The 54,832-nt window shown below is 39.7% G+C and overlaps 1 protein-coding gene across 1 annotated transcript; it reads right to left on the reverse strand.

Moving 5' to 3' along the window:
* Positions 1–14,943: 14,943 nt before the first annotated feature.
* crtc3 (CREB regulated transcription coactivator 3) lies at positions 14,944–54,431 on the reverse strand. The gene is made up of 15 exons (XM_083900768.1): positions 53,791–54,431; positions 47,029–47,139; positions 42,907–43,032; positions 41,031–41,086; positions 34,326–34,388; positions 31,753–31,856; positions 27,276–27,314; positions 27,102–27,187; positions 25,059–25,108; positions 23,901–24,121; positions 22,459–22,694; positions 21,473–21,646; positions 20,249–20,329; positions 19,246–19,453; positions 14,944–17,603 (listed from the first exon to the last, which is right to left on the reverse strand). Exons 1-15 carry the CDS (start codon positions 53,920–53,922, stop codon positions 17,398–17,400), a joined length of 1,893 nt encoding a protein of 630 aa, XP_083756894.1. The 5' UTR covers positions 53,923–54,431; the 3' UTR covers positions 14,944–17,397.
* Positions 54,432–54,832: the final 401 nt, after the last annotated feature.

The following is a 54,832-nucleotide window of genomic DNA, read 5'->3' on the forward strand; positions in this document are numbered from 1 at the left end:
ATCTTTATCATTTCCCTGTTGACCTTCATACCCCAGTGGTATGTTGAGCTCGGTGACCTCACATAACTGAAATTACTTTTCTGGAAATCCACACAGTCTGGACAGACTGTGACACACATAATATGGTAAATGTGTCTTCCCACGCTGTAACCGTGGCCTCACAAGTTGCACTTGACAGCAGTAATATATCAGGACGATGCATCTACTGTGTCTCACTCATAGTCTGAACAGTCAGAATAAGGTGGAGCCATATTTATGTACTGAAGCTTGGATGCGGACTCAGTATTCATTTTTGATGGATTCATTGTTTACTTTATATTTAGGTTAAATGCAAGTATCCACATGCATCCATGGTTCTCTAACTGTGGTACGTGTGCTACACTCTTAGAAATAAGGGTTCCAAAAGGGTCCTTCTACAAGGGCTGAGGTTCTACCTGGAACCATTTGCTTCTGAAAAACCCTTTCCCGAAAAAAGGGGTTTTCAGGGGTTCTTGGTAAGACTAATGGTTCCAGTAAGAACCATTTTGATCCAGAGAACCCTTTAAAACCCCTTTCCTGAATAAAGGGTTTTAAAAAGGAGCCAAAAGGGGTTCTCCTATGAGGACAAGCCGAAGAACCTTATATGGCTCTACTTAGCACTTTCATTTCTAAGAGTGTATATTATACTTAGATTTCAAACTTTTCATACCTGAGAAAATATTGAGCTCTCAAAGTAATGTTAAAATACAGTGGTCACAGTCAGCAATGGACTTTTCACAGAGGGAGGATTTATGCCTCTCATCATCCTCCTCTTCCTCACAGGTACTTCACACACTGGTATAGTAAAATTAGATTAAGATGGAGCGAGATATAAGGTGACTCTAATTATTATTTACAAAGATATTATCTTTTTTTGTTTGTTATTTGCTTCACTCCGATCACATCCCCTAGTATATCAGTATTTCTGATTTTCCTCCATGTACCACCAGAGGAAGCTCACATACTACTGGTACACCAATAAAAGTACTAAGTAGAACCATAAAAGGTTTCTTCGGCTTGTCTTCATAACAGTACCCTTTTTGGCCCCAGGTAGAACCATTTTATAAAGGTTCCACAAGAACCCTTTTGGAAGGTTCCACCAAGAACCCTTTTAAACTTTTAAAACCCTTTATTCAGGAAAGGGGTTTTAAAGGATTCTCTGGATCAAAATGGTTCTTACTGAAATCATTAGTGTTACCAAGAACCCTTGAAAAACCCTTTCTTCAGGAAAGGGTTTTTCAGAAGCAAATGGTTCCAGGTAGAACCTCAGCCCTTGTAGAAGAACCCTTTTGGAACCCTTATTTCTAAGAGTGTAGAACCAACACAACCTTTCCATCCTTCATATTTATACTTTCCTCCTTTCTTCCAAACCTGTCAGTAATGTCTCCATATTGCTTCATCCTCTCCTCACCTTGCTTTTCTTTGTGATTCTCCAGCTGACTGCACCATGGGCAGACTCATCTCCATCTACATGTCAAGACACCTTTCCATAATCACTTCATACCAGCTATCATAGGGCGTCTAACATGTGTAACCTTATCCCTCAGGCACTTCCTTTGTCTCTCACTGACTTTTTTATTTATTTTTTTTATCTGAAGTGCCACATCCACCTTTGAGGAGGCTTTGTTTTACAGCATATTTTGTGATTGCATGAGTCAGTAACATGCAGCCGGTCCTCTCCCGTTTCCTGCTACAGTGCTTCTTGTGATGATGATGATGAAGCAACCACACGACCTCTCTGTGAACCCAGCACTGGCTGCACCTCAGTCTGTCGCAGCTAAGACAATTGGTCTGCGCTGAAAAGTGTCTCCGTGCGACCTTGAACGATCGCGCGGAGCTGAGCAGACATAACAGCATTATTTCCCTCCACACAGGGCAGCATCAGAGTTCATCAACAATCTCAACTTTTTTTGTTTTCCACAGCTACGTGTTGGCAGAACACTTCACCACCGCACAGGACGTGATGTTGCAGTTATTTGAATCCCACTACAGAAGCCACGAGAATAATTTACAGTACAACAGTTGTTGACTTGCCGGCAACGTGATCCTGCAGTGTCATAAATATACAGGAGCACCGCACAGGCAGCAGCAGCCACAGTGTCTACATGTTACAGTTCACTCTTTATCTTGTGGTCATTTCCACGCAATAGCTTTTAATCATTTTTGAAGCTGTCAGGGGATGAAAAGGGCTAGAATTTCCGCGAGTACACTACTGTTAAAACGTTTGGGGACACTTAGAAATGTCATCATTTTTTAAGGAAAATCACTTTTTCTTAAAAAATGAATACAACATTAAATGAATCAGAAATACACTCTATACATTGTTAATGTGGTAAACAACTAATCAAGCTGTTTTTTTTTTAAACCCTTTAAGGTACTACTCCATTTGGTCGACCACACTTTAAGTCACTATATCTCATTGAAAAATGCATCAAGCTTAATGTGACTTATGAATGTTGTGAATGTTGTACTTTATGAATTATGCAAACCAGGTTTATTATGAACAGACGTCTCAACTGTTTGGTAGATCTGAAAAACTGTAGGGTCTAATTAAAAAAAAAAAATATATATATATATATATATATATATATATATTGATTGTCATTATGGTTATCATAAGAAAAGGAAAGAGAATAATAATAAAATTATTTTTCCTTTGCTTTTTTCTTGGTGCGTACCTTAAAGGGTTAATGGAATATGTACATAGGTGTATAGAGGCCCATTTCCAGTGTTCTAATGATACATTGTGTTTGCTAATCATGTTAGAAGGCTATTGATGATTAGAAAACCCTTGAAAACCCTTGTGCAATGATGTTAGCACAGCTGAAAACAGTTTTGCTGGTTCTTTGACGAAAGCAAAGTTTGAATACTGAATAAAAAACATTATTTCTGTCTTGACTATATATTCTATTCATTTTGCAACTCTTTTGATGAATAAAAGTGTGACTTTTAACGGAAAACACAAAACAATCTGTAGAGGTGACCCCAAACTTTTGAACGGTAGCGTACATGAAAAGGTTTTTAGTAGATACAGCTTGAAAAATGATTTTATTGTCAATAAAATTGATTAGTATATCTATTTTTGAACTGCATGTCTGTTAGCAGTGATGATATAAATCTTTAGTCATAAGTGATTTCCTCCAAAATCTGCTCACTTTGTAATAGTAGACTGGATATGTACTGGAAATGGTGCAGAACAAAATATGGGCTTTGCACATGATACCACTGAAAGAAACTTCTTTCTGTTACTGCCCGTAAAAGGTTTTGCCTTCTCAACCTGAACTGAGATCATAAGAGTAAATTTAAGCACAGGGAAGGGGGAAAAAAAGGATTTTGCACTTTGAAGCTTGTTTGTCCGCTCAGGTTTTTAGTTTCATCCAAATCATTTTTCCACAGCGATGAAAATAATTCTCACCGAGCCACTCCTCACTCTGAAATGTTCTGAAAGCGTAGATGCATGACGAAGTGTTATGATACTGGCACTTTGTTTTTCTTTGGATGGGATAGTAAGACTTTAAGTCGTTTAAAAGAGGTAAAATAACATGTTAGACTGATATCGGGATCAGTAGAAATCACAAATAATGCAGCGTTTCAAATGTGTAAAGCCAATTCTGTAACTGTACATTTTAATTTTTTTAAATTAGTGGTGAGTGGCTCGTCTTTACCTGCATATACAGTATATATAACGATTAGGTAAGTGGTCTATGATCTTTGTGCTTGTCCCAACATGTAGAAAGATTGTCCTGCACCCTCCCTTCCTTGCTCTGTGTGTGTGTTCATGTTCATGAAAAGACAGATAGCCAAGTGTTTACAGTGATCATCGCGTTTATGCACATATGCTCTCTCCCTCTTTAGTGTGCGTGTGAATCACTGTCTGTAATAAGAGGCTTCTGCACCGAAGATAGAAGACATTACATAAAAGTTTTTTTTTTAGCAGATAAAGCTTTAAAAAAATCAGTTATTTTGTTACTGTCAAAAAAGTATATATGTGTGTGTGTGTGTGTGTGTGTCTTTCAGGTTTTTTACTGGACTTGGCAGCGTGCCAGTGTGAATGGGGAAACGGGAGGAGAGGGAGGACGTACTGGGTTTCACTCACCAGCTCTGATGAAAGGCTGCCGGTTGTGGTGTGAAAATTCATATACATTACGTGTGGCCGTCACACAGCTGCAGCCAGGAACTCCTACATGCTTTAGCTTGTATTACAATCCGCTGCCATCTGGTGCAGGAACCTCGATTTCAAATCTGACGGTTACTCTGATGTAACCATGGTTCTCTGAGGAAACATTAGATAATACTAGTGCAGTGCCCGTAGGAGGTATGTATTCCTATTAAAAAATTTGCACTGTGCCTAATGAGGTTGCACAGTGTTTGTATTTTGTTAGCCCTACGCTAATGCTAATCGTAGCCTCGCTAGATTACCTTTGGAAACAAGTAATAGCATGCTATTGCAAAATAAATATGTGCTCGCTTATTGGTGAATGGACACTTTGTCGTTTCAGTTTCATGTTCTGCATTAAACCGTGTGGAAATGTCTCACCCACCGTGAGGACAGCCTCATCACTCCCACCTCCCGAATCCTGACAGCGCAGCTGCTGCTGATGAGCCGCTGCTTGCCTGGTGCAGCGTGTAAAATCAGCAAAAATTTTAATTCCTAATCTTGTCAATGTCTTGACTATATTTTCTGTTCATTTTGCAACTCTTTTGGTAAATAAAGTGAGTTTTAATGGAAAACACAAATAAATTGTATAGGTGACCCCAAACTTTTGAACGGTAGTGTACATGAAAAGGTTTTTAGTTGATACTGCTTGAAAAATAGGCTGTTATTTTTGTTATTGTCAATAAAATTGATTGGTATGTCTATTTTTGACAGCCTCTTCACTCCCACCTCCCCGCTCCAGACAGCACAGCTGCTGCTGATGAGCCGCTGCCTGCCTGGTGTAGCGTGATAAATCAGCGAGAATTAAAATTCCTCCAAAAAATTTGAAAATCAAGGATGCACACCATCGGGCCATGCTCAACCCATATCCAAAGTCTTAGGGCGATCTGACTAACGGTCAGCAAAATAGGCCCGTCACAGACACACAGATGCAACTTGGTTTATAGATAGCTAGGACCAGTCAAAAGTTAGGACTAAATCCACTGTGAGTACCTGGAGGATTAAAGAGTATCAGTTTTTTTTGTTTTACCTTATTGGAGAACTCACAAAAGCTTACAAAGTGGTCACTTGATTGTTGCCTGTTGAAATCAGGGAGATGACAGTAGTTTCTATTCAACGTGTCAGTCATTTTTGTTTTTAGCGTTCGGAGACGAGCAGACCTGGCGTCGTTCCATCGGTTACTGCTTTGTGTGTTCGTGTGCTAAATCAAATCTCACACACGCTGATTTTCTGAGGACGAACACAATCAACAGTGAAAGACAGCAAGCGCCTGCAGGGAAGCTGTCGAAACACGGCTCTTCCACCAACCTTTCACTGTTAGCTGACTTGGGTAAGACCTTTAGACAGATGTCAAAATATTTGACATTTGAATGATACAACAAATGAAACATTTCCTGTGCATTTTTTCGAGAGTTTTAAATTGTGCTGTTGCCTGAAGTGTCCTGATTCCACATTTCTTAGTGCTTAGGTGAACCCAAATGCAGAAAACGCAAAGGGAAAACAAAATCCGTTCAATAAGGGAAAGGCAGGCAGGGGTGCAGCGAATCTTACCTCACGTGATGGAAGTGGAGTCAGGGTCTGGAGTCAGGACGAGTGCGTCTGAAAGGGGAGATGGAAGAGTGGATGAGAAAAGTGCCAAAAAAAAATCATGAAAATAATACTGGATCATCAAGCTGAAGCAAAGTTACTAATGGTGTCTAGAACACGATCTGGCAGGGAGTTGATGATGGAGAAGAGATCTTGAATGGCACAGATGTTGGTTCTTTATTTAACCAGATAAAGGACCCATTGATATCAAGACCTCTTTCACAAGGGTGACCTGGGCAAGAAAGCAGCACCAAGGCATATCTCACTGACCGTTAGTCAGATCACCTTAAGACTTTGGATAATGGTTGAGCATGGCCCGCTGGTGTGCATCCTTGATTTTCGGGCAGGCAGCGGCTCATCAGCAGCAGCTGCGCTGTCTGGAGTGGGTAGGTGGGAGTGAAGAGGCTGTCCTCACGGTGGGTGAGACATTTTCACACGGTTCACCGCAAAACATGGTGTTCACCAATACGCGAGCACATATTAATCTAGCATTAGCATGCTACTACTTTGCGGCTAACTTGGCAAACCTTTTTCCAAAGGTAAGCTTGCCAGGTTACGGTTAGCATTAGCGTAGGGCTAACATAATACAAACACTGACAGTCACAGCAGCTAGCTACGTTAATGCCAATCAAAAATGTAAAAAATTGCATTGTGCCTAATGAGGTTGCAAAGTGTTTGTATTATGTTAGCCTTTACGTTCCTTATCATGCATTACCATAACTGAAATATCTTCTTCAGCTCCCACTATAGGAATACATACTTCCTACGTGCACTGCACTCGTAGTTAATAAAAACAAATATTGAAATATAAAAGTGCAAGTAAATAAAGACAAATAAAGTGCAGGAGTTATGGTTGCAGTAACAATTTGAGCAAAGCAGGCACTGTTCAATGAAATGGAGATGAGCAGCAGCTGCTGGCTTTGCCCTGGCGCCAGCACGCCTGAAGATAGTGTGATGGATGTTAATGAACGAGAGATGAAGACACAACAACAGATGTAACACTAAGACTATAATACGGATTTGACATGCTTGAAAATGTAACTGGAAGATTCAGACCTCTATTCACCAGCCATCAGTCATTTACATTAAAGCTTGTTAGTGGTTAATTGTGACACAATGTGATTATCATCCAGCCTCATAAAGTAAATCTTTCTTCTTACTAAACATCCTTAAATAATTATAAAATGGTGGCAATTGCAATGTAATTTAGTTTTATTTGAAGGCAGCTTTAAGGCCAGCCCGATCACAAATTAAATGCACTATAGCACAGAGATAGAGGCCCATCTTAGCTCACCTTAAAGGTTCTATTTGTGAGACACATATTCATATTAAGAAATAAAATGACCTTGAGGATTGAGGCTTATACGGGCTCAGTCAGTATATTCACAAAATACATTTTAAATTTCCGTAAATTTTGCTCATGCTTTGGTTTTGTTTTGGCCACACCCACTGTCACGCCCACCCCAGCTTGTAGCACCACACACACAATGCCAATAGAGCGGGCAGAGAGCGACTGACTGCGATGGCAAATGGATTTAACATTCAACCAGTAGATAGGATATTCACTACGAATATCTGCAACATCATTCTTACTCATCAGAACTACCGTCACAGATATCTGTAATGGTAATTCCAGAGAAGTAAAACTTGCCGATTAAATGTTACAAAGGCTCGTCATGGGCTGCAATGCGCTGGAACCTTGCCAAACCTCAAAAGAAAAGCCTCATAACCTCTCAAAAACGACAGAGAAAAACAAGGGTCAACAGTGGAAATACATAAATACATATACAGACACTGAAAGACTCTCTCAATACCCTGGTTGATAAATTGATTTTTGAATTTGATGTAATGTGTACATTGTAAAGTACAGCTGTCATGTTAGAATTAAACAAATAGGTTCAATGTTTATTCCAGGGGTCACCAACGTGGTGCCCGCGGGCACCTGGTAGCCCGCAGGCAGCAAATACGGTGCCCGCGGGCTCACTTCACTTCACCTCACTTGCATGTATCCGTATGATCGCTCAGTAAAATATCTTTGATATTGTTTATAAAAACTGGTAATCGTTAGGAGTAAGCACTGGAATGAATGTGTATGCAGTTGAATGCATAATATTAATCATTTAAATGGTAAACAACATTTTTTTTTAATGTGGTAGCTCATTAAAGGTAGCTAAGGTAGCTCTCATCTCAAAAAGGTTGGTGACCCCTGGTTTATTCAATGTGGGTATGGACACAGTGTAACACTTACACAGTGTATAAGTGCACTGTCCTTTTTTCTCTTAAATTACTAGTGGAAAATAATGTTATTCGGTCAAACACTATAAACAGCACATTACTCTAATCTGGTGCATTCATGAGCACTCTCTTCATACTCGGTTTATAATAGCAGAGTATAAAGTGAATGACGCAGCTGAAAGTCACAATAATTTTCTTAGCAATCTCCTTTTGCTCGACATAAAATTGTAAATATTAGTACGGATTTGAAACAAATCACATTGTGCGGTCATGACAGGTGACCTGTAACACGTTGTCTACCGATGTGAATATAAACTGTCATTTTTAATATTTTTCAGTATCCTGTTTTTTCCTTATCCTATAATGCTCGTTATAGGATAAGATGTTTGTGTTGTGTTTGTGCTGTATCCTTGGCAGGCCTGTGCACTCTGTGGGTGGCGTTGTTTTCATGTTAGCCCAGAGGATCTGCAGGTCTGGACAAAACACACAGATAATTAATACTGGGATGAGTGTCAGTGTCATTGGGCACTAAAAAAAAAGAAGATATTCAGTGGCAGTAATGAATGTAACAGGTAGGTGTAAGAAGATATAAGAACATAGATAACAAGATAATAATTCACCATGCCAACATGCACCATGGGTGATAATTTAAGTAAATTGGAAGTATACAGCTTGTGTCCAGTGAATGACATGACATACCTTTTATTTAGACAACCCCAAAGCCCTCATGAGACCCTGCAGGCACTGCCTGCTTTCATCTCAAGCTGTTGTCCATCACCTGGGCAACACATTGCCATACACATGGATGTGATGTTATGACATGTTTGTGGATGTGGCGCTGGTTTAATGGCTGTAACGGGATTATGTGGTTAAGCAGGCTGTGAAGGTCTGATGTATGGGGTTCATAAAGTTCATAAAAACGAAGGAGGAGACACAAAGAGAACAACAACTTTGATTTACTGCTGGCAGAAAGGTATGAGACAATTACACAGTGTGTAAAACTCAGGTCAGCAATCGACAGGAGCGATGGCGCTTCACAGCAGCTCAGCTTGTTTTTTTCAGAGCTTAAAATCAGTCATCGCAGAGCCGTGTGTTGTCCAAACTCATCATAATAAGAGTCAGTCATTACATGGAAGACACCACAGTCATTTCACTAAGTGCTTTCCCATAGGTGAAAATTACACACAACAGAAAGCCATTTAAATCCACCGGTACATACCATGCTGCATTTACTGGACTGTTAAAATACTGCAAAAAACAGGCTGAACATCTGCAACACAAGTTTATGTCCTCAGACCAAACAGTGTGTGCTGTCATCGGTGAGTGCAGTGTGAGCAGTCTCTATATTCTAAGAGACTGACTATAATAATCACTTTTGATAAAAGGTGAATTGCTATGTAGTTAGGGTAACACTTTAGATTGGGGAACACATATTCACCATTAACTATGTGCTTACTGAAATGCATATAAGTACCATACTAGCCCTTTATTAGTAAACATTAAGCACGTATAAACACCTTATGTAGGGAAATCTTGATTCATGTCAGGTAGAATAAGGTGTTAATACATGCTTAAAGGTGCATTATGTATTAAATCTAAAGCAACTGCCCATAAAATCCTCCTAATATGTCACAGAGACTCAGGAATAATGTTCATATAACAAACTGAACTCACCAACAACAACAGTACAGCCAAAATATTTGCATTAAAAAAAATCTTTTGCAGACTGCAAATCATGTTTCGGCATGTGGCGCCACCTACCGCAGTTTACCAATCATTGCAGTCAGTAGAGTCTCAGCTGCAGAGCAACCACGGGTTGCCAGTTACGTCAGAAAACGAAACCTAAAAGACCTCGGTATTTTGAATTTGAATGTAGTAACCGTTTTTGGCCACATTCTTACATATGGCACCTTTAATGATTACTAATAAAGGGCTAGTATGCTACTTATACTGTATATCAGGGGTCACCAACCTTTTTGAGATGAGAGCTACCTTAAGGGTAAAAAATAATATGGAGGGCTACCACATTAACATTTTATGCACCATTTGTTTTTGTTTACCATTTAAAGGGACAATGTGTAGTATTTATGGGTTTATATAACCCAAAATCCACTTTTTTAAAACATATTATGTGCTCCTGCATTGTCTAGTCGCTGTATAATAGTTTTTGTTTCATTTTCGTAGTGTTTCAAAAAGTCTTGTAAAATAACATGGTCGCGGGCGCTATAAACTACTTTCTTCACCTTTAAATGATTAATATTATGCATTAAACTGCATACACATTCATTCCAGTGCTTACTCCTAACGATTACCAGTTTTTATAAACAATATCAAAGATATTTTACTGAGCGATCATACGGATACATGCAAGTGAGGTGAAGTGAAGTGAGCCCGCGGGCACCGTATTGGCTGCCTGCGGGCTACCAGGTGCCCGCGGGCACCACGTTGGTGACCCCTGCTGTATATGTTAGTAAGAACCTGGTTAATGGTGAATATGTGTTCCCTAATCTAAAGTGTTACCATAGTTAGATGTATTTATAACACTTTCAGATGGTAATGTAATGTAAAAACATGTAAAAACAGGAAATGATGAGAGACAAAAAAGACAAAAACCAAACAAAACATAAAAACTAAGAAACCTGAAAGGATCAAGGTGTCGAACACTAAAAAAAAAAGACAATAAGTCAAAGTTCAACGACCAAAGTCCAGACCAGGATGGATGTCACTCACTTTATCAATCAGCAGGGGAAAAATGCAGACTTTTACTTTGGAGGAGATTCTCTACGACAACATTTACTGTGAAAAACCACTGAGACAATCACCGAGGGGGTCAATATGGGGACACTGGCCGTGAAGACAATCACCATGGCAACAGTTCCTATGAGGACATTTATTGTGAAGACACCCACTGTGAAGTCACTTTGTGGATATTCGCCATAAAGAGACTCATTGTGAGGACATTTATTGTAAGAACACCCACTGTGGAGCCACTTTGAAGGGTTTCTTTTTTTAAAAAGGGAGACATTCGTAATCCCACATGATTGTTACATTGATGAGCCCAAGGGTATATAAACCTGGGGTGTCTATTGGGTGAACAGTACAGTTGCCTTTGTTTTTAGCACTTAAAGAAGGGTTTCTCACTCCTGGTCCTGGGGAGCCACTGTCCTCCATGTTTTAGATGTTTCCCTGCTCAAACACACCTGAACATGCAGGACAGTGGCTCCTCAGGACCAGGAGTGAGAAACCCTGACTTAAAGTAACACCAGTTTATAGGAATAGACATTTTCACCATTGTCTTTATTCTGAATTTACTTTAAAAGTTTGTCAAACTGAACCTGGAACCAGATCCTTTGCGTGGAAAAATGTTTGAGCATACTTACACACTGAGGTTTTCCTGACAGTGTTGGTATACAGTACACAAGGCATGTGGACGGTGAACATCTGGTGCCTCCGTGAAGGCTGACATTACCTCAGGGCTTCTCCTTTCTCATGTGAAATCCAGTAAACTTCACACTTTAATGCCTCCTGTCCTGCGAGTACAAGTGATTACACACACACATGCATAGAGATAAACACAGCTCAGTTCAGGGGCCGCACAGATGCAGCGAACAGGTCGTGTTTATGTCAGGGGCACAGTAGTTTTTAAAAGAAACAAACATCTCAGTATAAACATGTACAGGCTGGTATACACAGCTACATGACTAGTCAGTGTGTGTCTGTGTGTGTGTGTGTGTGCGCGCGTCAAACCACTTCACGCTCACCAAATAAGCCACAAATGAACACATCGCGAACACATAGTAAACAAAGTCGTCCCTCACTCGCTCGTATCGTTCGCAGATGTTTCCCAGCGAAGTTTGAACTTCACTGGGAATAGAATAACACATCAACGCGTCAACAAAAGCCAAATCCCCGCCCCAAACCCCACAAAATCCAAACCTTGATCTCTGCTCCTGCTGTGTGGAATTATTTCTATTTCAGTCTCTCACAACAACACACAAACAGCAGAGGTGTTTCCACCCTGTCGACTACAAATACAGATCAGTAACAGAGGAGTTTGTGTTACAGAGAATGGTTTCGTCACTAAAAAGATATTATATGAACTCTGGATTTAAACTATTGATAATCTAGTATAATACTGACTTCAGGGGACAGGGGAGGAAAGAGAAAAAGAGGAACTCCCGCATATACATCAATTAAAATAGGATACAGTGAGATATATGGGATACACAAAGAATGTAATATTCTTGTACTCATGTCCTGTGTAAATCAAACAGTTATTCCTTCCTTGTGCTGTTCTTCACCATAAGTGAGTATGGTGTGAGCATTGAAATCCAATCTAAATTCTATGGACATCCTCCTGTCATTAGAATTTAAATTGCATTATTATGAAAAATCTATAATATAATAATAATCTATAATCTACATGTAAATATATGGAAAATATTTCATATTTTGTGTTTTTATGCTACATTTCATGCAGCTGTATTTAATCAAACTGGCTCATATATTAGGGATGTTGTTTATAAATGACCAGGTTTGCAGATATAAAGTATAATATGTATAAAACTATTAAAGTATAAAGTGTGTGTGAGAGAGCACTTTTCCACTAAAGGTTACATGAAGGTTAAAACCGATTAATCCCTCACACACACACACACACACACACACACACACACACACACACACACACACACACACACACACACACACACACACACACACACACACACACACACACACACACACACACACACACACACACACACACACACACACACACACACACACACACACACAGTCTGGTTTCCATGACTTTAGAGGACATTATACTGATAGATTATTAAAGTAATTCCTTGGAGATTTACTCTAACCTTAACCACAACTACTACTACTGACCTAATCCTAACCTTAATCTAACCCTGACCACACAGCACGTCTTCATTTTTGTCCCATAAGGAAGAACATGACGTTGTTTTTATGTCTTAGTGAGGACGTAGAGGACACATCATTGACATAATACATTCCCTAGACCCGCCCTAACACTAACCTTAACCATCACACCTAAGTACCTAACCTGAACCATTACCCTAATGCTCACCTAAAACCTCACAAAGAATACAAGACACACACATGCACGTGCACGCACGCGCACACTCCCCTCTGGCAGCAATTTAAGGCTGGCATTCTGAGCTGAGCAGGTCAGACTTAAGTCTATTGATGGCTGTGATTATCTGTGTATGTGTGTGTGTACTTGTTTTTTTGGAACTTACCCACAGTTTTCCAGACTGCACTGTTCTCACCATACTGTGTGTATATAGCATTTGTAAGGGAGCGTATGAACACATTCAATTTAATGTATAGGTGCCATATGTAAGAATGTGCCCAACAACGGTTACAACATTCAAATTCAAAATACCGAGGTCTTTTAGGTTTCTTTTTCTGGCGTAACTGGCAACCCGTGGTTGCTCGGCAGCTGAGACTCTACTGACTGCAATGATTTCAAAACATAAACATGATTTGCAGTCTGCAAAATTATTTTTGAATGCAAATATTTTGTCTGTACTGTTGTTGTTGGTGAGTTCAGGTTGTTATATGAACATTATTCCTGAGTCTCATTGTGACATTAAGAGGATTTTATGGCCAGTTGCTTTAGATTTATTACATAATGCACCTTTAATGCTCAAGAAAAAAGCAGGATCCCTGTTCTGGAACACAACAACCTGAAGGTAAAACTGTTCTTAATACAGTTACAGAGCTTCATGTCTCCTTTATAACAATTCCCACATGTTGGTTATGGTCACTGAAACAGTTTCTTTTGATGCATTTGTTCTAAATCAGTTTTGAAATGATAAGAAGCTTCTTTTTGGTCTTGTTTACAACACATCACCATTTGGGGAAACACATGGAAAGAATCTGGGGATGAAGACTGAAGATTTTGTCATTCATGAAATGAATAAATGAATCCCACATTTAATCATCTTAGCAGGCTGGTGGGTATAATCACCAGTAATTGTTAGCATCTGCCACTAATTTGGACCTTGGCAAATAAACGGAACAAGTAATAGTGCCATCAATTTCACCTGAAGGAACTCACAGAAGGCCTGAGAGTGAGCCCGGCTCACAGCTGGGAAACAAAACACAAAGTACTTTGTGATGTTAAAATAGCCTGAAAAGACAAAAGTGGAACGGAATATTCTGACGAATGACGATAACAACTTCAGCTAAATAAAAACTGATCAGTACTGCGTTATTATCACATCATAACATGAGAAGTCTACTGTTAAAGCTCCCATAGAGTGGTCCTATCGCACATATATGTGAGTTATGGAGGTCTGCTTACATACATTAACTTGTTTTTATGGTCAAAAACCTCCTTGTTGCTGTAAATAAGCCGATAGAAATCTCTCCTCACTGAAGCGTTAATTGGTACTTCTGTTCTATTAAAACATTATACATTACAGTTTATTGTTCTTACAATATACATACATTGCTAAATATAATGTTAAAAAGTGAAATGTATGTTGTTTTAACAATAAACTATCACATTATAACGTGATAATTATCTTGCTGGCATCAAATACGCTTCTATACGTGACGACAAAGAAATCACCCAAAAATATTTTCTTATTATTTTTTGAAGAAATAAAACAGGTAAGGGAAATAATAAATGTTGGTGTTGTCAAGCTCTGTGAGCAAAGTATCTTTTTAAAAATATAACCTCATGACAGTCTTAAATCTACGTGTTACACTGCTGCCATCTATTGGTAGAAACACGCACTGCATCCTCTTAACAGCTCAGAACCTTTTCTTTTGTCTTACACAGTAAAGAGTTTTATTGTTTATATTAAATCAGAAAGATGAGCACTATAACATTAGTTACAAACTAAGAACGTTACAAATTCAAAAAAAAAAGAAAGAAGTAGTAACTCTAATGAACAAAAACATTCTTTAAATAACAGAACTGTACATATTACTATGCAACTAAAAGGTAAGACGACACAAAAATAACAGAAAACCCCCTAATGAAACTAAAAAACAAACAAACACAGGCAGTTAGTACCAAACAGAGCTAAAGCTAACGGTAAGTGATTATTATGGGCTGTTACACATGACTGCTGAAATATGAAAAGTCAAGATACAACAAAGTAAGGCAGCAGAAGGCAGAAGTTTTACACTGCAGGAAACGGGCTGGGACAGAGACAAAAATATATATATTATATCATATCATAAACAACGGAGCATTAAACTGCAACATGGCTCTATCACGCACCCCCACTATGCTATAGAGTTAACAACAGAGCAGGTAAAAAAATAAGTTTGAACAGCTAAAACTGGATATAAACTGAAAGAACAGCCTTATTACGACCCAAACCCCCACTTTCTCTCACATGACAGATAATCTCTCACACGGTCAAAAAGATCCGCGTCTGTACAGGTACGACACCCTCAGACTGAAAAGTGTAACACAAAATAAAAAGGTTTCAAAGCAGACACTCCTCCATCAGCGCGAGCATCGACACAAACTGTGGACAATGGACATAATGTAATATAGCAAAATTTTTATCCTGAAAACGACAGGATGAACCTGAAAGCCACGTTACGCACTGCATAATCTTCACCTGCTCAACAGGCTTCGCTCGTTTAGAAAAAAAAAGAAATATTGCATAGCTAAAAAAGGAGAAGAGTGCAGCTCTGACGTTATTAAAATAAACACACAGTAGGGGGCACTCAATGCCCTCAATGTTCCACTTGTTACATAATCAACTGCAACTGTGATTTCTTTACAGAAACATACAAACGTGTCACATCAAAATGAAACACCTGCCTCTGGTGACTATTTATACTCATTTACTGTATATAAACAGTATTTTTTTTCTATCTTATTAATGGCTCCATTAAATATCTTTGGAATATCAGGTAATAGTAAAAAAAACATCTTTTACCTGACGTAAATATATATTAGCCTACACATTGTGAACCAATTAGTGCAAAAGAGATTAAGTGCAATGTTACATGATGTCCGCTGTCCACGCGGTCGCAGTCTGCTCACTTTCACTGTTAAGCCACAGGGTGTGTGTGTGTGTGTGTGTGTGTGTGTGTGCTGTCATATACATGTCATATACAAACACCAGATACATGGGGCAATAATCCATCCACATTAGCACAGCGCATGCCCTTATTCACAACATTTAAAGCGTTTCGACGAGCCAGTAAAAAATGTAAAATACATAATATGCAATGAATGTACATAAAGTATTTAAAAAAAGAAGAAGAAGAAGAAACACATGAAAAATGTGAAGTTCCTTTCTTAAATTTGACTTTGACACCGTCCCAGTCCTGTCAGAGGAAAACACAGCCGACTCGTCTGTGTCACAGGAAGAGGGGGGAAAATATAGAAGTCATTTCATACATTTTAGAGTTATATTTCTGAATTAAAAATCGGAAAAAAACAAACATCTGTTCTCTTTATAATATTTTGAATCTCATATCTTTGTAAACAGTTTGCCCTTTTTTGTCTCTGGGTATTGCGTGTGCGTGTATATATGTACACACACATACATACACACGGCGCACACATACATATACATATATATATATTTATAAATCTTGTGGCGTACATTTTTTTAAAAACAATACCAAAAAAATATTTTTTTTTAAAGATAAAGCTCAAATTTCTTTCATCTTCATTTCTACCATGATTGTTTGAGAGCTTAACTTAGCCGTGGCACAGCTGGATTTCATTTCACCTGAAGAAAACCTGAGCTGCCAGATGTTTCGCCTCACGACTCGTGACGCGTCGGCGCTCAGCTGTGAGCGTTACCTCGGCTCCCTTTTGCTGATATATCGGAGCAGAAAAAGTTAATGGTGTGTTGGCATTTCTGTGTTCCTTCAGTGCTGCGATGGGGTTGCTATGGTACGTAACCATGGCGATGAGGTTGCCATGGCTTCAAGGGGGGTGCAAGCTGGTGATGAGAGAGAAAAGAAAGTGGGGGGGACTTACAGCTTGTTGCTGTAATCGTCTTTGCATTTCCGTGTTTGTCCGAATCCTTTTTTTGGTTAGAGATGCAGGGGTCCCAGAGCTGGACCTGGTCTTTGCTCCGAGCGTTGAGTCCAAACCCAAAACTGGATCCTTAAAAAAACACAAGCTTGAGCACAAGTGAAGGTAACTTCCATGAAGCAGGAGTAAACAGTGTTTGTTCACAAGTCCCCTCCTTAAAAAGACTGTATACGTGATGTTTCACATTGACTGAATCTCAGTGGCAGTGGGTGCATGCAAAGTGTGCCTACAGAGAGTGTAAGCATGCATTTTCAGGTTTGAACACTCTGTACACTACAAATCCATATGTGTGTGTGTGTGTGTGTGTGTGCGTTCTTCAAACTGCTGACACTTTTTTTTACATTCAGAGTCTGTCACTGCGAAAAGTGTCCTCCACAGATGGGTCTGGTAGCACCATGTCTGGATCGCTGAGCATGTTCAGACCGTCCAGGCTGAGGGGCTCGATTCGCAGCTCATCCTCCAATGGGAAGCCTCCCTCTGGGTCGAAACATTCAGGCACTGAAGAGAGCGCGTTGCTTATATCCTTTGACAGACTGGGGTTGGAGTCGTCTGAGAGTGAGAGTGAGAGGCAGGGAACAGATGATGACATCAAGTAAAAACACTGGATAAACTTCATTTATAACTGTTGTGCTGGAAGTTTAGCCATAATTAGACCCAAACATTGGCACTAGGAGCTGAACATGACCATGAAAGTGTGCTAATATTACTAAACGTCAACATACCTAACTCACCCACCAAAAAATACAAGCTGCTCTGCAGACAAGATTTCTTGTTCAGGAAAGAATCACGTATCATACTTCTACAACTGTGTAAATTCGTTATCCAACTGCGTAACCACGGAGACCCCTCGAGCCTTCATAGTTCTCCTTCGTGGTGCCGGACACGCACTGCAATTTCCCCGCCCGATCAGTAGTGGTCACTACGCAAGGTTGTTGTGCTTCTGACTACAGTGAGCAATGGCGTCCGAGAGAGAAAGATTGTTGTTGTTGTTGCAGCTGAATAACATTGAAACAGTGGCCGTTTCTGACCAGAAATAAATATTTTTCTGTGTCCAGGAAAGCAGTTTTAAGATCATTTGAGGCGAGAAATTTGAGGACCAATCGCAGCTCTTGCCGTCTCCGTTGTCCCTTGACAGAGTGATGGACACTCAAAAAATATTTTGTGCAGCCGGAGAAGACGGAGTGGCTCTCTGACAGTCTCTCCGGCAACGTAGAGGGGTCTCCGTAACCGAGGTAGAGCACTTTACGCAGGAGTATAAATTGGGCTTAACATGAGAACACACTCAAAGTCTGCTGTGATCTACACAGCCCCCCCTAGGGGGGGCGTGTTGCAATGCCAGGGGGAACATGCTGCACATCCACATCCACAAATTGATGCACTTTAAAATCTTTTCCGTTACAGACTAAAAAACAATGTTAATTAAGTTATTCTTTGTTGTAAGTTTATCTAAATTGGGGTGCAAAATGTTTTCTTCATTCTAAAGGGGGCATAACAGAAAACAACTGAGAAGCACTCGATTAAATGCAGAAGTTAAGTTCACTATCATATTGGTGTGCAAAAATAACTAATTCTAAATGTGTTGAGCACTTTCTTTTTTGTATTGCACATTTATAAAATTTGGGATTAATAGTCACTATGTTTATGTGAATGTTCTATCTGTTATAATTGTTCATTCGAAATCTCTTCCTCCAGATTAAATCAACCCATTATCAAAATAAGGAACAGGTTATAAATAAACAAACTGACAATATCAATCGGGACATAGAGCATGTGAAAGATCCCGGCTGGATCTTTCTGTCGGAGCAGTAATTAAAAATGTTACGCAACTCATTAAGATCAACAACTGACTGTGTGAGACATTACATACAGATCTTTTTGCTTTTTTCGTTAACACTTTAGATTAGGGAACACATATACACCATTAACTAGGTGCTTACTAACATTTATAAGTAGCATACTAGCCCTTTATTAGTAAGCACCTTATTCTATAAAACCTTTTTCTACCTCTATTAGGACATGAATTAAGATTTTTCCTACATAAGGTGTTAATATGTGCTTTTTACTAATAAAGGGCTATAATGCAACTTATAGTAAACACCTAGTTAATGGTGAATACGTGTTCCCTAATCTTTTTTCTTATATACTTCATTTTCAGTCGTACAGTTCAGCAAACCCATCTGAACCGACTCACCAGTGAGAATGATGTTGGGTAGCCCGCCGCTGCAGTTGGAGTACAGCATGTTGGACCTCATGTGCATCGGGTCCTGCAGGCTGCCGTGGCTGCCGCCCAGTCCTGCGAGCGCCGCCTGGGAGTAGTAGAGCGAGGAGGCGGAAGGATCAAAGCAAGAGCCTCCTGCTGTGGAGCTCATCGTGTTTTCCAACAGACTGAACTGGTCCAACTGGACAACAGATGGCGACGGGAAAACGACGATCGAAAGGAAAAAAACAACAACACAAGATCCAGTGAGCTCAAATGTTGACATATTCACTCAACGTATTTCATGTGATATTTTTAAGTGGTTTCGCATTATTACCACTAGAGCTGCAACTAATGATTGTTTTCTCGATTGATCGAGAAATCGTTTAAAACATGGTGATCAACCTGGAGAAGATGATCTTGAATGTCTTGTTTTTGTCCACAAACATAAAATGAATCACTTTGAATGATTTCTTTGTTTTATGGAGCAAAGAAAGGAAGAAAATATTCACATTTGAGAAGCTGAAACAAGCAGAAATCTTGTTTTAATCAAGCTTCCAACCGATTCATCGATTATCAAAACAGTTGACGATTCATTTAGTCATCGATTAATGATCGATTTCAGCACAGTTCCAGCTCAAATTACCATTCACACAGAGAAATGCTCTTGCAGGACAAAAATCATAGCATAACAGACATTTCTCCAACTGTAAAAATTCCAAGGAATTTCTCGTCTGGATCAAATTGATTGTTTTAACATGCTTGTGTAGATGATTTGCATATGTGTAAGATTCAGCTCAGTCAGGGTCAAAAATGGCTGTGTCAGAGCTTAGTGATGTTACCCATGACAATGTTCCACTATCAAAACTACACATCTTCACATCCATGTCATCAATTACAGACGGGGGATAAATGCAATGATTAAAAACAGCTAACTTTTTATGAAAAATATGCAAACAACATGTACACCGTCTTGTGCATGTTTGTCTGCCCGTACCTGATTGAGGAGGGTCTTGGTCTGGCGATTGGTGAACTGGGGCTCCATGAAGGGGTCGTTGAAAATCGCCATATTGTTGTGCTGTGAGGGAAAACCAAGAGCCTCAAAACATCAGACTCTGATCAGCAAATGGTCAAGTTTGCATGCAACAGACAACCGTCCTGTCCACCACAGATCTCGTTTAGTGACCAGCAACAGCAAAAGACATATATATAGATATTTCTTCACGCAGCCAGTGTTGTGTTATAAAATGCATGAAACCACAGCAGGTGAACACCGTTCTCTTAATTGTTTTTGCGAGAGAATAACACTATAACTCAACTTGTCAAAAAACATAATGAAAGCAAGGCTTACAGTGCACACATATAAACACAGCTGGTGTTGTTTTTCTTTGGCTATTATATTTTATAATTAGTTTTGACAAGGACAAGTTTGTGCCAAAAAAGCACCGAGGTGGAAAAAACGAGGCGCGATTAGCGGTTAGGCAATGATACAAGCCTTGAGATCACCTGCAAGTATAATCTAAAAAAACACAATTATCGTAAAAGGCAAAAAAATAAAGTTTTAGTGGCTGCAACATTTTTAAAGTTTCTGAGAACAGAAACACATAATTGAACAGTAAATAATTGGGAATCTCGAGATCTCGACTTTGAAAACTCGAGATTTCAAGTTTTTTTTTAATCATTTTTTTTCTCTCATGTCACTTCGGGGGCTCCCCATGAATGAACAATGTAAATTATTATTTTTTTTAAAATAATAATAATAGTAATAAAAATAACACGTTAGATTAGGGAACACATATTCACCATTAACTTGCATACTAGCCCTTTATTAGTAATCATTAAGCATGTATTAACATCTCATTCTACATAACCTTATTCTACCTCTATTACGACATGAATTAAGATTGTCCTACATAAAATGTTAATACATGCTTAATATTTACTAATAAAGGGCTATTATGCTAATTATATATGATAGCAAGCACGTAGGTTATGGTGAATATGTGTTCCTTGATAAATATCGGCTCAATGAATGAGCCTGACGGTCACACTCTTGTACAGATAAATACAAATAAATGTGGATTTCAACAGAATAACAATGCTGAAATCTAACTTCCCACAGTAATTTCCACACCACAATAAACACTGTTGAGTTTATGTGTGTTTTGTATTCACCGGGACTCATATACTCTTCTCAAAAAGCAGTTTTTAAAGGACTTACTTGGCCCGTGCTAAAATCCAGTGGGATGCCATGGAGAGGGGAAATAGGCTGCTGCTGCTGCTGCGACTGTTGCTGGCGTTGTCGTCCCTGATCCACTGCATGTTGGGGCTGTTGGTAGAGCGGGTAAGGTGGGGGCGGCTCCCTTGGCATGTTGCTGGTATCCAAAGCAACTCCCTACACGGGACAGAGAGAGCCAGCAGGAGTCAGTAAAGACTTGGGTCTTTATTCATTTTGACTGTAGAGTCATTACTCAAATACACCGTCTCCATTAAAAAACTAGTGCATCTTTGAGGAATCTTTACTAGATTTCACTTTTTTTTAGTTACATAAGTGCAAAACAGAACAATGTTCCCTGACTGCTACTTTAAAAATGCAACAACCAAACAAGATAACAGAGTAAGGGGTTTATTGTGCTGATGGTTTGTTCCTTTTTCAACATCCTTAGCATTTGCAACAAATGTGACTAGAGCTGCAACTATTATTGACCTCCTCCAAGGAGGTATATGTTTTGTTTGTCTGTTAGCAACATAACTCGAAAAGTCACAGACGGATTTGGATGAAATTCTCGGGTGTGATCCGTGGGGGGGGGGGGTGAGCTGCCTTGGCGTGTGTGCTTTTCTAGTTTTCGTAATTGATTAATCTGTCAATTGTTTTCTCGATTAATCGCTTGGCAGAAAATCTTCAATAACGGTGATCAGTGTTTGTCGAACCTGGAAATGTTCTCGAATGTCTTGTTTTTGTCCACAAACCAAAATGATTCAGTTTTAATGATTTCGTTGTTATGTGGAGCAAAGAAACGAAGAAAATATTCACATTTAAGAAGCCGAAACAATCAGGAATCTTGTTTTAATCATGAAAAAAGCTTCAAACCGATTAATCGGATATCAAAATAGTTGACGATTAATTTAGTCATCGATTAATTGTTTCAGCTCAAAACATGACACCTAAAACTAGCCATCATATCGGACTGACTGTGTCACTTTTACCTGTGTGATGGGAGACAGTGAAGGGGACATGGTGGGGGACAACTGCTTTGCCAGACCCCTGCGCTGCTCGCTGCCTGGAGACAGCGTTAGGGGGCTGATGGGAGTCTGCCGTCGCCGTGGGGAGTTTCCGGACAGTCGCAGTGACGAGTTGATGGAGGGATTGCTGAGCGATGACTGCAGCTGGCAGTTGTTTAGGGACGCTTGAATTGAGGGATTGCTGAGAGAGGAGGAGAGTCCTGCAAGGACGATAAAGACAAAAACATGTAAGCAGAGGGACCGGCAGACATACAAAGCATCTGAGCGCTTTACATGGAGACTAACAAGGCAGTGAATCCAAAAGCCAGAGAACAAGATGAACATGTGGAAGTTATGATGTAATTATGCACTCCATTTTCCAGTATGCTTTCCAGTCTTCTACCCAAAACACAAGACTTTATTGTGTGATGGGAAGGAGAGACGGTTGGATAGCAAAGGGAAGGAAAGGGAGAGAACAGAGTGAAACCGAGGGAAAAGAAAAGAGCTGCTTGTAGTGAGCCAAAACAGGGTCAAAGTTCCTCTGTCACTTGGGTGCTTGGCCAAACTGAACCGTGTTCGTCATGGGAGCCGAACCACACATCCTACTCACACAACACAGAGAGGAAACACTGAGAGAGCAGTGGAGCAGTGGTGGGTGTGATCAGATCAGGCAGCAATGTTCAGAGCAAGGAAGCAGGAGACAGTGAGAGTATTCAATGAGCTGCTAATAATGCATGGTTGGGTTCGCTGGCAGGGAAGGAAACATGGAACCGGCTTAATACACTGGAACGTTGGTTTCTCAACGTTAGAAGTGGGATAAACTTTGTGGTTATTAAACCAACAAACACCAGAATCATAAAGATGACGAGTCACTTCCAATGAAATGGCCAGATTTAATTATTGACTGTGAGATGGGACACATTTTGAATGAATGAATTAGATATTCTATTGGAGACTTCACATAGCAAAATTCTAGCAAGATGACAAAATGTTTATAATTGCAGCAACATAAATACACGCTATAAAAGAAAATAAAGAAACAAACTGCCTGTGAACTAAATATGGTTAGTTAGAAGTGACAAGAGAAAAAAAATGACGGGAAAAAAATGGATAAAAAAAACTTCAAATCTAGAGTTTCAACGTCAAGATCTTGAGTTTCCAAAAAAATATGAATTTTTTTTTTTTTTACATTTTTGTCTTTTTTTTTTAAATCTCAAGTTTCAAAGTCGAGATCTCCAGTTTCAAACTTGAGATTTCCAAAAAATTGAGGAGAAAAAAAAAATCATATTTTTTTTGGAAACTGCCGATTTCACGTTATTTTTCATCAGTTTTTTTTCGGGGCTCCGTAATTTAAAGAATAAAGAAACAAACAAAAAAACATATTACTAGAACAGGACGGACAGGACAGACGTGTATAAACCACCCACCCTGTGAATTCCCAATACCTAAGTGCATCATGGCGGCAGGCAGATTTCCAGTGCTGCTGCCTCCGCTGAGGTTCGGGTACCCTCCATTGTCGTCAGGATCCAGTGGGGTGGAGAGAGGAGAAGGGAAGTGCAGGTTGCTTAGGTCAGGCAGAGAGCCGCCCGTATTTAATGAGCCCTGGTAGTGGGAAAGTCCAAGGTTCTGCTCTGGAGATGGGAATATACTGCGGAGAAGGCAAACAGAAAACATTTGATTCATCAGAGAGAACACTGATGTTCACATCTGTTTGAACTTAAAAATAGTGTACAATTAAAACAAGAGTCCCTAACTATGCTGTTGTCATTTCAAACTGACAGGACTCATTACCTCCTATCCAATTGTCCCAGGCTTGTTTTTTTTTCCCTACCCGATCTCCATTTCCTCAATTATTTCTCCAATTTCCACTCCTCACTTGCCACATTAACAGTATATGAGCATCAACTGTGACTCATTGTTGTCTGTCCAAACACACACACACACATGCACGCACACACACACACACACAAACTGGCACAACAAACGTATAAATATTGGTTCTGTCGCAGTCAGAGAAAGAGAAAGCATGAAACACACAGGCCAAAGCAGCTTGGTGCTGGTGACAGAGGCATATGCTTTGAATTTATCATTCTGTTCAGTCATTCATCTCCAGACTAGTCAAAGGGGCAATCTCTACTCAGAAGTATGTATTGTTTTCTGTATCAAAAATGATTATTGATACAGCAAAGCCACAGAACTGTAAGTAAAAACTGGCATCTGTTTAATCATAAGTCATAACATGACATCAGAGGCCTTCTACAATGTGAACAGACTTAGCAAACTGGTGGTGAACAATGAGGATGGAATGTGATGACTATGTTTCTCTTACTATAAAAAGATTAGAGGTGTTAAGAGGAACACGGGCATCCTGTTTGACAAGGTGGACAATGTGGAGCTTTTCATTTCTAGGATTTACTACAGGAGTGATACACCTGTATCCTGAATATTTTGAATGACAGTCTCGTAGCATTAACATGTGATGTGTAACTTAACCTGAAAGGGGGGAGGGAGGGGACAAAAGACAAAAACATATTTTCAAATGATGATGAAAAAAAGAGATCATGTGTTTCTCTCTTTAGACTTACTTGATTCCAGGCACTTCACAGGATTTGGGCCTTGATGTCAGAGACTGGACCTGAGACGGAAAAAAAAGGTGTGTGCTAAAAGCTAACTCATATTCTAAAAAGTAAAAACACTCATATCACCAATTTGTGCTTTGTGCTTAAATCAGAATTAAAATTCAACTCTCAAGTAACAGTAGTCCCAGGTTGATAGACCTGGAATCCAACCCTTAAAAGAAGAGTTAATACCTACTTCAATATCCACCATGTTGTGCCACCATGTTTGTTTACTAAAGGTATTTAGTAGTTGTAATATGCACTTTGACCCCGAAAACGTCACCAAGTCCTATACCCTAGTGCTCTAAAACAACAACAAAACAATGGAAACTAGATACAGTTCAGACACTAGTGATCTTTCTGCCCCAAAATCTATAGTGTTTATCTAGCAAGAATCACATTTCCACCATCGTGGGACAAGTTCCTTGTAAAATACAGGTTTTCAAGTGTGAACAATAGACATTAGCATTGGAAAGAGCTTCACCCATGTGCATCGTTGCCACGTATTGATGACTCATCCTAGATTGCAATGGTTCTGCTCATCACTGGTTGATTTGCTGACTGGCAGACGAGAGGATCTGAGACACTTGAATGGAACCAGTTTAAGAACAAGTGCTAATTTAATATGTACACTCCCATTCAAAAATTTGGGGTCACTTAGAAATGTCCTTATTTTTGAGGGAAAAGCACAAAAATGAATATAACATTAAATGAATCAGAAATACACTCTATACATTGATTATGTGGTAAATAGTGCTGTCAAACGTTAACGCGTCAACGGTGTTTAACGGCGTTAACGCACGGCACGTTTCCATGACGACTGACTGGAAAAAGACGCGTGTGACGTCATGTTTACGTGACTCTGGATTGTTAAAATGAGTCTCTAAAGTAACGCTAAACTTTAAAAACAGAGGCACACATACACAGTACACAGGTACGCTGGTTACTTGTAGCGCTGCTCTTTTCGTTTAATAAACAGACCGCTCCAGTTCGACTGTAGGCGTGCTAACGGCGCTAAAAGGAGCTAATGCAGCTAACGGAGCTAACTGGTAAACGGTGCCTGGACTCCAGTGTCGCGACACGTAACCATGACGTTGTGTGTGTCTATTTCCGGTCAGTTGTCATGGAAACATGTCAACGCGCGTTAACCTTTTGCACAGCGCTAGTGGTAAACGGCTATTCTAGCTGCAAACGTCTGGTTCTTAATGGAACATGTACATAGGCGTATAGAGGCCCATTATCAGTGTTCTAATGGTACATTGTGTTTGCTAATCGCGTTAGAAGGCTATTGGATGATTAGAAAACCCTTGAAAAACCTTGTGCAATGATGTTAGCACAGCTGAAAACAGTTTTGCTGGTTCTTTGACGAAAGCAAAGTTTGAAGGGCAACATTATTATTTTGAATAAAAATCATTATTTCTAATCTTGTCAATGTCTTGACTACGTTTTCTATTCATTGTGCAACTCTTTTGATGAATAAAAGTGTGACTTTTAATGGAAAACACAAAAAATTGTAAAGGTGACCCCAAACTTTTGAACGGTAGTATTTGTGGCGCTTTCTGGAGTCATATTGGGAAGATAACATGAGGAAAAGACTAAAAAACAACTGGCAACTGAAAAATGTCTTCTTATCGTTACATGACTGTTGTTATTCAAAAATGGAATCCTTTTCACACCTAGTGTGACACAGCATTTATGATGTTGACACCGTCAGTCCAAGAAATCCGTCTGTGGCTCATCCAAACCCAATCGCACTCTAACCATCATACAGGAAAGACTGGCTCGACATCGTGGCTCATATGACACCACTAAGGCATGGCAGGATATTAATGTATCACAATAACCTTTTCAGAAATAATTGTAGGTTCTATTCTGTCATTACAGTCATTTGTAAGTTTGTAATGTAAGCGTGGCAATAATGCAGCGAACGCCACGGTACACGGACACTGATCTGCTTGCAAGCAACAACATGGCAATGATGTAAAAACCACAAATGAGTGGCAGTCTCACCTTCTTGGCCTCCCATAGTTGCTTAGGAAGGGGCTTATTGACACCGATTAGGCTCTCCTCGTTAGTCAGAGTGGGAAAGGAGAAGACTGCAGAGAAAAGGGCACACTTCCATTAAATAGATATTCAACATATAAAATATAAACTCTATTATATCAAAAAAGAAATGCAACTCACTATCTCCAGAGCCGTCCACCTCTGCCTCATTTACACTTGCTGAATGCCAGCCTCCAAAGAAACAAAGAAACAAGAAAAGGAGAGAGGGGGGGGGAGGGAAGGGACGACAGATTGTGGAATAAAGAAAGACATGAAAACATTTGCAGAGGAACATTAGAGGATATTCAATATTAACCAGCTGCCTGAATTATTCCAGCATGTCTGGAACAATAATCAGTCCTTCTGACAGGAACAGACCCGTTTGAACACTGCAATTACTGTGCAGTTTAATAAACACAACAGCTGGGCATCTGGCATCACGTTATTAGTTACAGAGTTGGAGTCGACGGGTGAAGGGGGGTCACAGACCAATGAGGAATAAAAAGAAGGCCATTGTTTTTTTTTCTCGTGCCACAAAGAGCCTCATTCTTTTCCTCTTTACTGTACACTCGATGCCAGACACACATGCTTTGTCTTTTCCTCCTTTTAACTGTTGCCTATTCTGTGTCTAATTCTTGTGTTAAGCAACACTATGCTTCCTGTGAACTCTGTTGCCTATTAGAGAGTTGTTTTTTTCTTTCTCTTGATGTTCTTCTTCAAGTCTTCTCATCACTGAACCCAGCTTCTTTTACATTAGCCTTTGATCCGCTGCCCATCCGTTCCTTCTCCTTCTATGTCTCCCATTCACTCTGGGGCTTATTAATTTTAAGAGGGTGCTGGAAAAGATGGAACAATAATGTAATACAATACTCTCATATGATTTCCAAAAGTGTCCAGTTACTGTTGCTTGCAAAAGTGCAACTGGGAAAAGAAAATGGCTCGGTTGTATTCTGGGCTGGATCAATTCCACCATTCATTACATTCAATGTGTGTGCAGTGTAGTCAAAAATAAGAAAAAAAATATGTATCTCTCTATGCTGCTAAAGTGAACAGATTCATTTCAGCTCGGCAACAAAAAAATGACATTAAAAATGATGCGACGTCTTTCCAATGTGACGGTGTGAGGGTGCTTTCACACCTACAGTGGTGTGGTTTGGTTTGTTTGCGTAGGTGTGAATGTTATCTCTCTCCTTTGGTGTGCACCAAATCAACCAGTCCTAGACCTGCCTGAAGGGGTGGTCTCAGACTGCTTTATCCACCCTACTTTCACACGTTCCTCTGGTTTGAAAGCAATCAAATGGGACGAAACGGTATAGTTTAATGCATTATGGGTATGAGATACGGGATAACCCCAGATTTCCACCGGAAACCTCAGTGGCGCGGATTTGCGCCGTTCTCTGCCAGCTTCAATCCCCACCGGGCGTGTTACGGCTGCGCAGCGCTGCAATTGAACTATAGGTGTGAAAGCGCCCTGAGTCACAGCTGCAATTCCTAGTTGGGCGTTTAAAAACAGCTAAAAGACGAAGAAGCCCCAACATGAAACAATTTGATGTTGTAGCCTCCTTAAGAGGACAGGATATGCAGCCTTCACAGATATGTGCGCTATGCACTGGTGGAATACTGTATATACAGCAGTATGCAGGTTATGCAATACAACTGTACTGTATAACTTTGTGATACTGTGCAGGCAGCTGAGTTTATTTTTAGTGAAGTTGAAATTGCTGGCTGGACAGTTAGATAAATATTGATTAATCAATTAGTAAGTTAATTATGTAATACACTATAGTTCATAAGTTGGGGGTCACTTAGAAATCATCTGGTTTTTAATGGAATATGTACATAGGTGTATAGAGGCCTATTTCCAGTGTTCTAATGGTACATTGTGTTTGCTAATCGCGTTAGAAGGCTATTGGATGATTAGAAAACTCTTGAAAATCCTTGTGCAATGATGTTAGCACAGCTGAAAACTGCTGTTTTGCTCGTTCTTTGACAAAAGCAAAATTATTATTTTGAATAAAAATCATTATTTCTAATCTTGTCAATGTCTTGACTATATTTTCTATTCATTTTGCAACTCTTTAGATGAATAGAAGTGTGACTTTTAATGGAAAACACAAACAAATTGTATAAAAAGACTGCACTAGTTACTGATTCCTACATGTCAATATTCTGTTGTTTTCTTAGATCTCTGTGGTAGCAAACTGATTATCTTCTGGTTTTCCAGTGTTGGTCTGACAGATCGAGACATTAAACAATGCTACTCGGGACTCTGGACAGTATTATTAGTACATCAATCCATAATTTGAATAATATTTAATTACAATCTGCCAAAAAAGACAGGAGCAATAATGAGTATCAAATGCCCTATATCAGCTATTTTTTACAAGCAAAACAAATACACCCAGACTTTCAACTGGGTCTAAGGTGAGCCATTTGAAGCTCTGCTGTACTAGGTTTATTCTGTTTGTTCATGAAACTCATACTTGGCCCAGATCTTAAAGCAATATCCTGTTTAAGCTTGTTGGCTAAACACACTGAGTAGTAATCCAGTGGAGGAGCACTTCTCTTCTCACTGATCCATCCACTTCATCAGCACTGACATCGAACAAAGGTGACAAACAGTCACAAACACTCCGTTAGATGGGAGTGATGGGACGGAGAGTGTCGAAACATATAGAAAGATTCATTATTTGACTTAAGAGTAATGATTTTTCTTTGAGCCATGTACAAAGACACAAACTGAACATCTGTGTCTGCCTGACAGTGAAATGTATAACTGAACTGAGAGGTTCTATGGGTCTGTAAAGCAGCTGGCTGCATGGACTGTGCTCTCTGTTAATAAATAACTGGAGGAACAGAAACACAAACACCATAAACTCTCATGATTACTATGACATAGACCCAGTATAGGAGCGGCCTGGATACTCTATGTGACATGGAGGGTATTTTGCCTTTTAGTCATGCCAACTCTGCACTGCCAAGCAGCTGCACCACTGATCCATACGTCTCCATATAAGTACATCATAATATTGCCAGTGTAAATATTCAACCGTTTTTTTGATCCGTCAGATTCTGCACTGCTGCTCACGGTAATTCACACTTATGGCATTAAACTCTATTTTATATGCACACCTGTCACTTCTTCGGGTACGCCCGTTCAACTGGCTTTTCAAGCTAATATCTTATCAGCCGATTTTAAGACAGTAACTCAATGCTCACTGATGCCAGACGCCAGAGAAGAGTGAGCAGACTGGTTAAAAAATAATCGGAAAGCAATAGAAAATCAAATAACCACTTGTAATTACCAATGTATTAGGGCTGGGCTATATTAAAATATAATCTCCTTTTTTTAAATGACCAATTTTACCTTTCTTTTAGTCTCTTCTGTAGTGAAATTAATAATAGTTTGGCTATTGATGTCATGGTAAATTTTCTTCACTGAGCAAATTAAATAATAAATACAAGTAAAAAGAATAATATAGATAGAGGGGGCAAGCATAGAAGTCAAGGCGGTAGCACCCTATTGAACCTACTGTTGTAGTCATTGGTCATATGGGCAGATCCTGGTGTGATTGTCGATATCCGACAGTGGATAACCCATCCATCCATCCTTCTACCGCTTTATCCTCCATAGGAGGGTCGCAGGGGGGAGTTGTGCCAATCTCAGCTGACATAGGGCGATAGGCGGGGTCCACTCTCAGAATTAAAAGTGCCATGTAGAACCATATATGGTTCTTCGGCTTGTCCTCATAGGAGAACCTTTTTTGGCTCCAGGTAGAACATTTTTATAAAGGTTCCACCTGGAACCCTTTTGGAGGGTTCCAGGTGGAACCCTTTTAAAACCCTTTATTCAGAAAAGGGGTTTAAAGGGCTCTCTGGATCAAAATGGTTCTTACTGGAACCATTAGTGCATGAAAAACCCTTTCTTTGGGAAAGGGTTTTTCTGAAGCAAATGGTTCCAGGTAGAACCTCAGCCCTTGTAGAAGGACCCTTTTGGAACCCTTATTTCTAAGAGTGTAGTCATTGGTCATATTGGCAGATCTTGGTGTGTTTGTCGATATCCCACAGTGGATAACCCAACTACACATCCATCTTGTACCACTTTATCCTACATAGGAGAGTCACGGGGAGAGCTGTGCCAATCTCAGCTGACATAGTGTGATAGGCGGGTACACCCTGGACAGTTTGCCAGTCCATCACAGGGCCACATATAGGGACAAACAACCATTCAACCACTCCCTCTCACACCTACGGTCAATTTAGAGTCTCCAATTTACCACAATGGTATTTGCAGAAAGGCCCTAGTGGATAATCCTGTGGATAACCATAATAAAATCAACTGAGCTTTCTGTGTTTCCAAGGGTGTTTGGGCTACAACGCATTTTTTATATGAATGAACAGCTAAGAAAATACCAACCACACAATATAAAACCCCACACCACATTGACCTAAAGCAATGATCAGCTAGAATACTGAGAGCATTATCCTCTCCATTAAATTAAGCGTGAAACAACAAAATTGGTCAAATAACAGATTTCAGAATAGCTCTTGAAAGACATGACGGATTTAAAATGTTTAGACGCAGGTGAGCGTCGAGTGTTGCGTGTGTCACTCTCACCATTACGCTGAGGGAGACCTCGACCCATGTGCTGGTTCATGCCAAAGGGGTCCTGAGGGTTTGGGTTCATCACGCTCGTATGCAGAGCAGAGTCTGAATTGGTTCTGTGTAGGAGGAAGAGGGAAAATTATGCAAAGTGTTCCAGCACCTTGGATAGAAGCAGATGATTTCTCAGGACCATAAGGTCAGTGAGTCATTCTGCTTCCTGTTCTGCCTCCACACAGGCTGCAGGCTCACAGTAACCCTCACAAGATAAAACTAAATGTTTACCACCAGTCTGTGATGAAAACACATTCTGAATCACATGTGAAATACTAATAATCCCCTAAAACCCCCGGCTGGCGTTTGTTTTCCCATTATATTGATACTTATGGGAAAATACAGGTAAACTTGCAACTCAGCAAATATGTGTAAAACTTGACATGACATTGAGATTAGTTTTTTTTAATGCAATTTATTAAATATTCAGTTATGAATTTTCTCAACGTGTTTACCTGGAACTAATTTAACAGGAAAACAATGTATATATAGCTACAATGATTATTTTATTTAAAATCTGTATCCGAGTTTAATAGGAGCTATGAATTCACATGCTTGTTCACCTGCCCAGAACAACCCACAAATAGCCTCAGGTCCTACATCACTCCAGCTGAGAGCTCAGTCTAGTACTCTTCATCAAGCCTCAAAGGCTTGTTGCGTCATTAGTACTTTCCTTTGTGGTACATGGTACACTCTTAGAAATAAGGGTTCCAAAAGGGTCCTTCTACAAGGGCTGATGTTCTACCTGGAACCATTTGCTTCTAAAAAACCTTTTCCTGAAGAAAGGGCTTTTCAAGGGTTAATGGTAACACAAATGGTTCCAGTAAGGACCATTTTGATCTAGAGACCTCTTTAAAACCCCTTTTTCTGAATAAATGGTTTTTAAAAGGGTTCTTGGTGGAACCCTTCAAAAGGTTTCCAAGTGGAACCTTTATAAAAAGGTTCTTCCTGGAGCCAAAAAGGGTTCTCCTATGAGGACAAGACGAAGAACCTTATATGGTTCTACTTAGCACTTTTAATTCTAAGAGTGTAGAACATTACCACACTTAAGTTTAGGGCCGTGAAAAACTGATGTAACTATGCTATGGAAATGTGTGAATACAGGAGCATTAAGATGTTCACCAGCTACATCAGATACATGACTCTCTAATCTAAATTTGAAGCACATGTTCTATATAATGTAACCATGGGTTGTTTAATTGTGGGCTTTTATGATATTTTACCAAAGAAATTGTCTTCTTTGAACATTTCTGACTTCAAACATGTACTTATTTGCTGCCTTTAATAGGTGAAAAAGGCTTCAATGACAATAGACTGTAATTTTAGCAACTAACAAAACTGGTCTTTTTTTATATTAACACTTACATAAAAAGAATATAATATAAATAATGTAAAATTCCCAGCATCATACACATTAATTGTGTATAAGCTGCTTTTAGTCGCCATCATCTCCACCAAGGAGGTTATGTTTTTGGTGACATTTATTGTAAGGAGAACTTTTGATTACATTTTCTGGGGAAGCTTGTTATGGGCTAAAAGGGAAAATGATTCATATACAAAAGTGTTGTGACACTGTGGGAAACTGATTGACCATGGTGGAAGTTTGCAATGTCTGGCTGCTTTTTGTAGTTGAATGCTGTCATATGCACGCAGTAGAGATAGCACATCTATTTAAAACAGAGTTGTAGTTGACACTGATGGTTTTCATCAGTCTGTCAGTAAGGTGCAGAATAAGCAAATTTTGAAGACAACTTTCCCACATTGAGGAAGAGTTGCTCACACATTTGATGATTTCAGTTTCAACAACAAAAACAGGACAGACAGAATTCTTAGTCTGACTTCATATATCTTCACTAGAAAGTAGAGCTGTAACGATTAATCGATTACTAAATGAATCGTCAGATGTTTTGATATTCGATTAATTGATTCAAGTGTTTTTTAAAACGCAAGATTTTTCAACACTTTTCTGGTTTCTTTGCTCCATGTAACAAAGAAGTCAATACAATTCATTCATTTTGTGTTGTGGACAAAAAAAAAAAATGGAGAACACCATAATTTCAAGGTTTGGGAAACTGATCAACATTTGTTAACATTGTGGACCAATGAAAGTCATCCATTAATCGAGACAATAATCAACAGATTAATCAATTATGAAAAATAATGGTTAGTTGCAGGCCTACTAGGAAGAAAGCAATACGAGGTCTACGGAGCCTTGACGTAAGACCGTGAAGGAGCCATGACTCCCACAGCTAGGTTAGAAAGAAAGAGAGGAGCTATTGATTAATAATTCAGGAAAAAAAAACAATGAGTGAAAACAGAGAAAAGAATTAACCATACGAGTCTGTGTTGCCCTCTCAGTGCAGGGAAGAGAAGATTGAGATGTTAAAAATCAAGCAGAGATTAACAAATGAAAGTAACCTGGATGTTAGTGCGGCCAGAGAGACTGGGGGGGGGTAACAGAATTGACCTCTGGATAGAGCAGACTGAGGAAAAGACAGCCACAGGGTGAGAGTGAGAGAGGGGTCAAGGGTCACCTGTTGAGTTGGGATAATAATCTAAACCCAGGCCGTTTTTCCTCAGTCCATGGCTGCTGTTCCCTTCAAAGACAGACATAGGAAAAGCATGATAGACACATTTGCTGGGTGAAAACAGAGACCCCTGTCTCAAGTTTAAGAAGGAGAAAACATCTCAGCAATAAAACATGATGAAATGTGTTGGGAAAAATTAGAAGACCCTGGGAAAATAATCTGTCGTTGCACAATACCATATTAAAACGAAGGGAAACAGAAAGACAGATGATAATGAAAAAAAATGAAGACAGACAGAAGCACCAACAGGAAAAATGACTGCAAGCCAGGTTTCTAAACCTGAAGCTGAGGACCTGTAACAAGCTGTACTCCCATATCTGACGGGTGGAGAAAACAAGTGCAACACAACCAGCTCTCTGAGAAATCGGCTGGCCAGGGGAGCAAAAATAACAACTTGATGTGAAGAGTCATTGTGAAAGACTGAAGCAATGAAGTGAGAACAGTGACTGAGTGGATTTTTCTGAAGTGTTCAGCAGGAGAGGGGGTGTTGACTCACTGCCTGAAAACCAGAGGTAGACAGAAGCGTGTTTTTCCTCAAACTGGCCTTCACAAACACAAACGATCCATGTAAGAATTCATTTGGACAGACGACCGTACCCTTTAACAAGCCAGGAGAATAATAACTAACAAATGCATGGTGTAAAAACCGGATAGCAGCTAACGTCCTCTAGTATGAATGAATAAAGGCTTTATTTCTAACATGTGAACATAATACGTTAAAAAGAAAGACGCAGAACTGATTTAATTCTACCTCTTCACCACTATTTAAAGGCGCCATATGTAAGAATGTGGCCAAAAACGGTTACTACACTCAAATTAAAAATACCGAGGTCTTTTAGGTTTCGTTTTCTCCGCCATTGTAGCTCAGACGTAACTGGATGGCAATGATTGGTAGACGGCAGTAGGTGGCGCCACATGCCAAAACATGATTACAAAAAACATTTATGATTTGTGGTCAGCAAAAGATTTTTTTTTAATGCAAATATTTTGGCTGTACTGTTGTTGTTGGTGAGTACAATTTGTTATATGAACATTATTCCTGAGTCTCTGTGACAGGGGTCACCAACGTGGTGCCCACGAGCCCGTTAGCCCGCAGGCAGCCAATACGGTGCCCACGGGCTCACTTCACTTCACTTCACCTCACTTGCATGTATCCATATGATCACTCAGTAAAATATCATTGATATTGTTTATAAAAAAATGATAATTGTTAGGCATAAGCACTGGAATCAATGTGTATGCAATTGAATGCATAATATTAATCATTTAAATGGTAAAAAACAATGCAAAATGGTGCATAAAATGTTAATATAGTAGCTCTCCCTATTATTCTTTACCCTTCAGGTAGCTCTCGGTCTCAGAAAGGTTGGTGACCCCTGCTCTGTGACATATTACGAGGATTTTACAGCCAGTTGCTTTAACTTTGTTACATAATGCACCTTTAATAACTAATACTATCAGTTGACCCCCCTATAAACGTCTTGTTGCATGTGTACATGTGCAAACCGACAAAAACAAATACACACATTTACATAGACATAATTGGCTGGTAGGGCTGTACACACGGATCAAGTTTCCACTAAAAGTCTTATTAAGACATTATCTTGGAATTCCCCTGCCGGCCCTCAAGTCAAATCTCCAGAAAATGTCCGTGCGAGCCAATGTGTAAACACAGGAGGACAAGCTCCAGATAATTCTGCAGCTCCAGGCACCACCCCCTTCATCATCTGGATGCTCCAGATAATCTCCTGCTGTGGTGATCCAGAAAATAAACATCAAAGACCAATTTTCTAGCGTTTAACATCTGGGAGCAACAATTACGATATTACTTCCCAGCTCTTTACTCAGTAAGGACAATGTCATTTCATTTGGTCTGGAATGTTTTATAAATAGTTGAGAATTGGAATATCGATGTTTGAAACTATTCACTCAATCTAACACTTTCAAAGTATATTTTTTAAATACACTTTAAAACACCGAAACATGCACTGTGGTATTTTTAAGTCGGTCCAGATTCCCTGTTAAGGCAGCAAGTTTGTAATGTGATTTAAAAAGAAGAAGCAGAAATTAGACAACCTATTTATGATAAAGGCCCACATAAACCATCTACCAGAATGAATGTTTCCCTGCAGAACAATCTCCGGGGAACCTGGTCTGAGATTTCAATCCCGAGAGGCTGGTATAAGAATAGCAGACCTAAGATGGGCAAATAGGAGGACGAGGAGAGCGTGGGACTGGATTGAAACCGCGACCCTGGAGCAGACGATTTCCAAAGGGACACATCAAGACCAACGTTCAGGTCTGCTGTATCATGCGACCCCAGAAACTAATGAAGTCCCTCTTCACAGCACAGTTCTACAGTATAGTAAAATTCTTTAACACACATCGTTTTCAAGGAGCACTCTACTCCGAGTCCTCTCTGGTGGACAGATGTTTGATATCAAAAATCATGACTGACAAAGTAGGGAAATCACCACTTGTTCTGTCCAAAAAAGGGGGGGAAAAAAACAACCTCAGAGAATGTGGAGATCTGTTGACCAGGCGCTGATCGCGAAGCAGTTAAGAGGCTATGTGAACGGCGCGGTTTCCTTGCATTTCTGTCATGCTTGACGTTCCCTTGGTGTTGGCCCACTGCCTCAACATTTTGTAAAAGAAGCAACACAAACATATTAGAGAAAAAACATGTACAGATTGTATTATGTATTTACAACCAAAGAGGCCTTAAAAGATGCTATTGACATCCTGGATGATCACTGCTGTGGCAGTCAAAGCAGTGAAACGGTTAAAAAAGCTCTGTGGCTCTTCACCAGAGCTGACTGGCGTTAATACAGTGCAGATGTGGATGGCGTTGTAAACACTTACCGCGCCTCTCTCTCTCTCTCTCTCTCTCTCTCTCTCTCTCTCTCTCTCTCTCTCTCTCTCTCTCTCTCTCTCTCTCTCTCTCTCTCTCTCTCTCTCTCTCTCTCTCTCTCTCTCTCTCTCTCTCTCTCTCTCTCTCTCTCTCTCTCTCTCTCTCTCTCTCTCTCTCTCTCTCTCTCTCTCTCTCTCTCTCTCTCTCTCTCATCTCTCTCTCTCTCTCTCTCTCTCTCTCTTCTCTCTCTCTCTCTCTCTCTCTCTCTCTCTCTCTCTCTCCTCTCTCTCTCTCTCTCTCTCTCTCTCTCGAGATGGACAAGCAGAGAATCTCTGCTTCTCACTGCAACACTACAGCATGTATGACCATATCCATGGATGAATATTAACTGCAGCCACAGATTGCTTCTTCGCATACAGTGTATCACCATTAGTGTCGTGTAGAATAGTGAGAAGAGCCTCTTTTGGTGTGCCAAGACTTCATCAGACATATTTTCCCATGTCCCCCTCTAACTGCGTCTTTACGACGATACTGATAAAGAAAGGACAAGCTAATGTGCTGTTCATTCACTTTGGACAACATGTCCAATCCACAGGACATTCTTTAGAATAATTGATGATTTCAATAATAAACCACCATTTGCTTAATAAGTGACTGTGCTTATCAGTTGCCAAGCAGAACACTACACCAGGCAAAGGTAAAAATAAAATCAATAGTATGACTGAGGCTGTTCTGTTCTGTTCCAAAAAAGGTGACCAACTGTACACAGAACACCTTATTATTTGTCGACCAAACATCAATTAGTAAATACAAACTAAGTTTCATGAGAAGATAATGAATGTGTTATTACAGGAGAGTATGTCCAATTCGTTGATGGTGTCGGGAGTATATTTTTATGCCAGTTTAAAGGCTCTAAACTGTGTTCTATGAAGACACAGGTGAACTACTTCTACATGCATGTGTCTTAATGCAGCTCTTTCACACGATGTTCAAATACCACTCTGTAAATCCACCATAAATCATAAAGGACAACTAGATCATTCATGACATCCTGCCAGATCCCCATAGGCTAAATTTCAGGAATTTTTATGAAGATTTTTTTTTTCCACACACCGAGGTTAAAGAAATTATAATTTTTGTCTTGGCTAAACATTTTAGAAAGATAAGTGAAAAATTTACATTGAGGTTCGATTAAAAATTGAATTGAATTGAATTGATCGTGAGAATGAAAACCTGACTAAATGTGACTTCTTAAAAAGGTGATCAGTGAGCTCTCGATATACATATATATCAACTATTACCTAAAGAGTCAATGAAGATAAAAATTGGGTAAGCAAGGTAAGTGGATAAGAAGACATTAGGCCGAGAAGGCCGTGTTGTTCAAGCTTTTAGACTCTTATCTGTTTGTATATGCACAGTTAAAACCACAGCTAATAGGTCCATCTCTGCCTGTGACAGTGAAGTTGGCCAACATTCACTGCTGTGGGGGAAGTTTATCCCTGTAGCACACTGTGACAACAATCTGCTGCAGGTTGGAGCAGGAGGTTATGCTTGGCCTGCAGAGACTTGACAGAGCTCATGCTAATCACATATAGAAGATAGTGGGGAACGGTGGAAAAAAAAGAACAGTCGAAATTCAAAATGAGAGATGAGCACAAGTAGAATAAAGACTAAATATATTGTTTGACGTCATCTTGCAGCATAATAGCCACAATCAGAGGAGACCCCTTGTGTCCCTTGTACAATCCCATTACACCAAAATACAAACAGACATTCAAGATACAGTAGATTAATCCCACAATTCAGAGGTTCATCAATGTAGTCTAACCCCGATTAGACCTGGTATTAACATCTGTCCCGAGTCATCTGATCACAGATGGTCAGTTGTAAAAGTCTCAATCCTGAATGTGGTTTTTAAATCATTTTCACAAAAACACATTTGGATGTAGTTTAAGGATGCATGTGGCCACATTCTTTTACATGCATGAACGCAATCCCTCCTCGGGATGCATTGAAGACTGCCTCCACAGCCGACACATTCTGTCCATCTGGAGTGTTACAGTTTTACAGAATTGTATACAGTATTTCAATTGGGTTTTGTTTTCAGCAAAGACCTCAATATTAACAGTGAACAGGACTACTTTTTCATGTTCCAGCAGCGTGAGCAGTACTTTGATTCACTCAGCTCCTCCAAAATGTTATTTTTCCCCTCTACCCAACACAAATTGCACACATTGACCATGGACACATCTACATAGACCAACTCCTTTAAAGGTCTCATATTATACCCTATTTGTCCAAGTTAACCTAGTTCCCTGGTTTCCTAATGAACATGTCTGTGACATGCTTTGGTCCATAAGGATGAAGCACCACAGCAGTTCAATCACCCTGCCAAAACAGCCCCGTTCAGAACGCTCAGTTAAGTAGTATCTCAAAAAAAGGAAAATGAAACTTAAGGGACAGGAAATGACATCAGCCACAGAGGCTACTGGGAGCTAAAAGCAGTTAGCATTTGGAAAAGTGATCATTTGCAGGCTCTAGAAGGCACATTGCTGTCATATATAACATGTATCCACTGTACAGATAAATTAAGGTTCAGCTACGGTTCTATTAAGGTTCTCATGGAAAGTTTCTGTTAACATGAACTTTCTGCCACTTTGCAACCCGAGGTGTGAACAGTCACGCAATAAGATGTCCAACTGTGATGAGATCTCTCAGGAAGGATGTTTAATACCCCCTACATATTATTCATGGGGCCTTAATACTCTTCATATTTTTTCATATTGTAACTTATATGAATTGACATGTAATTCCGTGTTGGGGAATTAGGTCTGAAGGACCTGTGGCTAACATTGAATGTGACTGCATTCGGCCCGTGGTGCCACATGGCTCTTCCACAAACACACCCACTCTGAGTGAGAGCACTGATGTCTGGTTGCTCTGTGAGGACGTTTGTCAGCCAACCTGTTTTGTGGCATCAACAATGACAAGAGGGTGTGGGGCCTAATTCACTTCTACTTCTACATTACAACCTGTTACAGAAGACTGAACTCTGAGCCGAGTGAATGTCTGTGTTGGTGCTGTGGAAGAAGATGAAGCAGAGTGACTGGAAGCCGGCCAAAAGCAAGCTTACTAAACATAAGTATGGAGACAGAGCAAGAGTGAAAAAGAGTGAGTGGGGAGGAGCTTTTTGTTTTTTCACAGGGCCATAATTCACTCCCTTGTAAACACTAAGGAAAAGCCGTCTACTGTCACACTGTCTGCTTTATGTAGCCACAACCAAAGGTGCAGTGCACATCAAGGCCAGTTAGTGCAAGATTGTTTTCCAGCAGGTACTGCTACTGAATTTTAACTAAGCCAAACAGAATTTCCAGCTAAGGTACCTGAGGGTAGTAGTGCTGTGACAACACAACATCCCTCAACAGTAGGACTACTGCAGCTGGGCATGACCTTTAAAGCAAAAGGTTTTCTGTCAAACACTTTTTGTTGGATGCAGCTTACTCAGGGCTAACGCAGAATCCTGATCCGTGATGCATTTCTGCAGAAACATTGAAAGGCCAACAGCTCCAATGTCACCGTGTTGCAGCCAATGCTGGTCAGACATTTCAAGGTTTGTTCAAGATGGCTGGTACATACAGTATATGCACAAAGGTAATGGCAGTAGGTAGAGAGAGAGGTGTGATAGAGAAAATGTGGTGACAGCATGAGGAAATTGTCCCTGTTATTAAATAACCTTATTAGAGGATGAAGAGAAGACGGGTACAATTTCAGTTTACTGGCTTGAGAGAGGCATTACTCACCTTCTCCAATTATTGTCCGGAGGTGGGGACAGGTACACCGCTCCATAGGGAGAGCTCTCTATGTGGGGTTTTGTTAAAGAAATGAATGACATTACTGGCAGCAAAAAACATACAAGTTATTTTACATGACAACAAAATAAAGAAACCGAGGACAAACAAAACTATAGTACTAATCTCTCCAACCGCTGTCCATTTCTTCAATGCAACAATTGTATTTAAAAATACATAATAAAAACAACAAAGTACTGTAATTATAGGTCTAAAAACAGACATGCCAAGACTGTGCGTAAGGTAACCGTCAACAATAAAGCCATCGTTTCAAATACTTATTGAAACAATGACAGCATCGTGTGATTTACTACTGAACACCGACACGGTCTGTTCTCCTGGTATTGTCTGTGGAAGGGCAGGACTTCAGAGGAGCTGGTGTTTTGTCTTGCCGACAGTCATTCTTTTAATGTTCGTAAGTTGAGCTCGTCAGCCCTGAAAACAGGCTCCTCTCTGGGTAGATGTTTTGGGTGGAGAAATTTAAATGTTGACCAATCAACACACACACACACACAAAAACATAAGCATAGCTCTAGTGCGGCACAAGGCCAACCACTAGATCCACTATGCATCTGTGTAGGCCTTGGACAAATTACAGTCAGTACTAAGAGATGTACAGAGCCCTGCTATCACTCGTCACCTCTCACACATAAAATCACAAAAGGCCCCTTTTAAATCCTACACAAATACAAAACTTAAGTGGAGAGGGCAGTATTGTCATTCCTCCAGATGCAGAGAACGACAGAACAATCCTGTTGAACTGGTTAGCTGACTGATTCAAATGCTCTTGCTTCACACCTATCAACAACAGCAATCCAACACTAAATATCAAACTTGCATTGTGTGCCAGGTAGTAGAAAAGAATAAATAAATAGGCAGCAATTCCTCTATACTGCAGAGGCAATAGCAGAGTGAAAGGGCACAACTCCAACATTACCTGATATTATAATCAGACCACATCTCTATTTTCAAGATATGTGACCGGATGACCCAGAACCATAAACCACATCACACATTTTAATTGCTTAAGTTGCTGCACAACTCCGTGTCATCACTTAAACCACTATAAACTGTGGATGATGCTCTATTTTGAGAGTTTCCAGATGCGGTTAGTTTCTTAAGACACCAACAGGCCGCCACTGTAAAGAGCCTGATTAGCTTCTTTGGAACCTCAAACACATGCACACACACACACATACATACAAATTATTATTGCATTGATTAGTAAGAATGCAACAACATTTGAAATGAGGAAACCGAGAAAGTAAACGGTGTCTCTAACAGCAGTATTTACCATGAAATGATTTCAGTCTAGTGGTAGTGGGGGTGCACCCACACATGAATGTGGCTGCAGTGGTATTTTTTAGGTTATGTCGCTTTATGGAGATGCAAGTGAATGAAGAGATATTTTTATATGTCCTACTGAAATAGAGCATGGCAAGAAAGATTGCTGTGAGTGAAAGTGATTGCTGACTGGTGGCAAAATTCATGGTGAACAGCTTTTTAAATGGAGACAATCTGAAATCTGAAATATCTCAAATTCGAATTTTGGAGGTTGAAAACAAAATCTGCAGCACAAAAAGGGATGATTTATTTCTGCTTGCACTCATTTAACTTTAAGGAGACGCAGAGAAAATGAATTTTTTAAAGCATAGCTGAGAGAAAAATGCCTCACTCTGTATTATCATCAATAGAACAATAGGACCCTTCTGAAGCTTCCTCGCAGATTTAAATCTGTTACTAAACTGAAAAATGCATTTACTGTATACAAAGCACAAATGTACACACAATCGTTCACATTCCCTGCTATCAACATTACTGTATGGAAGGATATTTGCCGACCATGCTTGTCGATGGGTCTGCGATGTGGAGAGTTGATTCGGTTGCGGACCCTCTCGACCAGCCCATGGTGGCGGGTGCCTCTGACTGGGTCCAATCCTGAGGGGAAGCCACCCTGAAAAATAGACGGGAAGAGTCATTTCAAAGCCTTTTTGAAGACATTTCTTGCTTGCAGAAGAAAATTGCAGCATTGACAGTCACTTTCCTAAGGATCAGTTTAACTTGAGCCTGTAAAGGCATGAGGAGATAGTGAGAGCTCAGCAATGTCATAAGTTAATTGCGAGCCACACGGAACAATACAAATCTGACAAATTTGGGTCCAACTTCAAGTGCGATGTATGCAGTATGTACACAGGAGCCTCAAACTCCCTACACTCATTTTAAAAATATAATGAAAACTGACGAACAGTGAACAACATTAATACAAAATAATACAATTAGTTTATATTTAAATCATTTAAAAGCTTATCTTGTGCTATTGTCTAAATGTTATATTGATTTAACGGTTTGATTATATTTTTATTTGTCTGTTTTTGTTATACAGATTCATTTTCCTGAACTGTTGGACTTTTTTTTTTCATTCATCCGGCTCCCTCCTGTCCAGCCTAGAAGTTCACTGGCCCTTAGGTCTTTTTGAGTTTGAGGCCCCTGATGTACAATAATAACCACACTGAAACAAGTGTACAGCGCAAGCTGTGCATACAGAATTAAAAAGTCATCAACCTGTGTTATACATCTGTGTTGCTATAGTGGTAAACAATGCAGCTAAGTAAAAACTGAACCTCTGCAGAAATAGAAAAATCCAGCATGGAGGAGGACAAAACAGACCTGTTCATGGTGAGGGAAGGTGACTGATTCATGCACTATTTCACTATGCATTCCTATTGAATGGTTTATGGATAATAGGTAATAATAGCAATCACAATGGACGTTGTTCACTAATATGTGTGCAGAAATGTTCTTACTCTCTGGACAAATTAAGCACATGCCCAAAATTGCTGCCAGATTCATGAAACATGGCACTCGTCAATTGTGTTCCTCGCGTTCCTTTCAAATTGACAGGAACGCGTTGCTCTCAGTAACCTGCATATTGCAGTATGTACGCCTTTTTCTCAGCCACAATTTTAAGAGCTTGCTCAGAAAAGTAGATCTAACAAAAATTGCACAAAAGCAGGTGTTAAGAAAGGGTTACATTTAAAGGAGGAAAAGAAGCCTGGGCTGCATTAACTGACAGGGTAGTGGTAAATGGCCTGCATTTATATAGCACTTTTCTACTTTCTCGTCTCGATGACCACTTCAAAGCTGCTTTTACGCTACAGTTGCCGTTCACCCACTCACACATTCACACAGCGCCTCGTTCAGCACTTTTATCTATCGCACATCTTTCATACCCCTCAAGCTTCCAGATGATGAAAGACTCGCTCTACCACTGACCCGTCATTGCAGTGAATGCACTTTGTCCCCATAGGTTTAGAAGATGGCGAACCAAAACTGTTTGACATTAAAGCTGATGCCAAATTTTTTTTATTGCAATTCAATTATAGAGTGAAATTTGTTCAAAGACTGAGAGAGAAAGTGGCCCTGCGATTAAGTGGTAGAAAAATGAATGAATGGATAAAGCGATGACATCCACGAAGAGCCATCACACAAAGGTAATTCATTTAATCACTCCTAAAAGGATACCTGCAAATACTTTGATTTTATAATGAATAAGTGCAAAAAAAATCATTTGTGAGCCAGAATGATGCAGGAGCAATGTGAACCTTCTCATAAATTTGAATATTTTATGACAATAAATCATGATGACATGATAATGATGATGAGAGGACATACATTTTATGGTTAATCTGGTAAATGCATTAATCAATTTAAGTATTGTTGTTCAAGCCTTTTTTTAAATTATTTTTTTACATAACCCAAATACGTAAGTACTGATGGTTTAAGCACAGATTTGTGCATATGCAATGTTTGAGAATGAGACCCAATATGAGGCAGCCATCAATTTCAGACATCATCAGACTTTTGTCCAAGGCTGTCTTTGGTGGTAAAACGATAACAAAAATCCTTTAAAGCCCTGCCACAAAAGCTCCTGTCTTTTGTTAACTGAGCTATTTAAATATACTGTCCTGAAAATAAAAATGTAATAATGTAGTCATGTGGATTAATTAAACATACCATCACTTCAGAACACTGCTTCAACCAATTACTAGTCTAGTACAGTGAAGAAAGAAGTGATTCAAAATCGTCCACAAATTGTGAGATATTGATCAAACTTGCTGCCAATATAGAAACCAACATGTGATATTAAATATGCAGTAGAATGCACATCATAAGGGCACTCTTCACAAGGTGCAGTTTGAGGCTTTCTCTAAAACTCACAAACCAATCCTTCATCCAACTGAGAGAAGTCAGAGAAAGCTACATTTCATTGAATCTGGAGTAACTCCATTTAGTACGCCTAGCTGTGTTTCACGAAGAGAAGGTGAATGCACTTGAGAACCCAGTGTGGCTTTCTTCCTCCATATGGGATTTGATTTCTGGACCTTGCAAAGTGCTATTCGACCTCAAAGGGCCATTCTCTCAAGTAACAAGGACATTTTCACTTGGACACTCTGTTCTCCGACTTAGTTCACTCCTCAGAGAGCTGACACAGATACATAGTTGGGGCTCTGCACCACTTAAAGGAGTGCTAAGAGATGCTGCACTGATTATTTTTCATATATATATATATATATATATATATATATTTATATATATATATATTTATATATATATATTTATATATATATATATATATATATATATATATATATATATATATATATATATATATATATATATATATATATATATATATATATATATTCTGCAATGTTAAGAAACATCTGAATTATTTATGGCTCTCAAGAGAAGCTTGTTCGCACTTCTATAGGCCCAGTACAGTGTTTTGCTGTTCTTCTAGTTAGCCTAGACAACTTAAGAACTGGGAATCAGTGTAGTCAGATATATTTTGCCTTGAAAACTCACCAAATGAGATCTAGGCCTTGGATTTGATAGATTGTAATCTCAAGATAAGCAGGGGTTTTAAAGAAAATATTTCAGCAGAGTTTTTACATCAAGCATCGTTTTGCTTAGATGTTTGCATATACAATTGAAATAAACTCAATGATTACACCACAAGTATATCTTTAAGGTCATGTTCAAGCTGACATTAGCACTGACGGATAAAAGAAAAAAATCTCTTCAGCCTGGCTCAACTTCTGCCACAGCACAGTGAGACAACATAGAGATTATAAACACCAACATTAAGAACATCAGTAACATGAACATACATTTATAAAATCAGATACGTTTGATTTGTGATGCAACACCAGGCAACCCTCTTACTACATTATATTTATCATCTTACTGGTCTATGATGCAAAGCACACTGATAAAAGCAAGGCTTTGAATTTCTGAAACATCAAGGCAAAAGCCAAAACAACTATCTATCTTCTATCTGTAAAGCAAGTTGTGTCTGTCTATCTGTGATGGGCATATCTCGCTGACCAGTTAGCCAGATAGCCCTAATATTTTTTGGATATGGGTTGAGCATGGCCCGATGGTGTGCATCCTTGATTTTTTTTTGGAGTCATTTTAATTTTCACTGATTTATCACGCTACATGGGCAGGCAGCGGCTCATCAGCAGCAGCTGCGCTGTCTGGAACGGGGAGGTGGGAGTGAAGGGGCTGTCCTCACGGTGGGTGAGACACTTTCACACGGTTCAACGCAGAGCATGGTGTTATACTGAAATGACGAAGTCGGTGTCCATTCACCAATACGCGAGCGCATATTTATTTTGCATTAGCATGCTACTATTTCGCGGCTAACTTGGCAAACCTGTTTCCAAAGGTGAGTTAGCGAGGCTACAATTAGCATTAGCGTAGCTAGCTGTTTTGTGACCGTCAACCACGCTGGAATCTCTTTACAAGGCGTATTTGATTTGCGGTACTTTCTACGAGCACTGCACTAGTAATATTAAATCAGTAAAAGACAACTCTAATCTTACAGATATTATACCTACTCCTCGACAAAAAAACAAATTTGTTTTTGAATATAGCGAGATCCCACCTGAAATTCAGTGCTGGTGTTGCCAATCTGGTTGACGTTCGGCAGAGAGCCTCCGTAGTACTGGACACGTGGCTGAGACAAACGAAGCTGCTGGATTTTCTGAAACTGCACCTGTTGGTCAAAAGAGAAACAAAGACAAACGGTGTCAGTTGTAATAAATACAGGACAAGCAGTGTGGTTCCCTAAAGATAACACATTTTCTGGGTGAAATTTCCAACTAAGTTAAAGGACTCATATTATACCCTATTTCTCCAAGTTAACCTAGTTCCCTGGTGTCCTAATGAACATGTCTGTGACATGCTTTGGTCAAAATACCATAAGGATGAAGCACCACAGCAGTTCAATCACCCTGCCAAAACAGCCCTGTTCAGAACGCTCGGTTAAGTAGTATCTCAAGAAAAGGTAAATGAAACTTAAAGGGACAATGTGTAGTATTTATGGGTTTATATAACCCAAAATCCACTTTTTTATACATATTATGTGCTCCTGCATTGTCTAGTCGCTGTATAATAGTTTTTGTTTCATTTTCGTAGTGTTTCAAAAAGTCATGTAAAATAACATGGTCGCGGGCCGCGGTTGCATAGCCACTGTTAGCAGCGAGACGCCATGTTTCTACCGGAGCCTGTAAGGACAAACGTTAGAGAACAAATCAAGCGTCTCTTTACTTGTAGCGGAAGTCCCGCCTCCACTCTCTCCGCTTCCTCTGCTACGGCCGCGGTAGCTCGCCCTCGCCCCACAAACCTCAACTGCTGACACGGAGAAAGACAACGAGGACGACATTTGACCAGCTGCGGATACCGTAGCCCTCAGGGAAGGGAGGGGGTGAGCAGAGCAGCAGGTCTTTGTTGTAAATTTCAGCCTCTCCTCTAGATGGCACTATAAACTACTTACTTCACCTTTAAGGGACAGGAAATGACATCAGCCACAGAGGCTACTGGGAGCTAAAAGCAGTTAGCATTTGGAAAAGTGATAATTTGCAGGCTCTAGCTGGCACATTGCCGTCATATAACATGTATCCACTGGACAGATAAATCCTCTGAGGCTGGAAGTTTGTGTAGGACTCTGGCTGCAATGAGGAGACAAGAATAAAACTTTTCGCGAACTTCACACACTTCCGGTTTTCGGATGCCGTTGCCCTCGCCAGCACTCACGTGCGTTTTACGGACAAAGCGGAGCTCCACGAGACAACAATTCTAGGAATTTAGCACCTTGTGACGTCCCTAATCAGCGTGGAAGTCAACGCGTGTTTTATTCCTGTACATAGACTGAGGAGGACCACAAAAACATGACCGAGTCATCTTTTTTCACACTTAGCCGACTGATAGGGCCTCCAGAGTCCCAAATATAAGAATTTAAACGATTGAAGTTGATTTTGCATAATATGGGACCTTTAAAATATTCAGATTCCAATTTTTTCCCCAGTTGTATTTCTGCCAAACCTCAGAGTTTCAGACCAATTAGCCTCCTATGAGGGATAAGAACTGCCAGTTAACAGGCACATCTTAGGTGGCACAAGAGAGAGAAGAGACTATTATCAATTCAAAAGAGCTTTGTGAAGAAGCCGCTATAGCATCAGCTGTATCATAAGTGGAGAATATTTTTTTCATAGAAAGAAAAGCAGGTCATGAGACTGACGATTGTTACTTCACTGAGAATATTTTTTTCTTTTTCTCCTGATTGGCTTCAGGCCGTGTGACAAATCGCTCCAGGTTAATTTAAGGGAAAACACAAGCAGACATGGGATCTCTGGTTATTTCTGTTTTCCATCTTCATGCTCAGCCACATGTGGAACCACAGGACTGTCCAGCTGTCATGGAAATTGCCTTTTCTTACTGCACAAATTTGTCAAAGCCACTGATACCGCTGCAATAACCACCATTTCCCTGAGGTGGTGTTTCTGTGCAGTACGTGTCACTGCTCGTTTCCTCCCCTGATTGCAGGCATACACAGATATAAAATCAATGTGACAGAACCAAACAGAAATTGTTTACGCCGCTTTGTAACACCACAATGAGCCAAATGCTCTTAATTAATCTGTCTTCACAGATGAACTTTAGACATTACTTTGCCTGATGAAGATCCAACATTTTTCAAATGAATGTATCAGTGCATGTTCAACAAGTCTACAACGTGGCATTTTTCTTGCTGTATAAATGGAGCATGGGTGTATTGTACAAATACATCCAATAATTTGTTTAATCAAAAAGGAGCAATATTTACAATTATGGTAACACAGTTAAGAGAACACATTCTTGCGAATGGATAGTTTGTTTCTGAAGCAGCAGCCTTTTAAGACATACCACAATTGTTACCTCACATGAAACAGAAAGTGCCTTGTTCTGCTAAGGGATGGAAAACCATCAACAGTGATCAGGAATAAACAAATCCACAGGGGCATTGCTTATCTAAACTGCCAAAGGGGCAAAATTTGAATCTCAAAAGGAGACCTTGTTCCATTTTATCAATGGATTTACAGAGAGCAGTCAGAAATCAGACATAAAGACTATGTGTACGACAAGATATCTGTGGGGGGCAAGGAAAATGTGACTACTTTGGTCCAATATTAGTCGGCTTATTTGAAGTTAAAACAACGCAGTGTGAACAACAGCCATGTTCTGTTAATTTGGAGAGAGGTTAGTGTTTCTATCCTCCTGGTGAAGACAATTGTTGACATTCGCCAAGGAGGTATACGTTTTCTCCGGAGTCCGTCTGTCTGTTAGGACAGATTTGGGTGAAATTTTCAGGAAATGTCCGCAATGGGACCAGGAACAAGTGATTACATTTTGGGCGTGATCTGTAGACACTATCAGCGGTTACAACACTCGCTGTCTGACCATAACGTTATTGCTGGTTACAGCTCTCACTGTCTGACCCAGGCACACCGACAGGTGTTTTTTTGAAGGCATTGAGCTGCCTTGGCGGAGGTCTCCGCTCTCTGAATTTGACAGTTTGGCTTTTCTAGTTTTTCTTTTGGTTTTCTAAGACCTCCGCCAAGGCAGCACAACACCCCCAGCCCTTTACGGATCACTGCCAAACTTGTTCCTGGTCCCATTGCGGACATTTCCTGAAAATTTCTTCCAAATCTGTCCGTAACTTTTCGAGTTATGTTGCCAACAGTCAGATAAACAAACTCCGATGAAAACATATACCTCCTTGGTGGAGGTCAAAGATGTAGATGTCGCGAAGCATGAGAAAAGCATGTCCAAGAGTGAAATATCAATCTAATTCTCAGTCACAATCAGCATGTAGAATGTACTGGCATACAATGGTGATGCCACAAGACCGCAATCAAATCAGTAACCTTGCATCACCCTGCCCTACCATGCATGTAGGAGAACGTAGTTAAAAAGTCCAACTCTACAGTCAGTGTCTGGGTTATTCACTCTGAGCTGCTGTAGGATCATAGCAGTACAACATGAAAGGGAACTCACTCTCCACCCTTGAGAAGGTTTTCAGCCAAAAAATCCCTTGCATGGGGTTAACATTGCAAAAAGGTTTATTTTAGGCAAAACCAACATCTTTCATAGACCTAACCAAGCATTTATGTTGCACAGTCTTAACTGTGGCGCAAAATTGAAACCAGAAAGCCCCCCCAAGCAAACTTCTCCCAATGGCACCGACTCCTGAAGTAACTCATAACAATTTAGTTTCTGCTGATCGTACAATGAGGAATACATAAATCAAAAAAGTATTGTTATATTCCATCTCTGACATAAGATCCCCCAAAATTCAACATACTGTTTTCCAAACCAAAACACATACACACTGGAACAGAAAGGTGCATTTCAAGCACTCTCAAGAAAGAGAACTTGGACGTCCCAACAGTAAACGCTCAATGTTCAATCTGGGACAAATGTGAAATATATGAAAAACAGACAAATCCACATATGAACCTCTTCCTTTTGAGTTGGCGCTCGTCATTTGTACATTCAGGTACCATGTGCGGTCCTTCAGAGCCCCTCGCTGAGCTCATATTCAGTCCTTGGATCATCGATGTAAACGTTGGAGAATGTCTAATTCAAGCTGTTTGCAGGCTGTTTTTTTTTCATGTTCCCTGGCCACTTTCAGCCACACTCACTGGGGCTTTTCTGTCTCACAAGGGTCACTGACAGTTCATACATTACGGCAAACCTTAATTTAGCGTCGCCTCAAAACCATATCCTCTTTGCCTTACTATGCAGGACTCTGCCTAGTGAAGAAAGAGCACACTGTAAACCAATGGTATGACAATGTGAAAAGGGCATTTATATCCTCCAATGCTGAAATGTTAACTGTGTAAACTTGATATTTGCAAAGCTTGGTAAATAATCAGGTTTTCAATCAGTGAGTGAGAAAACTAAGATATCAGTTATGAGATACAAATATATATAAATATACTGACATGCTGAGAACAAAACGTACTTTACTCAGAGAGTTGACATAATATATAATACGTATCTTAGTGTTAAGTTACTTTACTTCTCAAGTGCAAACTTGGTTTATTGTAATTAGTAAGTGAAAATGAATGTTGAAATTAAACAAATAATTGTACTGTATTAAATCACATTGAAGTATCTTCCCTGAATCATATCATACTTATAGACCATGTATTTTGATACATGTTGTATTGTCCTCTAATGGAGAGATGTCCATCCCTAATATTCAGCAATCTTTGCGGCGAGTTTCACCATCTAATTTTTAAAATCATAAGCTATATTTTGACAGTTAAACTTCTGTCTGAGAATGATCTATGATCAGTTCTATGAGATTTTAAGCTGCAACTAAAGATTATTTTTTCAATAATCCACAGATTTCATGAGAAGTTCCTAGAACTTTACGTGATGTCTTTGAATATTGAAAAATAGTTCAACTCTAATAGATTTTATGCATTTCAGTTTCACCGTCACACCCAAAAAGAGTATTTGCTGAATTACCAAGTGCATTTACAGAAAGGCCAACTCATAGTTCAGCTGTTTAACAAGCGGAAAGTTTGTCTGATTCGTAAAAGCTGGTTGGACAAAGCTTGATTTATAATGTTTGCAATTAGATTTGCGATGCATTTATGAAGGGGTTCAGTTCAAATTTAAATGGACCATTTTCAGATGACACCATCAAAATATATAGTATTTAGTACTACAAAGAGGAAAATGTAAAGGTATGAATGAACTGTTTCCAACATGTATGAATTTTGATTTAAAAAAAAAGTCAAATTGCAATAGCAATGGCTAATAATTATATTGTTTCAAACTGTGTTTCAAACTATATTGTTTGAAAAAAGATGATTGTTATTCAGCCATTCGAAAGCAGAGCATCGTTCATTTTTAAATGATTAATTCATTCACCAAATTCAACAAATGTACCAATACTGAAAATACTTTATAGCTGCTTCACTAGGGCAAAGTTTTTGGTTTCCTTATTTCCGTTACAGTACATCCTGTTAATAAACCTTGACAAGAGGACACATTAAAAGACTTCAACGCTGCAATCTTGAGTCTGAGATTAAAAAAAAAAAAAAGTAAAATATATTCAAGGACATTTTGTGGAAATAGGACAACAAATGATTTGACTTTGGTGTTGGATCTAGATGCGGATCCAGATTGTTAACCGTGACAAGGCTATTGAAATTTTCCCACATAACTCTGTTAAAAACGTCTGTTAGCTTTGAAATACAATGTATTAGTACAGGGGTCTCAAACTCAAATGATCTGCCAAAAAAACATCTGCTGAGGTAGGAGACAGACAAGAGAAAAGAAGATCCACGGATTGGAAAAAAATGAACAAACGGGGTGGCCAATATTACCTTAAAATTATACAAGTTATAGAGTTTGTTTTGATATACATTTGAGAAAATTGTTTACTGTTTATGTCAATTGCTCTCAAAACCACCCACACATGCTGTGTTTACAAGTGAGAGGGGGTAACAAACCAGTTTTAATTATAACATGATAACAAGTGATGGGCCGCAGGAAATTGATCTGGGGCCCACATATGGTCCGTAGGCCCCAAGTTTGAGACCACTATAGAAGTACATCATACAGACCTATGTTACTGTGTGACTGGGTCAAAATCCAGATCAAGATTTGGATTAAGAAGAATTTACTAAAATGTTTGCCCTCCTGCTTTTTAGATTTGATTTACAAGATATCCAGCTCCTGTTTAAAAACAGCTTTTGAGTGTATTGACATTGTGGGAAACTATGTTGTCTTAGTGGAGGATGTCTCTATCTTGGCGCGCTTTGAAACTATGTCACCTGAATCTGAATGATATAAGCTACAATGCTGGATTATTTGAAAATCCAAATAATCATGACCTGATTACCTGACATATTGCAAATGGATAACAGCATGAAATAATCAGTGCCAGAGTAAGTAATCGAAACTTTATCCTGAGTTGGTCCAACTCTCCCTCTCAGGATTCCACTATGCCAGCAAAGTTAAAACCATAGTAATTCATGAAGTAAAATTAGGTTCAAATCTTGACATGCAACACTACTTCCGTTGGGTGTTCATAACCACAACACACACCCAGGGAAACTTCATTAAAAACGTGCCACTTTCGTATTTCCTGTTTTATCTCTGGTTGCAGAAGAGATTTTGTAATTTGTTCCAATACACATCTGTAACATTAGTTTCTGGTGCAATTTAGCACTTGCAGGAGTTTGTACTAACACTGCTGTATGAATACAGTGGTGGTTACACATCATCAGAAACCCTCATATCAACACACAGTACACCAGCCGAGCCACCGATGAGAGATACTTCAATTAAAATCCAGCGTATTTACCCTTGAAACTGTGAGGTCCGTCATCAACTGTTCAAAGGCCCGCGTCTCCTCTGCTTGCTTCTGGTTGTGCAGCGCTATCTTTTCGCTGAACTTCCTGGGGTTTGAGCCACCTGTGCCCGGGGAGCCGGACATTGTGCGGGCCGCAGTTGGACAACTTCAGCTACTTGGGATAACTGTCTTGTAAAAACAAAAAAAACTGAAGACGGTGCAGGCAGGGAGTCTGTTTTTCCTCACAGTGAGCCCATTTGGGGTTTTAAACACACATGGCTGGTTATTTATGAAAGTTGATTCAGAGTTAACGGGGCTGCTTGCACTTTCAGACCTGACTGTTAACTTACTGTACGGTCTGATACAAGCTAAAGTAGCTACGCTAACGTTAAAGCTCCAGTCAGTACAAACGTAGCTTCTTGTGCCTTGATAACGGGGTATTATACACTCTGCTGCAACTTATCTGTGCTTGTAAGTCAACTTTAACGACTTTCTCGAATAATTATGTGTTGGTTAAAAGAAGTTAATTGCGTGATACGGCTCCGTATTGACACACTTCCAGCGAACCACTTGTTTGAATCCGACGCTGACATTTGGCTAGCTGACAGTGCTAACATAACGCTACAGCCCCGCAGCTAGCTAAGTTCGCTTAGCTGCTGTCAGATGCATCTCAACAGCGCGGACAAACGCACTTCACCAACGCGTGGACATTCGGCTTCGGTCAACATCCAACACACGCACGATAATCACTTTATGCCAAGTGGTTTGTAGCTGGTGTGGGAGAAAGTTGTCAGTCAAATATCGCTGCTGATATTACCCGAGCTCAGAGCACGGAGTTGGGCAAAGGTTTTTTTTTTTCTCTCGGTGAATTGTATTTCAACAAGTGTCCGCTTGGTCCTTTTTACTGAATTCCCAGCATGGGGTACTCACAAACAGGAAAACAAACTATTTCCAAAATAAAGAACAACAAAAACAAGTAGCCACAGGTGATGCAGGCGCCACAGTTCCACTCATGAATTGATATCACAGCGATTCGGAGTCCGAGTCTTGTGGT

This window comes from Microchirus variegatus (assembly GCF_963457635.1).
Source record: "Microchirus variegatus genome assembly, chromosome: 14".
Taxonomy (NCBI): domain Eukaryota; kingdom Metazoa; phylum Chordata; class Actinopteri; order Pleuronectiformes; family Soleidae; genus Microchirus; species Microchirus variegatus.

Coding starts and splice junctions, on each gene's coding strand:
- crtc3 (XM_083900768.1), bottom strand. CDS start 53,922: ATGTCCGGCTCCCCGGGCACAGGTGGCTCAAACCCCAGGAAGTTCAGC. Junction 31,857..34,325: donor TTATTATCCCAACTCAACAG/GTGACCCTTGAC, acceptor CCTCCTACACAG/AACCAATTCAGACTCTGCTC. Junction 27,188..27,275: donor GGTGGACGGCTCTGGAGATA/GTGAGTTGCATT, acceptor TTTTCTCTGCAG/TCTTCTCCTTTCCCACTCTG.